This window comes from Desmodus rotundus, chromosome 11 (assembly GCF_022682495.2).
Source record: "Desmodus rotundus isolate HL8 chromosome 11, HLdesRot8A.1, whole genome shotgun sequence".
In the NCBI taxonomy this organism is placed as follows: domain Eukaryota; kingdom Metazoa; phylum Chordata; class Mammalia; order Chiroptera; family Phyllostomidae; genus Desmodus; species Desmodus rotundus.
In genome coordinates this window covers 38,897,594-38,969,682 of record NC_071397.1, presented here as the reverse complement: position 1 = coordinate 38,969,682, position 72,089 = coordinate 38,897,594, and positions in this window count along the sequence as shown.

The window sequence follows — 72,089 nt, the reverse complement described above, 5'->3', positions numbered from 1 at the left end:
TTCTCTTCAATGTCCACATTTGAAGTGGAGAGGGAAAGGAATAAATATTTATCTTTATTTTGATTAATTAAGCAATTGATCAGTTATAAGAGATAGTGTTATTTCAAGTTAACTATCAGGACAGTAATAAAGAAGCTTCAGAATGTATCTTAAACCTTAGCCTCAGACTTGTTATTCCTTAATCAAATATTGTGTTATTGTCTTAATAATAAGCCCCTAAGGCCATGGGCCATGATTTTAGTCTTATAGATATTTAAGAAACATTATTTTGATAAACTTGACCCATAGAACTAGCAAGTTTTCCCTCCCTCTCTTCCTTCCTTCCCATTCCCTCCTCTTTCCTTTTCTCTTCTTAGATATTTGAGTCATGAAAGACAAAAACATAGTCTCTCATTAACTTTTCAAAACAATTTCGTGTTACCATATATATTCCTTTGGAAGTTTTTAGATGAATGTTTCAAGTTCTACAATAGTTGTTTTGGAATCTAGAGTGTAAAAGAAATAAGTATTTATCTGAATTATGAGTACTGTGACTTTTTATTATAAATTGTATCATGAAATAATTAAAGGATAAATTATAAATTAAAACAATAAAACATATATTGGGCTTTGTGTGGTGTGTTTTACTATCCTGCTATATATATATATATATATATATATATATATATATATATATATATATTTATATATATTTATATATTTATATCCTACTTATTACAAGTATGTTTTCCTTTCCAAGATGTATGAGGTTTTTTTATTCCTCTTGCCTTTTTGTAGTGGACTTCTTCATTTCTGTTGAAAAATTGGCCAATAATCATATTGCTGTTTCTTCAGTGTAATGTGTTATTTTTTTCCCTTGTGGCTCTCAAGATGTTTTCTTTTTCTTTGGCTTTCAGCAGTTTGGCTATTACATGCCAAAGTAGGTTTTTACTCCATTCAGAGTTTGTTGAGCTCTCTGGATCTATAAATTAAGTTTTTCACAAAAATTGGAATGATTTATCATAGTTATCTTCACCATTCTCTCTTTTCTTTCTGGAAGTCTAATTACATGCATATTTCATATTTGACCTTCCCCTAAGTCTCTGAAGCTTTGTTCATTTTTATTCAATTTGGTTCTTTAGAGTTTCCATTTCTCTGTTGAGATTCCCTATCTGTTCTCTAATTAATACTACATTTTCCTGTAACTCTTTGAATATATTTATAATAGCTTCTTTGAAGTCCTTGTTTGCTGAATTCAACATCTGGGCCCAGCTGCTATAGACTATTTCCTCTGCCCACCCCCCAAAAGGACCATACTTTTCATTTCTTTGCATACCCTGTAATTTTTGTTTGAAAAGTGGAAGATATAGAGTATATGTCACAGTAAAATTTGTTATATTTTTGAGAATTTTTGGATTCTTGCTGTAGTAGGTGGTTAACTTGCCTGGACTCAAACTATAAGTGCTGTCCCCGGTGAGGTATGCAACAGGTGCTGTCTTTGCTCAGTTTTTCTTTAACTTGCTATGGCTGCTATTTTAGGTGGGTCTCTGTGGATGTCTCTTGTTCATCTGTGAAGTTTAGCCACCAAGAATAGATTTGTGCAGATGTTATATTCAGGTTTTAGATCTCAGCCTTAGTGCAGTTCTCATGCTTTACAATTTTACTCCTTAAATGTATAGCTTCTGTGCTGCTCTTAATTCTGTTATCTGCCACCTCTATCCAAGGTGTAGTTTTCTGGGTTGGGAAGGGGTCACTGGGGAGCATCCTCTTGCTAAGAATGTCACAAATTCAGTTGTGACCCAATTCAGTAACACCCTTCAAAAGTAAAGTCTTTTCAAGCTTTTGCCTGCCTTTGGTTATTTCCAATACCTTGACATAGCTGTTTTTAATAACTTCACAGATTAGATAATTGTCTTTAGGAGGAATTGCTCAAATTCTTTATGCCTCCATTACCCAAAATCTAGCTTTTAATGGCCAGTTCCTTCACTTTTAAAATGGGCATAATATAATGTCTACTTTATGGGGTTCTTATAAGAATTAAATGATATAATGCATGGACGGAGCTTCGCATAGTATCTGTTATATAATGTTTGATACCTGTTGTATTTAATATTCTTCTCGTCTATTTCATTTATGCAAAGTCATACACAACTGACTCTTGGACCTGGGTCTTTCTGTTTCAGGTCCAAGGCGCTCTATATCAAAGAGTTACTTGTGAAAGTAACAGAGTTTCAGTGCTTTAGTCACCTGAGTGACACTGATTACAATATAAATTGACACGACTTTGACAGCAACCCTGAGTTATTATTTCTCTTATTCCTTAAAAAGAATTTACTCAATGGAAATATGTAGCACTGATTATCATCTCACCTTGGATGACATCCTCCACTAATTTTTATCTCTTTAAGAGATGTTTACTGAGTACCCACTAACTAGAAGGCAGTGTAGTAAGTGTGGGGCTTCTGGTGGCTTACATGCACTTAATACCTCATATAACAGAAAGCCCTGAGTATGTTAGACACCAAATTTTGCTGAGTGGCTCAACGGTTTCATCACCACTCAGGTTGTATTTATATATCTGCTCTCCCATGCCTGGTGAAGGCCTCTTCCTTGGGCTTCTAGGGAGTCTTATTTGGAAAGGCCATACATATATTTGATTAAAATAAAAATTGAATTAACATATATATTTTTCCTCAATAACTTTGAATAGTAATTCATATACCTTCTAATGCATTTCATCTTCACTTTCATGTATCTTTTTATTTGTTTGCTTTTATCTTTTTTTTTTTTTGAAATAGAAGTCTTAAAAACACATATCTATACCTATATCTGCTTCTGGGTGGGAGATAGTAGGCTGTGGCTCACTATAGTGGATATAGTATTAGTGAAACTAATAAAAATAGAACAAGTTGCAAAAATAATACTTTAAAGTCGGCAAAAGGCTATGAAAATAATGACTAGATAAATAAAACTCCAGGGGGGCAAAAAGCTCTCCTGAAATGAACTGATGTCTGCTAACAGTTTTGTTCCTAAGAGCACCAACACTTTGCAGTGTGCACTGAGGATCAAGTTTTCCTTAAGCAGAGGAACTTCACTAGAGAAAACAGAAGTTGGCATGGGACCGCTGTAACAAACAGAAAAGGGGGGTAGTCCAGGACAAAAGCTTAGTTTTCCCATAGACTGTTTACTGCATTCTGGTGGTAGTACAGGAGTCTGAGGTGTCGGCCATAGAGGCAGAATGAAGTCTTTCATTTTCTGAGGGTAGTGAGGATGCAAAGTCCTGCTAAAGGGAAATAGTCTGCAACACAAATATAAAAGTTCTCTTCCTTAAGACATTTGCCAAATCACGAAGCTGTGTGGGATGGGAGGCCATTGAGCTAAACTGAAACTTTCAATGGGAAGTCTGGAAGGGCAATGCCTGAGGAATAGGGACAAACCAGAGCTGAATTGAGTCGTACTAAAACTTAACCTACCTTCAAGCTGGCTCACTCTCTGATGGAATTGAAGTTATTAGTCTCTTACTGTATTAACTATGTTTTTTATTTTCTGTATTCTGATGCTTGGACATCTTGGGGCCTTTCTGAACCTGGAGAGACTGCCCCTTCCAGAGTTAGCCAGAACCCACCCGTGAGCACTCCTTTTAAGTGCAAACCAACCAACCCAGAGTCTACTCCCACAGCCATCTTCTTTAAAAGACTCATACTCTGGGCCACAGTTGCTTGCCCTAATCACCCCAGTGACAAGTACCAGACTACTATGGACAAATCCTATACTCCAGGGCCTGAGGAAATTACTCAACCTAGCCAATCCTAAACCATTTACCCTGCAATGACAGTCCCTGCTCACAGAAGCCACAGTAAAGGTTCTTGCCCACAGTTTCCTCCTCCACCAGCCTCTTGTCCTGCCTGGAGCTTCCTCATGTGTCTATCCTCTCCCAGTCCTCAATCCATGGGGTGGCATGCTCCCTTCTCTTGGATCTGTGAGTATAGAAAGCTATCTTTTCAATGTTAGTCATGTTTTGATCTATTTTGCTTGTCATACCTAAAGAATAATAAAATCTATACTGTAAAATACCCTGTCTGTCTAATAGAGCAAAGATTAAATCTTCCCTGGCGGAAATAACATCACCTGTTGCCTCTATAGTTCTCCTATATACAATGTATCACATACCAAAAAAAAGAGGCAGGAAAATATGACTTATATAGTATTTATATAAAAGTTACTGTATTTTGTCATGTTTAGTGCTCACCCATGTTTTCGGCCCAAACTTTCAGGGAAAAATATCTTTTGTTTTAATTTTTTAATGCAAGTATATATGAAACAAAACCAATTTTCATATTCCAAGATATTATTTTACATATGATATTATTATTGCTTTCTAGAGTTATACTTTTAACACACAAGCATAAATAAAAAAACTAAACACATTTATATATATATATATATGAAATTAGAACCACCCATGTATATTGTGCATCCTTATTCTTCCCTCAAAAATTTGGGCAAAAAATGCTCATTATACATGGAAAAATATGATAATAACTCATTGAATGGGATTAACAGCAGACTGGGAACAGAAAAAGAAAGAATGCATGAAGCTAAAGATAAATCCATAGAAAATATCCTGCTGAAGAATAGACCAATGTACTTGAACAACAATAAATAAATAAAAGATAAAAAAAAGAATAGGGAGTAAAAATAATGGAATGCATAGGTAACAATGTAAGAGACATGTGAGACCGAATAAAAAATTAATAAGCATGTAATTGGAATCCTAGAACAGGGAATAGAGTTCAAAAATAGGCAAGATTAATCTAAGATGATAGAAGTCAGATAATGGTTAACTCTATGGTAGTATTGACTAAAAAGGAATACAAAATATCTTTTTGGGATATTGGCAATATTCCATATCTTGATCTGGATTGTGGTAACATGTGTGTATGTACATATTTGTGTGTGTGTCTGTCTTTATACATGCACATACACATATCATATTTATTGATATGTATGCTTAAGATTAGTGTGCTTCATAAATTTTGTACTTCAATAAAAACAAAACAATGAAAAATGAAAACATATTGTCTATTGACAATGTGTTGATCTAGAATTATGGTGGAAAAACTGCTGAGAATAATGCATATTGAGAAATTATATATTCCTTTTGAAAGACATAGTAAATTGAATAAATGTGATGCTTCAAGTAAAAGGAAGATATTGGGCATAGACTCATTTCAAAATGACTTCTGGAGATGAATTAAACATTGTTTTGTGGGCCAAAGACTTTCATTTTAAAGCTGGACAAATGAATTACGAATAATTTTGGCAATATCTAACTTAATCTGTTGTTTCATAGATAAGCAATAATGTAAACCATTATACAACTAGAGAGTAAACAAAAACTCATCTATAATTTTATACATTGCTGCTTAAGATTCTAATTAGAAAGTAAGTTGAGTTAGGATGCTGAGAATAAAACATTGTATGTTCTGGCAACAGGAATGCCAAATGATGTTACCTGTGCTGTTTAAAGGGTTTGATTTTATAAAAGTTGTCCTGGAGACTAGAACTTCATACAGTAATGAACTGGAGGTGAGTTTAAAATCTGTGTTTGAACAAGAATCAGAAAAAAAAAAGGGCCAAGAATCACAGTCTTTTAACTGGTTTCTTCAATTAGTAGATTTGTTCAGGAGTGGCCTTACAAAAATTTCCTTCTTTGGGCATTGTTGGCATTATATGTATATTAATTAACACTTGTTAAATTCAGATGACCACAAATAATCTAAGGATCATTTGGTCTACCTCTATTTTTTTTTTTTTTACAAATAGTTATTGTTAAAACTGCTTAACATAAATAGGGCCATAGTTTGTGGAGCCCAGTACAAAAGGAAAATTCAGGGCTCCTTGTTCAAAAATTAAAAATTTCAAGATGGTGACAGCAGAGCATTAAGCCAGGCATGGAGGCCCTCTAAGTGTGGGGCACTGTGTAGCTGCAGAGGTCACATGTGCATGGAGCTGGCCCTGCTTCTTAACATCACACCCAAACCTATGACTACAGCCCTGGCAAACTCTGCAGGCTCATCATCAACCTTCTTTCCACATGTGTTAGACAAAACACTCGGCTTGCAGTTCTTAAGGCATTTCATGTTGGTTCGTGTGCTTACTTCTTTATGCATATTACTCATTTTCTTTTTAGAATGCTTCTCACTGATATAGTCTATTCATTTTTATCTACTAATTGTCCTGTAAGAATTACATGCTCCTTCCTTGAGCCATCTCTGACCTTGTGACAGCTCCATTATTATACAGTAAGTCCTTACTTAATGTCCTCAATAGGTTCTTGAAAAGGTGGAGAAACGACATAATGAAACCAATTTTACCAGAGACTAATTGATATAAACAAAAGCTAAGTTTGTATGGCATCTCATAAATTTTAAAATGAAACAATTTTGAACAAAATGATGTTATTTGAGAACCTACTGTACTTCATATATTTTATCACCATTTTTGCTCGCTTGTTTGCCTTTTAAAATGCACTTGTAATCACAAATTGTGTTTTATTTATATTATTGCATTGTGCAAAGTAGACATTTAAAAATCATTTTTAAATGGACAAAAAAGTGGAATTCTAAAAATACAAAGTAGAGAAAATTCAGCTACATTAAAATTAATATATACAACTACTTTTTCCTATTGAAATAATGTATGACTTTTTAAAATAAATGCAAAAAACATAAGAATAATGACTCGATCTTCTCTGTTCCTCTTGTTCCCTGTTTAATTAATCTTTGAGAATTTTGATATTCAAACTGGTAAAATTATTTGACCTCATTCCTACATGCAGATTAAATTTAATATATTTTACACTCACATTTTGTGTCTCGATGGTAGAATTAGTGAGTCTACTTCACATAAGTAAGATGAAAAATGAGTTATTAGGAGTAATGTTTCAGAATAAACTTTTCCCAAAGAGATTGTAGTATCCTGATTGAGTGAGTAAATGAACCAATGACTGAACCCTGGTGGATAAGTGGTGGATAGTAGGTGGATAAGTAATAATTGCTTTCCTTAATTTTTTATATACAGAATAGTTTTTATTGCTATTTCCATACCGCATGGCCAAATTCTTTTTTGTTTCTTCACAATAATTTCCACCAACTGTTGGAAAGTTAGCAGGTATGAACTGAAATATAAACTGCAGTTTTTCTAAAGTTTTATGTTACCTTTTGACTCAATGAGACATTACTTTCCAGCCCCAAGGGTCAAGATCATGAATCATTTTATTTTATTTTATTTTCAGAAAAAGTAATTCATCTGAGAGGGCTGACAGTCTGAGTACTATATAAAGGTCTATTTAATAGCAGGCAAGATGAAGAAAGGAGGGAACACCCTTAGCTGAGTAAAGGGTAGACTTTCTGGCCTTGACTGTAGTCTGGAAGAAAGCAGAGAGACAGAGTAAGTGGAAATATAATGAGGAATAAGCATCATTCAGGCTTCGGTAACCTGGAATAAGAATACTCACATAGAAAGCCTCAGTCCTTCCAGCAAGACTGTTTCAAATCATATTTATTGGGCATTCACGATTTTCAGAAGACATGGTCTCAGACCTGTTGGAGCCTAAATTCTAAGAAAACAAATGGATAGAGTGACTATTACATGATGTCTTTTCACATTTATTTCATCCACTGTTCCAGGGTGGGGAAGGTATACTGACTGATTTTGGTTATGGTAGGTAGGAAAATACTTTGCTTTCAACTTATTCAAGGTAAACTCCATTTTTGGAGAAAAAGAGGGATGGGAGAAAATTACGACAAGCATAGTATATGGCATGTGAATATGTGTGTGTTTATTTTTATTTTTTAAAATCAATTTTTATTTTTCAATTACAGATGATATATACTATTATGTTAGTTTCAGGTATACAGTCCAATGATTAGACATTTATATTACTTACTAAGTGAGCATCCCAATAAATTTCATACCCATCTGACACGATACATAGTTATTAGAATATTATTGAGTATATTCCCTATGCTGTACTTTATATCCCCATGATTATTCATTTTTTATTTAAGATTTTTTATTTATAGATTTGAGAGAGAGAGAAATATTGATTTGTTTTCTCTCTCTGTTTATGCATTCATTGATTGACTCTTGCATATCCCCTAACAGGGGATTGAACCTGCAACCTTGAATCACTGGGATGACACTCTTAATTAAGTTAGCTACCCTGCCAGGCCCCCATGTCTATTATGTTACTACAAATTTGTACTTAATCTTTTCACCTTTATTACCCAAACCTCCTCCCACCTGACAACTATCAAAATGTTCTCTGTATCTATGAGTCTGTTTCTGTTCAGTAAGTTCATTTTTGTTCTTTTGATTCAATTGTTGGTAGATATATATTTATGCCATTTTATTGCTCATATTTTTATCTTTTTTTCTTAATAAAAATCCTTTATCATTTCATATAATACTGATTTGGTGGTGATGAACTCCTTTAGCTTTTGCTTGTCTGGGAAATTCTTTATCTGTCCTTTGATTCTAAATGATAGCTTTGCTGGGTTGTAGGTCCTTGCTTTACATGACTTTGAATATTTCTTGCCAATCCTTCTGCCCTGCAAAGTTTCTGTTGAGAAATCAGCCGACAGTCTTATTGGAGCTCACTTGTAGGTAAATAACTGCCTTCCTCTTGCTGCTTTTAAGATTCTTTCTTTGTTTTAACCTTTTGCACATTAATTATGATGTGTATTGCTGTGGGCCTCTTTGGGATCATCTTATTTGGGACTCTGCACTTTCTGGGACTTGTATATCTATTTCCTTCACTATATTAGGGAAGTTTTCCATCATTATTTTTTAAAATAGATTTTCAATTTCTTGCTCTCTCTCTTCTCCTTCCAACATCCCCGTGATGTGAATGTTGGTGTGCTTGAATTTTTCTCAGAGCCTCCTTATACTACCCTAATTTTGGGGGATTTTTTTCTTGCTATTCTTATTGGGTGTTTTTTGCTCCCTTACATTCCAAATTGCTGTTTTAATTATTGGCTTCATCTACTCTAATGCTAATTCTCTGTAAATTATTCATTTCAGTTGGTGAACCCTTCACTTCTGACTGGTTCTTTTTTATGGTTTCCATGTCATTTTTTAATGCTGTTAAAGTTCTAAGTTCATTTACTCTTCCCCTATGTTCATTGAGCATCTTTGTAAACCAGTGTTTTGAACTCTGCACCTAGTAGGCTGCACACTGTCTCCATTTCTTCTTTAGTTCTTTTTCTGGAGTTTTGTTCTGTTCTTTTATTTAGGACATGTTTCTTTGTCTCATCATTTTGGCAGCCTCCCTGTGTTTGTTTTTGTGTATTAGGTATTGCTGCTCCATCATCTGGGCTTGGTAGACTTATCTTTTATGTAGTAGGTGTCCTGTAGGGTCCAGTGGCACAGCATCCCCATTCACCTGAGCTGGACACTCCAGGTGTGGCCTCTGTGTGGTCTGTGCACAGCTTCATGTTGTAGCTGAGCCTTGATTGCTGTAACACCTCAGTGGGAACTATTTACCCTGACTAATCAGCTATAAGGATTCAGCTGCAACCACCAACCACCGACCACTGTGGAGGATCAGTTGTATAGGGGCTAATTCCACAGAGCAGAATTTACTTCAGCAGGGTTCTGGTGCCCATTGGGTCTGCCCTCTGAGTTTGTTGCTTATGGAGTTGGTTGGGTGATGCTTAGACGTGGTCGGAAGCTGTCCATTGGATGTACTATCTCTGGGGCCTCCCAGGAAGTGTAGGCAAAGGTCAGCCACCACCTGTGTTCTGCCTAGGGCTACCCAGCATGAGCTACAAAATGATAGGCAAATGGTTGCTACTTATGCTAGAGGTATCCAAGAGAGGCCAAGTTGTGAATGAAAGTCAGCTCCTTCTAGTGCTGGGCCTGGGGCCACTTAGTGAGAGCTATGGGGCATGCTGAGGCCACATGCAGCTTGTTTGAGAAATTTTAGGAAAGTCTGAAGCATGAGCCAAGACAGACCATTCATATGGAAATGCTGCTGGAAACACCTGGGTGGGCCTGCAAGTTGGTGGGGTGGGGTCTCAGGGAATCACCAGGGTGTGGCAAACAGTGTGAACCAGGTTGATGGACTCTCAGATATGGCACCCACCTGGCAGCTCTATGGAGGAAGGACTCAGAAAAGGAAAAATGCCCACACTGCCCACACTTCTGTCTAGGAGAAAGCTGCCCCTCCTCCTCTCATCTTGATGCCTTTCAAGCTATTGACCCAGTGCTGGAACTCAGAGGGAGTGAGTCCAGGTAAGTCTGTGTGTGGGCCCTTTTAAAAGAACACCTGGGACTCCAGAAGAACTCCATCTCACTCAGCCACCATCCATGATGGTTTTTACAGCCAAGTTTTGGGGAATTTTCTTCCTGGCACTGTGTCCCTGGGCTGGGGATCCTGGTGTGAGGTTGAAACCTCTCGCTCCTCAGGTAGGACTTCTGCAGGTGATCTATTCCTCACGATTTTTATCCACCACATGTGGGTGTGGGACGAGCCCTTCTGTGCCTCTTCCCTTCCTACTAGTCTCAATGTGGCTTATTCTTTGTTTCCTTGGTTGCAAGACTTCTGTTCAGTTAGATTTTAGGTAGTTCTGAATGGTGGTTGTTCTGTAGTTTAGTTGAAATTTTGATGTGGTTGTGGGAGGATGCAAGTACCATATTTACCTATGCCGCCATCTTGACCTGAGGCATCTGTGTTTTTTGAAGTGTAACATTTGTTTTATGATCAAATCAAAGGCTTTTCACATGTGAGCCAATATTTGAGAAGGAAATTGAAAAAATACAATGGAAGGAAATATTAATAGAAGGGTAGCCTAAAATCAGACTGGAACAACTAATATTCATTCACTCACCCATGAGATTGCCTAACGTTTGCCAAGCAAAGCAATTCCACTGAAGCGTCAAGAAACTAGAGATATATTCAACCTCAGCTCTATAACAATTAGTTTATTGCTAATTTTTTAAAGAGATTTTATTTAGTTTTAGAGAAGGTAAGGGACAGAGAAAGAGAGGGAGAGAAACATCAATGTGTGGTTGCCTCTCGAGCACCAACTACTGGGGACCTGGCCCACAACCCAGGCATGTGCCCTGACTGGGAATCTAACCCGCAACCTTTGGTTCCCAGGCTGGGGCTCAATTCACTGAACCATATCAGCCAGGGCAGTTTATTGCTAATTTTCAACCAAGTCACACCTGTTTCTTTAAGTCAACTCCACTAGGATCTACAGGCTGGCAATATCAAATTATGATTATAAGAATAATTAAATATATAAAAGTACACTGCATATTTCATATATTTATAACACATTTTACATAATTAACCAATATGTAATTAAATTTATATGTGTGTATTGAGAAATAAAAAGAAAAATAAAATATCTAATTAGTATTTTCATAAATTTTTTTTATTTCACAAGTTTCTGGATGATTAATTTCCCCCAATCTTAAGAAAATTGATTTGAAAATAGAAAAAATTCCTATTGTATCTGGAAGTAACATAACTATTACTGATGTAATAATGATAGTAATAATAGTAGGCAACATGTATTGTGTACTTACTATGTGTCAGGTACTTTTCAGTTAACTTAATCCATAAAGCTTTATGGGAGAAGTGCTGTTATTGTTCCTGTTTTCTAGATGAGGAAACGAAGGCTCAGGGTGTTTGAATCACTGCCAGGGTCACAGAGATAGAGAAGAGCTTGGATTTAAATGTAGTCTGGCAGATTGGAGAGCCCAAACCCCTAACTCCCACACATTACTGAATACACATTGTTAGTGATTTAGCAAAAACTTAATAGATATGTAATTTCACCAGAGGGTGACGCTACTTCATATCAATTCATCACTAGGACTTCACAGCAGATAGATGTATCCTGTGTCCTACCACACAGAAAAGGGAAAACACAAAATTTTACATTTTTGATCTTTCAACTCTATTCATTGAGGAAATTTAGCATTTCCTTTCCTCGCCTGTGGACCATTGTTATTTTTCATACTTACAATCCAAATTCCCCCAGGAACAGTATTAGGAGATTTTTCTTTTCCCTGGTAGATAGCCAGACAGCTGACAGGAAATTCTAGAAGAAAACCTAAGAATTTGAAGAAATAATTTCCAAAGTTACCTAGCATTCCTTTCATTTAATTCACTTTTTTCCCCAACCATTATTTTTTCTCTCTCTTTCTCCATGCTCCCCCTTCCCCTCAATTTAAGACATGCAAGGGGGAACTCTCCCTCTTTCTACTTCCTTGATCTCCCTGACACACATCCCCTTTAGTCTATTCTGAAATATCTTATTTATTTGTATACTATTTGAAGGAAACACAATTTGTGCTCTGTGTGGTGTAACTATCTGGCACTATTTCTCCTCTTTCAAACTTGGGATGACTTTGGGAATGGGTGAATGATTCACATGCTTGTGTAGCTTCAGCTGTGCTGAGGGAAGTGGAATGCAGGCTGGTCATTACCAAGGAGCCCAGAGACCCAAGTTTTGCTAACAGACACCAATGACCATGATGCAGACAGGGCCAGTGTGTGCCAGCCAGGAGCTGGCTGCCTCTACAGCATGCACACACTGACATCCTGCAGGGCCCAGTCGTCAACTCAAGCCACACTCCTTACTCACTGCACTGAAATAGTTCTACTTTATTTCTCCTTTTAGTTGAGAGTTCCCTTTGATTCTTTCATTTGCACAGCAGTGCCATCCACCTCTGTACCTCGACCTGCGTTGCCATCTGCTAATTCCTCTGCAAGTTGGTAGTCTGCCTGGAAGGGAAGAAAGTGCGCATTTGATCTAGTATGTTGATAACACTAGCTCTTGTAAGTGAAAAGTCAGTGAAGAAAGTTGGTGACTGTCTCAGACAAAGCTGTACAAATGTGAGCCCCATGCAGAAGCCACAGGGGCAGCTTGAGTGGATTTCTAACTTCAGATTTAAAGACAGGATTTAGATGATAATCCTTTTGGGGATATGGGACCATGTGCCAGAGAATTTCTAAATGCTTAGATATTATTCTTGATGTTGTCAAAGCATCATATGTTGTTACATATGTTGATGCATTCTCTCTGGGAATGGAGTTATTTCCAAAGCGGTATAAAAGGAGCAGTGTTTCTTTTTGCCACTTCTGCAGGAAGCTACTTTAGTAGTTTATTCATAAATTTTATAGGCTTAGCAATAGGTTTGTGACTTCTGGTGGAGCTGTAAATCCACTGCGTGTGTGTGTGATGCATCCTTCAGAAGCCAGTGCAGGATAGGTTTGCAGGGCCTTGGGCCCTGGCCACAGATGCTGTCGGAGCGCACTCATTTTACAGTGGTGTGCAGAGTCTCTCCTGTGGAATGATCTCATTTATGATGTGGATGGAAAATGAAAATTCCAGTTCTGTTTTTACTTCAGAATATGTCTGCTTTTTTGGTTTCCATTTAAATGCAAAACACAAGTAGATTTTCCCCCAATATACTTTATTTCATATTTACCATTAAATTACCTTTACTTGGTAATAACATATTACTGGATGAAAGTACTGCTTAATAAACTTGGAACAGATTTTATTGTCTGATAATCTTTTCACCCTGGTCAGGTCAGTAGTTTAAAATTTCACAGGTAGGATGAAATTTTGCTTATTTAACTTATTTCTATTTTTGTGACTTTTAAGTGGTGAATATTGATTCTTGTCAATAAAATTGTATACTAATGTTATTTATTTAGTTTTTCCTGGAGGATTCTGAATGTGCCTAAAGAGGTATATCAAGGAAGGGCTTCATACAACAGCTGGACAGTTGTGTAGCAGCTGGGTAACAGTACATAAGGAACTTGACTCAAAGCTCAGAATGCTAATTGAGAAAGAGCCTGGTGTTTAGCTCCAAAACCAAAAGGAAGGCAATGTGGGAGGTGTTATCCCATTTGGGATATTGCCTGGGTAAAAGAGTTACTTTGTTAATAAAAATATAATGAGGCCTAGTTGCCTGGGGTTGCTGTTTATTTTTGCATATCTCCCCCAGGAGCTATCTCCAGGTGCAGGATGGCTGAGAGAGTCCATGGTTTACTTTTGGAACTGACTCAATTCGAAGGTGGGTGTGTACTTCCTGAAAAACACTGAACCCAATACTGACAGGACTGTGGGTAATTAAACGATAGACAAGGATCTCAAGATAGTCCTCCCACTACTTTTGGCAGCAGTGAGGGTTATGTGTTATATTCAGGTTTAGGCATTATATTTTAATTTTAAGAGAGATGAGTGATATGGAAGATTAAAGAATGAAAATAACTAAAGATTATAAACTGGGAGAGGAAGGAATGTTAGAGAACACAGCCGCTAGTGCAGAAGGAGGCGTCTGCGCTCACAACAGTTAACTTGAAGTGAAAGTGTGTTCTGAGCGAGATGAGAATCACCTGTGAAGACGGGACAGTTGCAAATGAGCTTGGGAAAAAATCTGGCTTCCTGTTTTTCAGTAAACTTGAAGAACTAAATAGTTTTCAAAGTTAAAGCCATTTTTAGTACAGGAAATAATGAATCAGGAAGCTGTTTATGGTCCATCTCAAAGGTTCTCTTCTTTCCTAGCATGATTCGAAGACTAATGGGAGGGCTTCTGCCCCATGGTCTGTTCTGGTTTTCAGTGTTTACCATATTAAGATTCTTTCTTTGGGGTTTCTTTTCATTTTCAGCTTATTTCCTCTTGTACTTCCATAGTCCTTCAATTCCCACCCAGCTGCCGCCCTTCTACCCATTGATTGGTCCCACCATCCTTCACCATCCTTCATCCCCTCAGGGGCTCTACCCCTTCCTTACCAGCCTGAATTCCAGGACCGATCATCATGTCACTCCCTTGCGCACGCCCTGGGATACCCTTTGCCTCTCCTGTTTTGTAGAACTCGTACCAAACATGGAACCCTGGTTAAATCCAAGAGTTGGCCTGCTCTGTGCCTGCTTCTGTGTAGCTGAACTTGGCTGGTAAAACTACTCCAGGGTGCTGGCTGGTTTCCTCTTAAATTTATCACCACAAACATCAAATGTGCCTTCGTTGTTGCTGGACAATCATTCTGTACTTTCCTACCTATTGTCCAATTTCCTGGACATTTATTTCACATCATCTCCTCTGCTCCAATCTCCAACACCTTTTGTCCCATTTTATCTTGGCCAGTGACATGATTTCCGGCTTCATAGAGGACATTGAGGCTGACTGAGAGAACTTCCCAGATTACTGTCGCCCTGCTTATCTGCTCACCAGCATCCTCATCCTCTGCCGTCTAGTCTGTGCCTAGTCTGTGCCTGAGGAGAACCCTCTGTGCCAGTCCCTTCACTCTTCCACTGGATGCCATCTCATTGGACATTGTTTCAGCAATTCTCCCTTCTTCTACGTTGTCATTTATTTTTTTGCTTCTCCAATGGCTACTATCAGCATAACTACATGCTGCTTTTTCTTTCAATTTTAAAAACCATTTCTTTCAGCCTCACCTTTCATTCTCTTTTTAATCCCGGTACTATGTTACTGGGGGGTGTATATATACACACACAATCAATATTTTAAGATTTAAAAATTTAATACAGTTATTCCATTTTAATATAGTTAATATATTTAATATATTATTTAATATATTTAATATATTAAATTGGAAATTTAATATAGTTAAATCCATTCACTAGCAATCCTCAATGGTTTTTGCATTTAAGCTTTGAAAATTGTTCCATGTGTAGTATAGGAAGGGAAATCCATGGTTAAGCCTTAATAATTGGTTGAAGTTCTATATAATTTGCCTAAGTTTCATATTAAAAAATTGCTCTTTAAAATTATTACTGTTTATAGAGCTATGATCTCCTTTACAATCACATAGAAGAGTCAATAATTACTATATATAATATTTTGAAGGTCTTAAACCATTCCAATTATAGTTAGATTTAAGAAACTCCCAATATATTTGGGTACTATTTTCTGGTCTTAACTGATAAAATCAGTGATTAAATAAAACCATATCTAGTGGAATCTAAGTTTATTGCTTTTTGAAGAGGTTATGCCACCTCTACTATAAAACTACATTTCCTTAGATTGAAAATAGGAGAATGAATCTCTTTTCCTGTATCTACTTCTTACTATTTTAGTCAGCTTAAGCTGTCATAAAAAATACCATAGACTAGGTAGATTAAACAACAGCAAGTTCTTACAGTTCTGGAGTCTGGAAGTCCAAGGTCAGGGTGATGGCATGGCCAGGTACTGATGAAGGCTTTTCCTGCCTTGCAGACACCTTCTCACTGTGTTCTCACATGCCAGGGAAAGGAGAGGGCAAGTCTCTTATAAGGGCAGTAATCCTGTCCTAAGCCTACATGACCATCTAAATCTGATCACCTCCCAAAGGCTTCCTCTCCAAATACTGTCACTTTTCAGGGTTAGGGCTTCAACATATGAATGTAAGGGGTCGGGAGCAATTAGTCCACAGCACTGACTTATAGCTTTTATCACTCCATGTGGAAGCAGATGAGAGCAGAACACATGAATGAATCAAATAACACTTTCCAATTCGAGTTCTGTAAAATTAATTGTGTACTAGCAAATTTTATTTATTTGAAATCTTTTTGTAAGTTTGTTCTCTTAATCAGCTAGGGATCTATAAGACTGACATAGTAAGCATAATAATGGCCCCCTCAAAGATGCCCACGTCCTAGTCTCTGGAACTTATGGACATGCGTTCTGACATGGCACAGGACACTTTGTGGATATGATGAAGGGTACAGACTCTGAGATGGGGAAAATTATCCTGGAATAGCCAGGCGGGTGCAATCTAATTACATGAGTCCTTAAAAGTGAAAGAGGATAGAAGAGTAGGTCGGAGAGATGCAACATTAGAGAGATTCAATCCGTCATTGCTGCCTTGAAGATGCAGGAAGGGGGCTTCTGGAAGCTATGAACGACCCTCAGCTGACAGCCAGCAAAGAAACAAGGACCTCAGCCTATAGCTGGTAATTGCAAGGAACTAAATTCTGCCAACAACTCAAATAAGCAGGAAACTGATTCTTCTTTAGAGACTCCAGAAAGACACACAACTTGCCAACGCATTGATTTTAGTCCAGTGAGACCTGTTTTGGATGTCCAATCTACAGAACTTTAGAGTTTGTGTTGTTTTAAGTCCCTATGTTTGTGGAATTTGTTACATTGTAATTTGTTATTGGCAGCAATAGGAAACTCATACATTTGGTTATGAATAAAAATCCTCAGGCTTCAAATTCTAAATGTTAACCAAACATGAAAAATTCTTCCCTTCTAATCCGAGGGAATAGGCGACCTTTGTTTTAGCAACTATTGTAGAAGCATCAGAGACATTTTAAGAAGCACTATAGCAGTCTGTTCTTTGAAAGCAATTATACCATTCTGGTGAACTATGTGTGGCATTTGTCGTGTTTGCAGGTGAGTCAGGAAAGATGTTGACAGCTAAATTGATTGGACTGGGAGAATAGGTAGCTCACGTTCAGCAGCAGGGTATAGGAATTGGGGAAGACATCTGGGAAATTCAGAACTTGTGCACAGACTCAGTCCCACAGTTCTCCTATGATATTCTTACAAAGAAAGCAGTGCCCTGGTTTTAGAACCATAAGAGGCTCACGACCACGTGTTTTTTCAGTCTCCATCACGCCACATGCTTGTCTGCAGGGATGAGAGACATCTGAGAGGCTGGGCTTTTTGTTTTGGTCAGTGTATAAAAGACCCTGGAGTCGCAGAGTCCGAAGGAATTCGATCGCTGTGAGAGAATGGTATAGAGACAACACTGTTGAGGTGTCCTGCCTGTCTGTTTAGTGGTCAGCCTTGGCAATGGCTAAATTAGTAGCTTTAGTGGTGATTAGATAAATATAATAAAACTTTTTTCCTTATTTAAAGTTAAAGCCCTTTTCATTTATGATTATTATTATTCAATAGACTAAAGAATGGATACATGAAGAAAAAAGCTTATGGAAATTTCAAGTAAAGTACCAAAGGAAGCATTTATTTATCCTATCAGACACTTATGTATGAAGCATACCTCTCTCAGGACAGATTGATTAGTTTGTTAATGTTTTTCAATTGATAAAATGGAACTGTATCTATCACTAAAAGGTCAAATAAAATATGGTTATTAAAATACATTAAAGAGATACTTCAAAAATAATCTCTCTAATAATAATAATAAATCACTTTGCTTCTTCTGAAGCTATGTTCAGAAAGGGTAGGATTCCTACTGTGCAGAAACCCCAATGACTGCTGAGTCTGGAGCTCCAGGGTGAGGACCAACATGTTAACTTAGAAACTCTCCTTAGGAAGAGCTGCCCTCAGCGTCTCGTACGTCAGTCTAGGGCCACAAGTAGCACATACTACCTGACACACGTGTGCTCACCTCTCCTCCCTTTCATATCTTCTTTCCTCTGACTAGGAAGATGTATATTCTTGGAAAACTCACCATGTTGTCACTTGGGTTTCTTTGCTTTATGTCACAAAGAACTTATTTAGTATTGTCTCATGTATTCTGCTTTCCATCCATGAGTCCATCTCTTCCATTATCTAGAAGGGGGTATGTTTTTGAATTTTTATTTTTCTCGTTCTATCTGCATCCAAAATATTTAGTTGTGAAGTGAATATTCAGGATATATGCTAAAAAGACTTAACAGTCTGAGGTCTTGAATTTTCCACTTTTGTACAACATAGAAAATTCATAGAGTATTGTTCATTGAGGATTCACCTCTCTCACATGGTCCTTTCTTACCTCTCTGACTTTCGAGACCAAGGAACTGAGCACCAAATCAAAGTGATCCAGGTATTGTCATGTTGTTTTAATTACCTGAGAGCAAAATAAACAATCAAAAGTGGACTCATTTAAAACACACTCAGGAGTTTCAGAGATTAAAAAGAAACAAAAAAAATTGACAGCAATCATAAAAACATTTTAAAAAGAAAACGTTTTCCAGTTAATCTTTTGTGCTATGACGCTCTGAGAAGCACTTCAGGTTTTGGTAAGTGCAGGAGGAATGAAACCAGAATCATGATGGGTGGTTTCATGTCAGGAAGATTATTAGGAGTCCAGGAAAAGTTAAAATAAGAGTATTTGCTGAGCAGTATTATAGTACATTAGTCCTTCAGCAAGATTCAGTTCAGGCCCTGTGACCACCTTTTTGTGATTATGGACACGTAGAGTCTCTCTGAGCTTCACTGTCCCCATCCTCGAAGTGGGAATAATAACAAATATGTGCTCTGTGTAACATGGTTTAGGGGAGAAAGACTGTGTATGAAAGTAGAAAGTACTTTACTAAATTCAAAGCATCAAGTATACCAAAACATAAATATCAGTACAAGAAAACTTTTTAGTTTATAATATTTGTTCAGTGTAGTGACATGAATTATTCACTATTCAGAAAAATATGTAGTTTGTAATTTTTAAAATTTTATTTAATTTTATTTTTTAAGTATTTTATTGATTATACTATTATAGTTGCCCCATTTTTTTCTCCCCTTTATTCCCCTCTGCCCTGTACCCCCCTCCCACCAGCATCCCCCATTCTTAGTTCATGCCCAGGAGTCATATATGTAAGTTGTTGACTTCTCCATTTCCCACACTATTCTTAACCTCTCCCTGTCTATTTAGTACCATAATTATGCTTCTTATTCCCTGTACCTTTACCTCCCCATTCTCCCCCACCTTGCCGCTAATAGCCCTCTACGTGATCTCCATTTCTGTGATTTTGTTCCTGTTCTAATTGTTTGCTTACTTTGTTGAGTTTTTTTTTTAGGTTCAGTTGTTGATAGTTGTGAGTTTGTTGTCATTTCACTGTTCATATTTTTGATCATCTTCTTTTTCTTAGATAAGTCCCTTTAACATTTCATATAATAAGGGCTTGGCGATGATGAACTCCTTTAACTTGGCCTTATCTGAGAAGCACATTATCTGCCCTTCCATTCTAAATGATAGGTTTGCTGGACAGAGTAATCTTGGATGTAGGTCCTTGCCTTTCATGACTTGGAATACTTCTTTCCAGCCCCTTCTTGCCTGTAAGGTTTTTTTTTGAGAAATCAGCTGACAGTCTTATGGGAAGTCCTTTGTAGGTAACTGTCTCCTTTTTTCTTGATGCTTTGAAGATTCTCTCCTTATCTTTAATTTTGGCTAATGTAATTATGATGTGGCTTAGTGTGTGCTTCCTTGGGTCCAGCTTCTTTGGGACTCTCTGAGCTTCCTGGACTTCCTGTAAATCTATTTCCTTTGCCAGATTGGGGAAGTTCTCCTTCATTATGTTTTCAAATAGGTTTTCAATTTCTTGCTCTTCTTCTTCTCCTTCTGGCACCCCTATGATTCAGATGTTGGAACATTTAAAGCTGTCCCACAGGTTCCTAATCCTCACCTTATCTTTTTGAATTCTTGTTTCTTCATTCTGTTCTGGTTGAATGTTTATTTCTTCCTTCTGCTCCAAACCATTGATGTGAGTCCCAGTTTCCTTCCCTTCACTGTTGGTTCCCTGTACATTTTCCTTTATTTCACTTTTCATAGCCTTCACTTCTATTTTGCAACCATACTCAACCAATTCTGTGAACATCCTGATTACCAGTGTTTTGAAATGTGCATCTGATAGGTTGGCTATCTCTTTATTGCTAAGTTGTATTTTTTCTGGACCTTTGATCTGTCCTTGCATTTGAGCCATATTTCTTTGTCTCAACACACCTGTTATGTTGTAAGGGGTGGAGCCTTAGGTATTTGCTAGGGTGGGGCAACCCATTTTGCTGTGTCGTGGGACTGTATGTGGAGGAGGGGTCAGAGAGGGAACAATGCTGCTTGCTTGGCTGTCAGTCATCTTTCAGTCACTTCCCCACCCCCAGGCCCCACTACCTACAAGCAAATTGGGCCCTTCTGGTGCTGATTCCTGGGTGGATGGGTTTGTGTACATTTTAAGACCCTGTGGGTCTTTCCAACAAACTCTCCTGTGAGTCTGGGAGTTTCTCTCAATGCCACAATCCCCATAGGTTTTTACAGCCAGAGTTTCAAGGCTTTCTTTTCCTGTACTGGAAGCCCAGGTTATGTGGTCTGTCTTGCTCCCCAGTTGTTCCTCCTGGTTTATCTTCATGCAAATTTGGGAACGCCAGCCACCACCTTGCCTACCCAGTTGTCCTGCCACCACCACCACCTTGCCAGCGTGTCCTCTCTACCCCATCTGCCCATCTCTGCCCCTTCTATCAATCTGGATGGATGTTTCTTCTTTAACTCCTTGGTTGTTGGACTTCCAAACAGTTGGATTTTCTGGTAGTTCTGGTTGTTTTTGTTTTTAAATTTGTTGTTCTTCTTTGGGTTGTGTGAGGAGGGAAATTGTGTCTACCTATGCCTTTATCTTGGCTAGAAATCTGTTTGTAAATTTTTGATACGCAGTCATAGAGTGATTATTGTCATGCTGTGTAGTGCCTACTGTGAATATACCACAGTTTGTTTATTCAATCTATTGTTGATGGGCATTTGGGTAGTTTCTAATTTTGGGCTATAATCAATAGGACTCCTAGGGACGTTATGGTGAACATATGCAAACATTTAATAGATACTGCCAGTTTTCCAACCAATTAACATTCCCTCTCATTGTATATGTGAGTTCTTATGACTCTACCTTTCATTAACACTTGCTATCCCTTTTAGGTTATTTTAGTCATTCTTGTTTATGTCTAGTTTTATTTTGGTTTTCCCTGATAATTAATGAGATTGAGTTTTATTTTGGTTTTCCCTAATTAATGAGATTGAGCACCTTTTATAAATAATTGACCATTTGGATATTCTGTTTTTGTAATATCTGTTCAAATTTGTACCCATTTTTTGCCCTAACTGGTGTGGTTCAGTGGGTCAGGCATTATCCTGCAAAGTGAAAGGTTGAAGTTTCAATTCCTGATCAGGAAACATGCCTTGGTTGTGGGCCAGTTCCCCGGTTGGGGGCATGTGAGAGGCAACAGATCAATGTTTGTCTCGCACATCTGTGTTTCTCTTCCATTCTTTCTCCCTCCCTTCCTCTCTCTCTAAAAATAAATACAATCTTTGAAAAAAGGTTGTACCCATTTTTTTCATTCGATTGTCTTTTAGGTAATAATTTGTAGAAATTCTTCATGAATTGTTGTCTTCTTTTACTTGCAGTTTTCCCCTTCACTTCCCTATTGTGTCTTTTGATGAACATTTTTTTATATATATTGTGAGAGGACTCCTCCCTTTGAGTTAATTAACACATAAATCACCTCACATATAAGCTCATACATATAAGAACATTTAAGTTATGCTCTTATAGCAAATTTCAATCATACAATACAGTGTTATCAACTACAGTCACCTTGTTATGCATTAGATATTCAGAACTTATTCATTTTATACCAAAAGTTTGTGCCCTTTTATCATCTCTCTTATTTTAATATATTCCAGTTTATTGTTTTTTTCTTTTATAGTTAACGTTTATCTTTTAAGTAGTGCTTTGCCTTGTTTGTAGTTATAATGATATTCTCCTACCCACGGGGTTAATAATTAGATGCAAGTACCAACAATAAAGCTATACAAAGGAAAAGAAACAGATTCAGCTTGGTTAATCAAGTGCAATTAAGCAAATGACTGACCAGGCAATGAAAATGAAGAGGTGAATCTTTTAGCTTCATAAACAGTCATTTTAAATTATGTCAATTTTTTAGGATGAAATAACAGGTTGTTTTCTTCCTTATATATTCAGCTTCAGACATATCAGGAGATTACTCGTGATGACAGCATTCATACTTTCTTACATGCCACACACACACACACACAAAATGCAGCCCTTTACAAGACTGTAGCAGCCACAACTTGTAAATGGGATAGTGTATGGGATTTCAAGGTAGTAATTAAGAGACAAAGGAAATGTAGACTGGTTTGTGACCTAATTTTCTTTGCAGGTATACCTATATATTGGTAAAAGTTAATATAACTTATTTCTCCATTTTGATAAGTTGATGTTTTTTTTTGTAAATGTTGAGGTTAGGACAATTGGCTTTTGGTGTATAGGGGTTCTTTGAATGTCAACTATTCTTGAATACCAGACTGAAACAACTCTACCCATCAGTCTCCCCTGGTCCAATGAAGCTAGAGTTTTGCCATGGGAAAAGACTTAATCCAATTTCATCAATTCTAATTTTTGTTCCTGATATGAGGCAATCCAAGCAATCATGAATTGCAGCACCTAATGTCAACTCAGAATTTTTGCCACAAATCAAAAAAAAATACTTGGGAGGGGTAATGTAAGCTTTTTGGATAAGGATTTGGGTTTTGACAGGAGAAAAAAAATTATTTGTAATTTATGTGAGAACCCTCAGAAGCTGAGATATGCTTTTGGAGTTTAGGGATTTTTTTTTGAGCATAAGAATTGGGCATAAAATGTTTGAAGGTTCTATATCAAAAGAACAGAGAAAGACCTTATTAAGATTTTTTAAATGAAATAGGTGAACTACCCTGGTTGAAATGGACAGAAATCCTCACCTACTTAGTAGGCCTCTCTGATTGCCTTGAGTTTAGACCAGGGGTACCCAAATGTCTTCAGGGATAAATGCAGGCTCTCCAGGACTTGGTACCTGCCTTCTGGAACAAACAGTTCCTCTTCCTCTGGATCATTGAGGTTGGGTTATCCCATATACTGCCTGATATTTATCTATAATTAATGCCCAAAGATTTGGGAGCTGCCAGTTTATATTTGCTTTGAAGGGTAAGTCTGAATTTGTTTTTATAAAAGAGGCTTTTTTTTTTTTCTGTGTCTTCAGGTTAAGAAGGCAAAAGTTAAAACAATACAGTTTAAGGAAGAAACTAGGAAGAAAACAGCATTCTCAAAGTGGATGCTGAGGGCTCTAAGTTTTCTTTACCTACTTTCTTTACCTATTTTTGGAAGAATAAGAATAGAAGCTGAACAAGAATTGATGCTGGGGTTTCTCCACAGTGCCTTTTAGAGAAGCAAACCTGAGTTGTACGACTGATGTTATAACCACCTTTCTAACTACTCCCCAACATGGTATGCCCTCAAAAGTCTACAAAATTTTAGCAGATCATTGACTTTTTAATTCCTTATTGTGATATGTACAAAATGATAAATAAAAATTAGGGTTTGCATTTAAAAAAATTTGGATTGTGGAAGGAGTTAAGTAGCCAATTACTGAAGGGACCAACCAAAATAGAACTCTTTGGGGGCATTGAGAAATAAAATGGAACAAAGAAATGAAGTGTGTTGCTGCTTTAATAAATTTTAAAAATGAGTTCTTGATTATTTTATGGGGGATAAATTTTATGCATCCTTGAAAGTCTGCAGTCAGTACTTGCTTCCACCTCATGAAGAACAACAGCAAAGGCCTCAAGACATCTTGGAGCAGATTGGGAAGTGATGGGAAGGCACTGTTGAGTTATGATGTAAACTCAAATTTGTGAAGATATTCCAATACCTTCCCCTCAGCCCTCTTTACAGGAAACAATCTCTCTTGAGTATGTTTTATTCCTTGATGTCACTTGAGAGGTTGTGACATCGATCTAATTTTAAACTGTGACATTGAGAAAAGAGATTGTCTACCTCTACCTTCAATTCAAAGAATTTCCCTAGAGTACCTGTTGGTGGTAGAGGATTAAATCCTAGCTATCTAGCATCCACTGCATCCTCTCTGTTCCTGAGGACCCCTAGACCACTGACCTTGGTTCTCTCTCATGCATGGGTAGATCTCTTCCTCTGATCTAAGAACTCTCATTTGTGTTTTACTGACAGTAAGGAGTTTTATTCAAAACATAACACAGGGATGATGTGGGATATTGGTGGGAGTGATTTTAAGGGCTTCACTACAAATTAAATAGTTTTAGTTCTCCTACTAATTCATTAGCTTCCTGAAGGCAGGAAGTTTTCTTTTAATCTCTATATTCCTCATACTAATTAGCATGGTGCTTTGCATATTGTACATGATGAATAGTATGGAATGGATTGTGCTTCTGTAAGTTGTGTAGCAGTATTTACAAGTAAGGTTAAACATTTTGTTTCTGGAGTCAGGTAGCTTGGGTGGATTCCTGGCTGTGCCACTTGATAGCCTGTGACCTTAGGCAAGTCACCAACCTCCCTGTGTCTGGGTTTCCTCCTCTGGAAAATGAGAATAATAATACCACCTACCTCATATACTGTTGTGGGCATTAACTGAATTGATACACATGAAGTTGAACCATGATTGACATGTGGTAAGAACTTGATACATGTAAACTGTTTTATTATTATTATTAGCACTTAATGGTTTATAGAGGAGTCTTTCACACAGCAACTCATTTAATTTTTACAAGAATCCTGTAAAATGTAAACATAATATCTTTACTTCATTCTTGCCGATGGAAAAACTAGATCTTACAACTGATCAGAGGCCACATTAGGGGGCCTCCAAATCCAGAGGTCTTGTTCCTGCCTTGTCTCATCCATCATGTACTTTGTATAATCCTACAGCATTTAAAAAACATGGATATTCAACTATATTGTTATAGGGGAGAATCCCAGAGAGGTTGGAACATTGGCTCCTGACATCACACCAGGAGCCCACACTGATTTACCTTTTACCATGGCCTTATGTCTGACTAGGGAAAGATGGATAGTGCGAATCACACAGGAGGTAGCCCATGCCCCTGCAGGTGGATAGGTAGGATGACAGTTCCCACAGAGATGGAACTATTCTCAGAAATGATGGAAACCAAGCTGCTTCTTAAAGGAATCTCATTCCTGGAGCACTGGGGAGAGAAATGTCCAGTCACTACACAGAAGTTTTGTCCCTGATGCCATGTTACCAGTGCCTTCTCGTACCGCCTCTGTCATGTCCTCCTTTCTGTGCTCAATGGCTGATTTGGGGCTTTGCATATAATAGGTGTTCATTCAATAAAAAGCTGAACAAATAAACAAATGACTGGTACGTATATGAGTACCAAAATAATACAAAAAGTGCGAATTTAGAAGTACATTTGCATTTTACATAATCCTTGCAAAAGATTTGTTTGGAGGAAGAATTAGGCATTATTACTAAAACAAGCCTCTGGAATTGACAATGGATTTAATGGATGCTTCCCATCTTGCTCCAGCGTTAGATTAATAACAAATGACTGGCTTTTTAAAATAAAAATATTTACCCAATTTAATTTTGCAAGCTGCACCACTCCCTGTAATCCCAGGCCCCTTTACCCTACCTTAATTTTATTTTTGTAGAACTCCCTACCTCCTACCACAAAATACAATGTACTTATTTTTTATGTTCAATATTGATTATTTAACTGCCGCCACAAGAACTCTACCTTTTTGAGGGCTGGAATCTTTGCCTGCTTTGCTCACTGATTTACCTCAGGGTCCTAGGAGAATTCCTGGCATGTATTAGTGCTCAATAAGTGTATTTAGAAGAAACTTTTAATGACTCTTTTCTATGTGGAGAACAATATGAGTGCTATTGTATGTAGCAATAATCAATGAAAAACTATTTCAATGAATGTGCATACATGTGTATATTAATTGACTTGAAGCACTTATATTTTATACATGTAAATGTATATTAAAATTTAAAATATCATTTAAACATATTTTAATATATGTTAAAATAGCAAATATATATTTTTACTTTTAAAAAATATTTTATTTATTTTTAGAGAGAGAGGAAAGGAGGGAAAAAGAGAGGGAGAGAAACATCAATGTGTGGTTGCCTCTCGTGCGCCCCCTACTGGGAACCTGGCCCGCAAACCAGGCATGTGCCTTGACTGGGAATCAAACTGGCGACACTTTGGGTTTGCAGACCGGAACTAAGTCCACTGAGCCACACCAGCCAGGGCTAAAATACCAAGGTATAAATATAAATATATATATATATATATATATATATATATATATATATATATATTATAAAGGGCTGTGCTTATTTTGACCAGTTTTGACCTCCAATTGTGTCTTTACTCCCCTGGGTTCCCCTACCTCGTGAGTGACACTCCACCGGGCCCCACCCAGCCTGCCCCATGCCCCTCCCTTGTCTTGCCTTCCCCTGGTCTGGACGGCAGCTCACAAACTACAAGTCTGAAGGCAGCATCTGGCCTGCACATGTTTATCATTGGGTTTGCTGGGAGTTTGAAAATTCTTTAAGTCAATTGCCAACATTTAAAAATCTGGAGAATTCTCATAAATATCCAGATTTCCTCCTTCTTTTGCAAAGCCTAAGGGTGTCTGTTGATACTGGACTGGCATTCCCACATGGTCTGGGTGGGCTGGGCTAAACAGCAGCTGGCAGTCGGATGAGGCTGTGCCTTCTGGTTAGCAGCATCCCAGGTGGGCGCATCTCACCTCTCACCTCCCTGCTGGGCCCTGGAGGTGCTGGTTTGCAGCCTCTGCTTCAAATTTGCCCTCCACCCCATTTCCTATGATAGGAATGTGATTCTGTCACCAGCTGCTGGAAAGATGAAAATATATAATTGTGCTCAATGTACACTGATTATTAGCTACACACTCTTTACACCTAGGGTCTAGCCTGTGTATAAATAAAAATGTGATAATTCAGAAAATGGGCATATACTCTTTTAACAAGTACTTAGCTTTAACTGACCAGTGACTAAAATTTATTTCTCACTTCACCATATGTCTTCTGAATTATCCTCTTGTACTAACAATTATTATGTATAGCAGCAAAAACTGAAGATAATTAAGGCTCAGTTTCTTCTCCCACTTCGGACCCAAGCCTCCATCTCCGCCTATGAGAGGTGTTTTGTCTTTAGCTTGTTAGATGGCTGACATCTGGCATTGAGACAAAGTTAGTAATTCTTTCACTGCCAGGCCATACAAGGTGCTCCTTAGCTAAATCTCAAAAATGTCTTTGAGGAAAAGCATGACATTAAGGAATAATGGCTCAGCATGCCACAAAGCATCATCTTCCTGATGATTTTCTGTTTTTTGAAAGATAAGCCTGCCACGAGCTTGTCCGAGTTTGTTGATTAGGCGAGTGTGCCTTTTTGCTTTCAAAATAATCCCCCATATATGTCACTTTGGACAAAATAGCACCACAGGCTCCCCAACTCTGTTACCACAGGGGGGCTGTTGTCTGATGTATGGAGGAGGCACAATGGAGCCCAGCACACTTGTTTAGATCCAAATGAAAAGTCATCAAAAGAAAGCAGGCATCTTAATGTTAACGGATGAAAGGATATCACTCATCTGGCCTCTCCACCTGGGAAGGAGAAAACATGATGTGAATAAATCTTCTTTGGTTATTTCCCCATTCTCTGCTTTTTTATTCCTGCTGTTTCTGCTGACAGGGATGAAAAGCTACAATGTGAGAGGTGATTCGTGTCAGGTGCTACTGAGCTGTACATAGGAAAGCATGGGTGTAACTGTGAATATCCATTACTTTGAAACAATGTTGCCAAGCAATTCATTAAAATGTTGTTACTGCTACCCTGACTGCACTTTAAATAACCCAGTGCTCTGGAAAAGGTAGTGAGTTTTAAGTAAAAGAGGAAAACAAAGGGCTCAAATCATTTGACAGAAAATAAAGAACCTGCCAATATGCAGTGAGCCAGATGCAGGGGTGTCTGAAGTGGGCTGGAGGGGAAGGAGGAGCCGCTAGGACCAGGGTGCACCAGAATTAAAGGGAATTGTCCTAGCATTGCGTCCTGATGAGAGTAGCCCAAATCCAGTGAAAAAGAGGCCCAGGAATTTCAGTTCCCAAGGGGAATCTGTCTGGCAAGTGGGTTGCTGCAGCTGAAATCTCCAAAGTGTTCATGAGCAGACAGGAACAGTAGGCAAGGGGCAGGACACACAGCCAGAGGCCCAGGAAGAAAGGGACCCTTGGCAAGAGCTAGCTATTAGGCCCTGGGCAATAGTTGTGGTGAAACAGGGTTCCAGGTCTTGGATGCAAAGCAAAAGTACAAATCAGGAGCCTGAGGCAACCCAGCTTCCCAGTCATGTGGGTTATAAAAACTTAGGTGGGCTGGGAAGGCTGTAGCTCTGGATACTCACGAGAGTCCAGGGCTCATCTTGGCTACCACAGAACCATAACAGTAAGATGAGGGCCAGGCCCCACCAGCTGGTGGGAGCTGTGTCTGCTGTCATGTTGGCCCCAGAGGGGTCAGGAAGAGGCTGGGGCAGGACTGGAAAGCCAAGAGCTTGCAAGTACCAACACTGTCAAGAACATCTGAAAATACACACACACTCATACCCCTGCTAGAAGGATATACTCCAAAATGCTAGGAATGATTATCATTAGGTGGTAGAATTATGAATGGGTTCTTTGTTGTGTCTGTAAAGCTTATGTTTATGTTCCCTCAATTTTTTTTGCCATGAAAATAAAATTATAAAACTTTTATAATTAAGGAAAAAAATTTCTTAAGTTATGCTTCACCTTTATGGAATTTATACTTGAAGCCGGTCTAAAGGTGGGCCAGTTGAAAACAAAAACAAAAAAATGGAATAGGGAAAGTTTTTAAATTTTTTTTTCACAAAATTCCCTGATAATCTAATTTTAATCACACACTACCCTCAAACCATCTCTTTCCGGCCTTATAAAGTGGAGTGGGGACAAGAAGCGTAAAGAAGAGAGGCAGAGGGTAAAAAATCATTTTAAAAATGGCTTTGAAATGTTAAATTGGATAATAAAATTAAAGCTGTCAAAATAAGAATTGGAGGGCCAGTACTGGAAATAAGAGCACAATCTTATCAGTTAATATTTCAGTCTCTACTTCCAAGAATATATATAATATTATTCCCTTTATTCATGTATTTGTTCTTAGCTATTTAATATGGTAATGAATATTTTCTTAATATCTTAGCAATATACTATCTAGCTTTCAGGAAATACCAGGCTTTGCTTATTCAATGATTTGTAATCTGAAGGAGGCAGAGAGATGCAAAAGCTATTCCCTGGGGTATCCAGCCCATTTCCTTCTTTTCCTATTCTCTGCTAGAATTGCAGTGTTCAATTATAGAAATGGCAACAATTACTCATAATTGAGCTTCTCATATGCAATGAATGATTTCAGATGTTGTTGGCACAGCTTAGTATCTTAGTATCAGCTTATTGTCAAGGTTGCCTACTGCAATTTATTTGTCATTTAGTTTATGTGAAGAGACTAGAGCTGGCCAATGGAAGGGTTCTATGGTTAGTTTTTTTCAAAGAGAGGAAATCTGTCTTGTACTTTTGAGAGGTAAAACTCTCAATAAATTGTCCAATCTCTTGGCATCATTGTTCTATTGTGTAATATGAGTTGCATTTAGTGATCTCTATAAAATGCTCTCTATCTTAAAATATATATTGACTTTAACTTGCCAGCTCTGAAATTATCTGGGGGGTGGAAATGAGGTGCCTTTTCAGAAGTAGGTCGTTCAACTTGTACATGGTGTTGGAAGGAAATATCAGAACCAAGAAAAGATTTGATTGGTAGAGAGACATTAGATCTCAGTTGAAGATTCTTGTCTAACTACTATCTGTTGCTACAGTCACATTCCTCTCTTTGCTTTTTCCAGTAAGGGAAGACTGAGGGGGAAGAGCAGAAGCAGGGAGTGAAGGATACAGAGCAGCAATACCATTCAAAAACATGTACATCCCTTTCTAACTCCAGCCTTGCTGTTGATTAGTTCCTAGTGTTTTCTTCTCTCTTCTAGACCTTGGCGATTGACTTTCCTCTTTATAGGTTTGACAAAAGTAAAAACTATCTCAGACACCTACCAGAAAGAAAAGAGATAAAACTTACTTTTAAGTGAAAGGACGCTTGTTAGAACTCATATTACACCTACTGAGTGAAGCTCAAGTCTTCCCAACACCACCTGTTCTGTCACCATGGTGCAGGCGTTGTCATCCTGGAAGCTGACTGTCAGAGGGCCACCAAGAGAGACAAATTAGATGCTGATGCTTGGGGTAGTGCTGGCATCCACAACATAGTCTCTGACCCAGGGAACTTTGCTCAGTTTCTCTTTGGACCAGTTGCATTACTGTGAAATGAAAGAGCTGCCCTCAAAGAAGGCTTATAATCAACTAGTTTATAGGCCATCCCTAGCACATGATATAATTGCTCCACCAATCACAGATGAGGAAGAAGGAAGTAGAGAAATCAGTAACTGGCCAGACTTCAGAGGTCAGGAGAAGTCTGGGACTGGCTTCTGCCACTGAAATTCTGATAATACATATTCAATAAATCTTGGGTTGAACTTGGTCATTTGTCTTATTGAAAAGTTAGAGAATGTCAGAAAATGGGTAAAGAAGAAGGAAAACAAGAAGTGGGAGGTAACATCACACAGAATTTGACATGACCCTATGAACTATTCTGGGCTCCAGTTTTATCTGCTGATACACTTTGTTCAGTTGTTACTCCTTGGGGAGAATCAAATCTTTGTCTAAGGGCCAGTGGCTTTCTAATCTTCTTTAAGATTCTACTTTTGAGGGGTTTTGTTTGTTTGTTTAAAAATTTTTGAGAATTACAGTGCTTTATAAAGAGTTTTTTGATTCTATGTCAATGATCTTTATGGAAAGAGGCTGCTGGGTGACTACAACAGCAAAGAGTAACAGATGCAAATTCGAATTTTCTAGATGATGCTGTCTAGATCAGATCTGTCCCTTTCTGAATGGGGTCAGGGGATGCCAAAAATATTATTGAAAATATTTACAATCAGTCATTTTTAAGTAATGTTGTGGGGGAGGTGGGGCATAGGAGTTTTTTCTTCTTCTCCCTCTTTCTAAGGCTCACATAACTCGTGCCCACACTTCATCTATGCCAGAGGTTTTTCCTGGATCCTTTCCTAACACACAACCCCCACAGTTGATACAGATCTTCCCATCTTACAATGTCATGCTCTCTCATACCTTTACACTTTTGCCTATGTTATGCCCTCTGTCTAGATGTTCTCTCATCCTTACTTTGTCTTCCCAGCAAACTCTTATTTACTCTTCAAGGTTCAGCTCCAAATATTATTTATCTGCTCACTCCTTCCTGACCTTTATTACTGTGGTAAAAAAATACATAAATTAAGTTTACTATCTTAACTATTTCTATTATACAGTTCAGCAGTGTTAACTATATTCACATTGTTGTCAACAGATATCCAGAATTTTTCATCTTGCAAAACTGAAACTCTATACCACTAAATATTAATTCTCCCCTCCTCCTATCCCCAGCCCTTGGTAACCACATTTCCACTTTCTGTTTCTATGATTTTGATTACTATAGGTACTTCATTTGAGTGAAATCATGCAGTATTTGTCCTTTTGTGACTGGCTTATTTCACTCAGCAAAATGTCCTTGAGGTTCATCCATTTGTAGCATGTGACAAGATCTCCTTCTTTCTAAAGGCTGCATAGTATTCCATGTAATGTATTCACCACATTTTCTTTATCCATTCATCTTTTCTAACCTTCTTTTAACATTTTCTCTGTTCCACTTTGCTAGGTTAAAGGTTCTAAAGTGTTGATGATGCTTTGTCACTTCCTAGGTTAACACAGTTGCCTTTTTCCTTAGTCTTAAGCAGAGTGTGGCTTGAAGGCAGATTCAGAAATAGTCTCTTTTCTTAGGAAGTCTGCAATCTAATTGTGGAAATGAAAACTGACACACATAAAACTACTGCACTGTGCAGTAGACACAGTCTGATGTGTCAGTCTTATAAGAGCTGTAAAGATTATTGAGAGGACTATTACAATGTGAGAAACAGTATTATAGACAACTTTTGACAATAAAATTTGACAACTTAGATGAAATGAAAACATTTCTTGAAAATGCAATTTACTAAACTTACATGAGAAGAAATAAAAAATTGAATAGTTCCATAATTGTTAACATGATTTGAACTTATTATTAAAAACCTTGTCATAAAGAAAATTTCCAGATAGTTTCACTGATCAGGTCTACTAATAATTTAAGAAGTAAATATTATCAACTTTATACAAAATCTTTCAGAAAATAGAGACGAAGGGAATACTTTCTATATCATTCTATGAGGTCAACATTTTCCTGATACCAAAATCAGACAAAAATATTGCAAGTAAATGAAATTATTATCTGATATATCACATGAAAAAGACTCAGAAATCCTTAACAAAATAGCAAATAGAATTCAGCAACATAATGATATATGCTAATATATCTGATCACCTGTGTTTTCCAAGGATTGCAAGGGTTCATTTAAAATTCTAAAATCCATCAATACAGTTTATCATATTAAGAAAATATACAGGAAATCATTTTAATAAATAAAGAATAAACATTTGATGATGTTCAATATCCATTTATGATTTAAAACTCTAAGAATCATGAATCACCAATTTAAAAGAACCTATGCACCCCAATGTTCATAGCAGTATTATTTACAATAGCCAAGTGCTGGAAACAGCCTAAGTGCCCATCAGTAAATGAGCAGATAAAAAAACTATGGTACACTTACACAATGGAATACTGTGCAGCAGAAAGAAAGAAGGAGCTCCTTCGCGACAGCATGGATGGAAATGGAGAGCATTATGCTAAGTGAAATAAGCCAGGCAGTGACAGAAAAATTCCATGTGATCTCACCTGTAAGTGGAACCTAATAACAAAACAAAGAAATGAGCAAAATAGAACCAGAGACTTGGAAATAAAGAACAAACTGACAGTGACCAGAGGGGCAAGGGGAGGAGGGTGATGGGGAAATGAAGGGGAAGGGGCAAGGCAAGGAACACAAATAGAGGACTCATGGGTACGGACAGTGGGGGGAGGTTGACTGTGGGAGTTAGAGGGATGGGGCAGGGAAGAACAGTGGGGAAAAAGTGGGACAGCTGTAACTGAACAACAATAAATAAAAAAAAGAAATAACAGTATAAAAAACTCTCAGAGACTTAATACTGGAAAGGAATTTCCTCAACTGATATAGAATGTCTTTTAAAATTGACAGCTGACATCATATATATTGGTGAAACTGAGTGCTTTCCCCCTAAGATTGGGAACATAGAGAAAATATTTACACTTACCATTTCTTTTGTATTTGAAGAACTACCTAGTACAAAACAAGAAAAAAGAAACAAAAGTCGCAAAGAGCAGATAAAAAGAAGTAAAATTGTCTTCTTCACAGGAGAAATCATGTTTACATATGAAATCCCAAAGAGGCTACAAAACAACTACTAGAACTAAGTGAATTTAGGAAGGATTAGTATATATGATCAATATAAAAATGTTATTTCTACAATTTTAGTAGTAAACAATTAAAAACAAAATAAGAAACAATCCATTGATAAAGCATTAAAAACAAACTACTCAGGAATAAACTTAACAAAATATGTGCAAGACTTCAATGCTGAAAACTACAACAATACACTGTTGAAAAAAAAACTAAGAAAACCTAAATAAATGAAGAGATATACCATATTAATAGATTGAACATTCAATATTATTAAGATATGAATTTTCTCCCAATTTAAGTATAAATTGAACATAATATTGACCAAAATACCAGTAGGGTTTTTAAAACATAGAAATTGAGAAACTGGTTCTAAACTTATATGGGAAATCAAAGGATCTAGAATAGACAAAACCTTGTAAAATAAGAGAAAAGTTAGAGGCTTTACTTGACATGATTTCAAGATATTATTAGGCTGTGGTGCTCAAGGCAACTTGGTATTGGTATAAAGATAGGCAAAGAGATCAATAGAACAGAATAAAGCAGAAATAGTTCTGTTCTAACAGAAATCAACTGAATATTTATATACCCGAAAGGCATCAAGGCTATTTAAAGAGAAAAGGAAAGTCTTTTCAAAAGAAAAAATGTATAATTTTATGAAAAAGAAAAGGTGTATTAACACTACCTCATACTATACTCAAAAATAAATTTGAGGTAGATTATAGGTTTAGACAAAAAAAGTTAAAATCTTCTAAAAAACATAGGAGAATATCTTCACAAAATTAAGGTAGGTAAAGATTTCTTAAATAGTACAGAAAAAGTACTAATCATAAAGAAAAATTAAAATTTTAACTTTATCAAAATTGAAAACTTCTGATTATCAGAAGATGCCAGCAATAAAATAAAAAGGCAATCCAGAAACTTGGAAAACATATTTGCATATGCATATTTGAAAAATATTTAAATACAAAGAACTACTATAAACAAAAGCAAAAAGTTAACCCATTAAAAATGGACAAATTTGAACTCATGCTTCACAAAAGAAGATATCAGATGAACAACAGGCAGAAGAACAGGCACTCAACATTGCTTGTCTCTGGGGAAATGTATTTAAAGTCACAATGTGATACCCTAGATAATGTATCACACTAACTAGAATGGCTAAAATTGAAAAGACTGACAACACTAAATGCTGGCTAAAGTATGGGTATGGAAAATCAAGAACTATCATACATTCCTGATAGGACTGTAAAAAGGTTCAACTACTTCAGAACACTGCTTCTTACCCTATCTTAGCAATTCCAATCTTAGCTATTTATGAAAGCGAAATGAAAACATGCCATCAAAAAGACTCTAGAGTATATTCAGAGTACCTTTATTCATAATAGCCAAATATTTCAAATACCTATTAACAAGAAAACCAATAAACAGATTGTGATACACTTGTACAATGGAATACTAACAGCAGTAAGAATGAGGACTGTTGGCAAGGATTTGGAGAAAGTAGAACCCTTGCACTTTGCTGGTGTGATGGAAAATGGTGCAGTCTCTGTGGGAAGCAGTTTGGTGAGTCTTCAAAAAGTTAAACATAGAATTACCATTGCCAGTCTAGTCCTAGGTATATACATAACAAAATTTAAAACAGGTACAAATACTTGTACACAAACGCTCATAGCAGCACTATTCACAACAGCCAAAAGGCAGAAACAAATACCCATCAGCCAATGAACAGATAAACAAAATGTTGTATGGACATACGATGGAATATTAGTCAACCCTAAAGGAATGAAGTACTGATACATGCCGCAATGCAGATGAATCTGGAAAGCATTATGCTAAGGGAAATAAGGCAGACACAAAAGGTCACATATGGTATGATTCCATTTATATGAAATGTCAGAATAAGTAAATGTAGATCGATGGTTGCCAGGGGCTGGAAGAAGGGGAAAATGGGGAGTGACTGTTTAATAGATAACAGTTTTCTTTTTGGAGAATGAAATTTCTTTTGGAATTACATAGAGGTGGTGGTTGCTCAATAAGGTGAATTCAATAAATGACACTGAATTATACATTACAAATAAAAGGAATGAATGACTCCTATCTGTACCAATGTTGATGGACCTCAAAAATGTTATTTTGAACAAAAGCTATCAGATACAAAGTACACACCATATGATTTGTGTCAGTTCTGTAGTTGCTTATTTGGGGATTGACTGGAAGGGAGCAGGAGAAAAATTTCTGAGGTTAAAGAAATGTTCTGTACCTTGACCGGAGTTGTGAAAATACAGATATATGTATACATCTGTGAAAACTCATTGACATATGCACTCAAGTCCTGTGCATAACTGAATGTAAATTTTATCTCAATTAAACAAAATTAGAGCAAAAATGAGGAAAATAAAGGCCAAAATCCTGTAAAAATGTAGGCAAAAACATGACAGACAATTCATAAAAAGATGTTTAAACATTTATAATGAAATGTGCAAATTAAAACTGAGCTGTTTCTTATCAGATCAGCAAACATGTAAAAGCTTGACCTACTCTGACATAAATGTGTGGGAAAACAGTCTTATATGTTGCTATGGTGAGAAATTTGGCAATATCTAACAAAATTACAGATGCATTTACCCTTTAATCTAGCACTCTCACTTCTAGGAATGTATCAGTCTTAGCCAGGGTGGCTTATAAACAATAGACATTTATTTCTCACAGTTCTGGAGAATGGAATTCCAAGATCAGGGTGCAGCTTGGTCTAGTGAGGGCAGACTTCCTATATCCTCACATAGAAGAGACTAGAGGGAGCTGTGGTGTCTCATATATAAGAGCACTAATCCCATTCATTAAGATTCCATCCTCATGACCTAATCATCACTCAAAGGCCCCACCTCCTAACACCATCACATTGGGTGTGAACTTTGGGGGAAGATAAACATTGAGACCATAGTGGTCCCCGTGAGACACATGTCCAATAATACAAAAATACGTACATGATAGGTTACTCATTGCAGTAATACTTAGAGTTGCAAAATATTGGAAATTCCCTAAATGCCCAAACATAGGGAATTGGCTAAATGAACTATGGTACATATACATAATTGAATACTATGAAGATTTAAAAAAGAATGACAAAGATCTCTGTGATATAGAGTGATTTCCAAGACACATCACATTGTTGCACAAAAGTACAAAATAGACTTCTGGTTTCAGGTTCTGCATGTAAGGAGTTAAGACTCTATCCTAACAACAAGTAAAAAGCTGAACAGACTAAAAAAATAAAGAACTCTCTTTGGATCCATAGAGAGGTGAGGGCACAGGCCCAACTGCTGCCCACAAGGTTGGAGAGACAGGTGATTACAGTCCATGACAGCTTTCCTCGAGCAGACTCATAAGTAAAAATCATTGAGGAAACCAGCACTGGGGTAGGAAAACCTGAATTATAATTGACATATTGCTGGAGGCTCAGTGTAGCCAACTCTGAGAGTTAAAACTCAGGAGCACTCAGTCATGGGGGCTCCCACAATATTGTGACATTTACCTCCAGGTTCTCACAGTAAATATTGGAAAGAATCCCCTTCTAGCAGGGACAAAGGTGCCATTTTGAAAAATGCACTATACATGTATATATATATATATTATATGTATGAGGTCTGTCCTGAAAAAGTTTATTCATTGTTAAGGAAACAAGAACAGTTTGAGCCACATTGATGTAACTTGGCAGCCAAGGAGAGCAGACTAGAATGTGTATGTGTGAACAGTGACAACTTCATTGCACTAGTCACTGGGGTGGTAGATGCCCTTGAATGAGCATATGTACTGTGTGGTCATCACATTCAAAATGACTGAGCAAGTAGAGCAAAAAATCTGCATCAAATTTTGTGTTAAGCTTGAACTTTCCTCCACAGAAACTATTCGGATGATTCAGAAGGCCATGACTATGGATCTCTGGTGATTGGCAGCTTCATCATGACAATGTGAGCACTCATGCATCACGTCTCATGCAGAGTTTTTTGGTGAAACATCAAATCACCCAGGTAACTCAGTACCCCTGCAGTCCAGATCTGGTGCCCTGTGACTTCTGGCTTTTCCCCAAACTAAAATCACCTTTGAAATGGAAGAGACTTCAGACCACCGATGAGATTCAGGAAAATACAACAGGGCAGCTGATGGTGATTGGGAGAACTGTGTAAGGTTCCAACATGCCTACTTTGAAGGGGACTGAGACGTCATTGTCCTATGTACAATGTTTCTTGTATCTCCTTCAATAAATGTCTCTAGTTTTCATATTACATGGTTGGGTACCTCCTGGACAGAACTCATATGTGTGTATATATACCCACTATACACATACACACACCAAGGGTCAGAAACAATGACACCACAGTTGCGATGACCAAAACTGGATTATAGGTACTGGTTCTAAATATGATTCTCTACTAAATAGGACCTTGGCCTTTTGAGGTAATGACTGACTCCAGGGCTTGGGCCGGGAAGGTTCAAGGTGAATATGCAATATCTTGTGGTAACTGAAAGTCAGAATAAAATGATGTGATCATGTCACAAAAGACACAGAAGCTGGCATGAGCCAAGTCTGGGACAATGTGAGCATCAGTGTACAATAACTCACTGAATAAATTAAGAATCCATGAGTCTCTACTGATAGCAAATATCTAATTAAGTAACTATGGAAGATGCAACAGCTCTGTGAAAATGGAATGCTGACTATTGAATATTAAAAGAATGGTAATACATTCAGACTCAAACTTCATGGGTGTCTAAAGATTATAATTGAACTGAGTTTCCATGTGTCTCCTGGGAGCAATCACAACTTTAGGTGTCATTCTACCAACACTCCAGCATGCTTTCTGCTCCAACTGCAACACCAAGACACTTTCATTTTCACCCTCTAACCCTGCCCAAGTGATTTGCATCTAAACCAAGTGAGTGCCTGTGACTACACTGGTACTGAGCACTGATGACACCTTGGAGTCACCTCCAGAGCTGGCACACTGAGCAGTGCCTGGGCTCCGCCCTCAGAGATCCTGATTTAATTGGCTTGGGGTGGGGTACAGGGGCCAGCATTTTAAAAAAGCTTTCCAGATAATTCTTTTTTGCAGCCAGGTTGAGAAGTATGGAAAACAGAAATAGCACATATTTCAGGATAGAAAAAAAGAAAGCACAAGAATTCATCAGTATTCAAGATCTCACCTTGCTATATAAAACATTAAATTCTCTATCCCTTTTGGGTGCTTACTTCCAACCAGTGTTCTATGTGGCTACATCTGCTATGGAAAGGAAGATGGAGGTTTGATCTTCACCCTGGTGAGTCACATAACCCTTTTATTGGGGGAGGACTAAATGCCTTTACGATTAGGTGCTCCTTAAAGCATTTTGTGGTGTTTCCACCTACTCCCTTTCAGTGAGGTCAGTGATTGGGAATACCACAGAGAGACTTCTGGGTCATCCTTGCCTTTACTGGCAATGGCACAGCTGTTTTAAAAAAATTGTGTGAGTGAGGCAAGAAAAGGGAAAGGAAAGGTGGTAACTAGATATATTGTCATATATCTAGTGCTTGTAGGCATATTGGTTTGGCTTGTTTATTGTTGATTTCCAGATCAAAATGTTCTCGTTACTTTTTTACCCAGAGCACTGAAGGAAGGGAAGCATCAGATGGTGGTGTGTTTTTTTTTTATTAATTTTTATTGTTATTCAATTACAGTTGTATGCCTTTTCTCCCCTTCCCTCCACCCCACCCCAGCTGAACCCACCTCCCTGCCCCACCTTCACCATCCCCCCCGATTTTGTCCATGTGTCCTTTATAATAGTTCCTGCAATCCCCTCTTCCCACTGTCCCCACCTGCCTCCCCCCTGGCCACTGCTAGACTGTTCCCAACCTCAATGTCTCTGGTTGTATTTTGTTTGCTTTTTTCTTCTATTGATTATGTTCCAGTTAAGGGGATGGTGTTTTTAATGGGACAAATTTGATGATGTGATTTTAAAAAATTACTTGGTCAATAAGGACTCACGAGCGTGTAGAGAACGGTATTTGATTGGGAAACATAAACAAGTGTAGAATTGATGTCATAGGATGGTAATGGAAAAACAATTTTATGAACTTTCAGACCCAGTGTCTCTTCAACCCCCACACAATTAAATTAAAAATGTTTAAAGTTTGTCTTTGTTAACTGTCACCAGGAAACTTGCTGTAAATGCCCATCAGGGTTGATTTCATTGCTAGAGGAAAAAAGGAAGACAATAATGTAAATGGTGAAAAGTGATGCTGCTTTTTGCATCTGTCTAGTCAGTTGTTGGAGTTCCATTCACTACCAGTAGCTATCAGTTAACTTCTTTCTAAATGTCTACCTTCATCGGTTTGTCTTCAGAAGTTTTTTTTAAACTACATTTTTAAAAAGATTTTATTTGTTTTTAGAGAAAGGGGAAGGGAGGGAGAAACATCAATGTGTGGTTGCCTCTCATGCACCCCCTACTGGGGACCTGGCTGGCAACCCAGGCATGAGCCCTGACTGGGAATCGAACCAGCGACCCTTTGATTTGGTTCACTGGCCAGCACTCAATCCACTGAATCACACCACCCAGGGCTGTCTTTAGAACTTTTGAAGGGAGATCTATGTGAGTGAGCAGAAGTGGAAGGGACTGTTATCTCAAATTGCATGGATCTATTTAGATCTAAAATATGGCTCATAATTTAAAAAAGAGGCACTAGGTTTGAGGATCGGCCTTGTATTCTGGAAGTTACTTTTTCAGTTTGCAGATTCTCTTGTGAGCTTCTATACATTTTCCCAGTTTGTATACTTTCCATTTCTTCTCTCCATCTGGAGTAATTGTCTAGTCCTGCTTTTATACTTCCTTTTTTATTGTAAAATCTCCTTAGACCATTTTAGCTGTAACTGATCCTGCATTTTCCTAACACTTTTACAGAATGCACCCCCATATCTAGAACACATTTTGGTTTTAGTGCTTGTTGCTACCTCATATGCATGTATCTTGTCTTTCTAACAAAACTTTAAGCTTTGTTAAACTTTAAGCTGCTTAAAGAAAGGAATATCTTAAAACTTCTGATCTCCCCCAGCTTCTAGCATCACATTGCACATATTCTGGGTAAGACTTTAGCTAACAATGAACTAACCTTGAGCTACAGAGATTTTGCATAATAAATCATTCTGGTTTGAATATGGTGTTTCCTGTTGGGACTGTGACTAATAGCAAATGATATCATATTTTAGGTGTAAAAAGGGACGCAGGCATTTTTAAAATACTATGATTTCTTCTTTTGTGGAGCCAAGAATCTTTCTGTAAAGTGGAGAGTCATCTTCTAATTTATCATTTATGTAACATCTATAATTTTTGAGTTTTTATACCGTGATATTTCTACGTAGAGCTAACAGAAAATGAAAAACAGGAAAACCATGGAAAAGGATTATGTTTTACAAACAGCATTTTATTTGGTGCCATCTGAACAAAGGTCTGGGTTTGGTGGTACAGTTTATGGGTTGTTCAAAACTCAGTTTCCCTCCCTCACTTCAATCTTAGCCCAGAGCCTGTCTCTCTTCCTCCCTTGGCTCCCTCTCCTCCTCCGCAAGGACAGAGTTACAACTTGAGCTCTGAAAGGATATTGTGGATATTAGACATGGGAGCCCCTTTTGGTCTGAATGAGTCATTACAGTTTCCACCCTCGGAGAATTAAAGTCAGTGGTGGTCTAGTTGCTCTCTGTTCTATTACCTTATTTGGCAGTGCTCTGCATGGTTCTTTAAATGACGCAAGGCCTCTGAAATTTCTTTCCTGAGCCTTTCCAGTTTATTCAAAACCTCAGAAGAGATCTTGGTCTGTAATGCTGAGTTAACATGTCTGCTTAACTAAGTACAATGCCTGAAATAATAGAAAGATAGGTACTGTATATGATTCAGCAACTTATTAAAATAAAAGATTACAAATTGTTCCAATGGCTGTATCAGACAATTACCATGCCATGCTTGCAAAACAGCTGGAATTAGTACGAGGTTTCTGATCTACAGCTTACGCTGACATTAAGATGAGCTCATGGAGAACCATGTGCTAATTTTAAAATTGTAATACCTTCTTTGTAGCTTCCCAAGCTTCCTTTACATATAGGTCTGCTCATTTAGCACCCATTGTCCTTTGCAGACATCTTATTACTAAGATGATTACTTATTTTCATCTACTACCATACATGTAATGCATGATGGCCCCCCCCCAAAAAAAAACCTGTCACAGCCCTGGCCAGGTGGCTCAGTTGGTTGGAGCATTGTCCTGTACACCAAAAAGTTGTGGGTTTGATCCCCATTCAGGACACATGCCTAAGTTGTGGGTTCGATCCCTGGTCAGGGCGTGTAAGGGAAAAAACTGATCAATGTCTCTCTCTCTCTCTCTTCCTCTTTCATTAAAATCAATAAACATATCCTTGGGTGAGGATTAAAATAGATAAACAAACAAACAAACAAACAAACTGCCAGCAAAAAGGCAAAGCCTACATGTGCATCAGGCAGTCTTCACGGTGCCTGAGACTGACAGAACCAACAGCCAGTGAAACTAATGCTTATCTTCATTTTAGGGCTAGGGAAGGAGCCAGGGAGAGATTTAGGCATCAAGTCTCCCATCCTGAGCATTTACAATATAATCCAGTGACATTTTCTCACACTGAGGCTGTCAGAGGCAAGGATACTGGTCAGTGTTGCTAGGTGGGAGGTATCTAGACTTGTGTCTGTCTGCCTTACCTCCATCAGAAAGTGGTTTAGAGTCCCATGAGAAGATAAATTCCTAGGGGTAAGGCAGCCCATTTCCTTCTTTGGACTGCTCAAACTATTGGCATACGATTCTGTTTGGTTTTTATATTTATTGTGTTTAAGCTTCTTTTTTGTAGATGTACTTGAAACTTTAGCCTCGTTTAAGAAACTTTGAGGACATTTGGGTCTGTATTTTGCATAAGTTCATCTAAATGTATTCAAAAGCACCCCTAAGGTGATGGGAAAAGATCTTGAGCCTGGCCAGTGAGGTTCAGTTGTTTGGAGCATTGTCCTGTAAATTGAAATGTTGTGGGTTTGATTCCCTGTCAGGGCACATACCCAGGTTGCAGGTTCAATCCCCAGTGCATACAAGAAGGCAACCAATCAATGTTTCTCTCTCACATTGATGTTTTCTCTCTTTCTCTCTCCCTATCTCCCTTCCTCTCTTTCTAAGAGCAATGAAAAAATGTTGTTGGGTGAGAGTTAAAAAAGAAGAAGATTCTGAGTAAGATTTGACAACTTTGAACTGTGGAAGGATTATGTATTTTATTGATGTTCATAAATAGTATATTTTACTATGTAACAAACTTTATTTACTTCTTCATGTCCCACCTCAATTTACAAGTGATTTTACATTACGCAGTTTATATCCCAAATAGGTAAAAATTTCATGAAAAATATAAACAGAAAACCAGGTCCAAGGGACAGAGAATACAATATGCCACCCATACAGGGCAATACTGCTGTTTGGATGGGGCCTCGAGTCTGACTCTTGGTCAAAAAAGTGAACACAACCAATGAAGCGCTCGTAATTAGAGAGGAGAAAGTAAGAGCATCTTCAGTAGAAGCAAAGATTTATGTTAGCATTGAGATGAAAAGAGATTCACTTGAGGACTCTACATTGTGAACTCTGAGCCATGTGATAAACAATGTCCTCAACAACAATTTTATAGTAAATGAGGAAATATATATTTTCTATGGTTGTTTCTCAAAGCACACTTGATGAAAGCTAGCACCTTGATGTTAGCACTCGGTTAAGTCGATTCTCAAAGGAGGTAGACTTTACCAAGTGCTTAATTATATAATCTTTTGGAGGTCCTACTTGATTCAAAAATAGTATTTATGGCTTCTTAAATTAGTTTTCCTTACTTTTTCTAACAGTCCTTTGTGGTCCACTCATGTGGCATAAGTGGCTGGTGGGCATTTCCTCTGAAACCCAGTTGACCAGGGCTTTAATGACATAATAGTTATTGATTTTATCCGGTTATAAATGAATACACACCCACTGTATAAAAGTGTATAAAACACAGAAAAATAAAAGAAGAAAAATCACGCCTAAGCTCATTACCTAGAAATTTCCACCATTAACATTTTTGTGTATTTTTTCCTCACATTTTCTAATGTATGCATACACAGAGACACACACACACACATAAGCAGTGTCTATGTCTTGCTATTTAAGACTCATTAGTACACTTTAAGAAACACAAGGTCTTTGCTATCATGAAAATTATGGTCTAATAGCAGGAAAAAGTAGAATTAAAATAATCATGTAGACTAGGGCATTATTACAAATTGCTTTAAGTGCCACAAACAGAAAGACATATTTCTATGCTTTCATGTACAAAGTAACAAAAGAAAACTGAGTTGAACTGGTGTGACAGGAAAGTCTTGCTTAGGGATTTAAAACTGAAGATGTAACATAGGCAATCGCTTAAAGGTAGGGTGTCATTTAAAAAAGATGACATTGCCCTGGCCAGTGTGGCTCAGTTGGTTGGGCATCATTCTGCAAACAGAAAGGATATGGGTTCAATTCCCAGTCAGGGCACATGTCTGGATTGTGGGTTTGGTCCTCAGTTAGAGTGCCTGCAAGAGGCAACTGGTCGATGATGTTTCTCTCTCACATTGCTGTTTCTCTCCCTCTCTTCCTCCCTCCCTTCCCCTCTCTCTAATATCAATAAAAAAAATTCAAACATGGTGTCAGTTTATCATATCAATAGCTTAAGGAAGGATGCCTCTTTTTCCACACTTTTGATGAATACTTTGCATTATTAAATTGTTTGAACTTTTCCAAATTAAAAAGTAAAAAAAATATATTCCTCTTATGTTGCCCTGAAATTTTTAGTGAGATTGAGCATATGTTTCAATATTTATTGGCCATTAAATATTTTTTTTCTGTGACAATCCATGAAGTACAAAAGCATTTTTTCTGGAGAGAAAGTCTGTTCTCAACATGCATATCTGTTCTCAAACTGACCCTCAAACAGTTCAGCATCACTAATTTGGACTTGTTCTGAACAGGAAGTTTAATTTTCCACATGGCAGCCTTACAAATATTTAATCACTGCTATCATTGTCCTGTTAAGCCATCTTTCCACAGATTCTATATCCTCAGTGCACTAAACCTTATGATATCTTTCTTTGCAAGGGTGGTAGGGATCACACTGCTTCAGCTTGGGATCAGCAGCATAAACTGGGACAGGTCTAACACATTCTATGTTCCTCTCTTCTCCTTTTTTATACATCCAGAGTCTTCCTGCTTCTAACACTTGCCTCCTCCCAAAACAAGGAAGATCTGGCGCTGTTACATTGTAACTAAAATTCATTCCCTCCGATCTGTTAATGTCTACGTATTAAGCTTGTCCAATACTTCTTTCTATTCACAGAAAACAAAGTCAGTGTATGTGTCAGCTGGGGTGTGGGGGAAATAAAGGTGCACTTTCCTGTAACAATCAACATTTCAGGCTGGATTTTTCTCTTTGCTTTCAGGGAGGTAGAGTTTAAGATGTTATTGAAAGCCATTCCTAGAGCTGTCACTAGGGGGAGTGTGAGTCAAATTTTTCTTGAAAAATTCCAGAAAGGGGATTGGAATGCTGGGGCACAGAAAACACTAAAAATTTAGAAAGGAATTTGTGGGGTGTGTCCTGCCTCTTACACTGAGCCTGGGCCTGGATCTGCTGGAAGCATAGAACTTGGTGAGGGACTCGCCTGCAGGTGCAGGATTCCCCTGCTGCAGGGCTGACAGTGGAGGCCAGGAGGTGGGGGGAAGAGCAGCATTCCCTACCCTTCCTGGAACAAAAGACACGTAAGATCTGATCGGTGGGCTTTCTGAACACGCTTTCTGAAGTAGGTGCATGCCTCTGTGATCTTGCTTTGATATGTGCATACATTATCTGCTTTTGCATGTCGTTTTGTCTGTGTCATGTGGCAACTAATGTTTAATGAAGGGAAACACTCCAAAACATGAGTCCAGGCACTATGACATTAGATGATAAAAAATGTTTGTGAGTCCAGCTTGGTACAAACCAATATTTTAAGGACAATAAAGGGTAGTTAAAAAAGAAAAGAAAGATAATTCCTGGACTTGCAGTTTTACATGTTGTTTGGCAATTTGCAATATTTTCATTTCCATCCTTGCCTTACTTCATCAATATCTCATTAATCCTATTATTTTCATCTGTCTTTAAGACCGTAAGTCTGGCCCCTGGTCCAAAAGAAACTTTTCTTGATCTGACATTGCTCCCCAACCCCACCCCAAACCATGACCCATCACTCAACCAGATTTCTTGAGAGTGGTCACGTCCAGCACTTCCTAATCAACCCAGTCCTCAGCTGTGCTTTGGGTTCTGCCCACATCACTCCATGACACTCTTTGGGCAAAGGTCACAAAAGATGGCATCCACTGGAAGGGATCCCTCCTGCCCCACTTCCCAACCACCTGCTCCCTTCCATAGAGACAGTTACATGAGAAATCTTTACTCCAGAGATATTTATACACACTACACAGTAAAATATATTCATTTGTCTTTCTCTTTTACATCAAGATACCATGCATGACATATGCACTATTTTGTACTTACTTTTAAAATATATATAATGTATTTTGATAACCTTTCCATATAAAGAAGTTACTTTTTCCCTTAAAGTGCAAGATGTTCCATCATACTGATGTAATAAAATGTATTTAGCTAGACTGCTTTTAATGAACATTTAATAGTTTTTGATATTTTGCTATTACAAATAATGCTGCAGTGACTAAAGTTGTACATACGTTACTTCATACTAGTGTGAGAGTAATTGCAGGAGAATTGGAATTGCTGGGTCAAAGATGTGTGTGTTTATAAAATGTGGAAAATGCCTGTTTCTCCACCCTACTCAAACTTTTTGTTTTTTTCTAACCAGATAGGTGAAAAGCAGTGCCTTTGAATCATCTTTTCTTATGTTTAAGACCATTTGGGATTATTTTTAAAATATGACTCAGACCATGTAACATTACCATTTCTTGGCATTTGTGAATTTCTGAGATCACCCCATCACCTTTTTTTAAAGGATTTTATTTATTTATTTTTAGAGAGAGGGGAAGAGAAGGAGAAAGAGAGGGAGAGAAACATCAATGTGTAGTTGCCTCTCTCATGCCCCCTACTGGGGACCTGGCCCATGAGCCAGGCATGTGCCCTGACTGGTAATGGAACTGGTGACCCTTTGCTTCACAGTCCAGTGCTCAATCCACTGAGCCACACCAGCCAGGGCTCCCCATCACCTTTTGCATACCTCTCAAACTCCTGGGATAGCCTTTTCTCTTCCTCTAGCCTCCTTTGTTGCTGTACCCCTTTCCTACACTCAGCACTCCAGGCTCACTGAGCTTCTTTCTGTCTGGAACACTAGGCTTTCTGGTGCTTTTTATCTGCAGTGTTCTTCACCCCAGGCCTCATGTATTTAACAACTATTATCCCTTAGGACTCAGCTCCTCAGGGAAGTCCTCCACACCATCCACTTCCACATGGCCTAGCAACATGGCTTAGCGCTGTTAGGTCCTTGTGATTTTTCTCTCTCTAGCATAATTCTTGACAGGATGTTGGCCCTTAGTAAATATGTGTTGAATGGCTGAAGGGCTCAATATCATTGCAACTAAATAGCCTTTGTAATTTATACACACACACACACACACACACATTTTTTTTCCTGACTTCTAAGCAGGATTTCAGCTGCCAAATGAAAATTTCCAGATACACTTATCCTTATTCTATTGTTACCCGTGAATTTTCTGTCTTTTTTCCTTTTTTCCCTCTGAATTAAAAACAGCCAGAGAAATAAATGCCTCTCAGAGTCCATAAGATTGAAAGTTATTTTACTTAGAGATGTGATGGTTCAAGAGAAGTATGCTATTTGTGGTGGCTTTCATTAAAGAAAAAAAATCAAAATTTTGAGACACTACATACTTCTAACTTTCTTTTAGTGGGAATGGAAAATAGTTGGCATTTTCATTTAGGAGTCGTTAATATTGATTGGCTTGACCTGCACATCAGGGCTCAGTGCCCAATTCTCCAGTATAGTAGACTTCTTTTCTTGTTCCAGTTTGGCTCCAAGGAAAACTGACTTCCACATCATGCTTTAGGGAGTGTCTGTTCTGGCACAGAGAAGGCTACGGTCCTAGGCCTCAGCGAGCCTGGTTACTGGTCCTGGCTCAGCCAAGAATTAGCCATAGGACTGGAAAGTTCTCTCATCAGCAAAGCACAGGGTTCAGATTAACTAGTTGCTAAGCTCTCCATTAGTACTGACATTCTTTAATTTTAAATATTTTTCTATTAGGATTTAATAAAATATTTAACATCTTATAGGGGAAAGTAATTTTCTAGGAATTCAGTTTTTCATTCATTCATTTCCCAAATGATTCCACACATATTCTTGGGCAAAACAATGTCACATTAAATAGTAAAGCCAAATTTTACCAGCTAATGACGGTCATCTTTTTATGCAGTTACACCACTGCCTTGCAAATCCCATGTATATGTTTCTCCAGCACACTGAGAGGTGTCTTCCTTGAGTCCATGACTGTGTGAAACATTCCAGGCCCCCATCGCTTTTCCAGGCAGAATGTGGGCCTGAGATTCTTCAGCATTGCTGCCCCATCTCTAAACACCTGGGAATGCTTTTCTACAAGTGTCTTTATCTCCCCTGAACTTAAACCTGAGAAGGCAAGAGGCAGTGGCTGCCTCTTGGAGCCGAGGAGGCGCAGTGGCCATCATGTCTCCTGGGCCTCCATAGTTCAGCTTCTCCATACTCTTTGCAATTGCCAATATCCTTATTCCTCCTGAGGCTGAAGACTAAAGGCCTAAGATGAGGTGATTAAAACGAGCTAAGAAAAGTTTGAATTGGGCCTACATATGTTATAGAATTTGGGTTTTTTTTTTTTTTTTGAATACTTGCCTTGAGTCAGGTTCTACCTCATGCACTAGAAGGCACGGATTCCAATTGTGGACACGGTTCGAGCGTGCTTTTCAGAGGGACTCTCAGAGCCTGTGCAGATCAATGGCTGTGGTATAGACCAAGGAGTTTTAAGTGGGGCAAGTTTTACTTACAATCACTTGCCAGTTGTATTGAACTTCAGTTTTGGCTAGCCAGGACACTTACTGCAAATTCATTCAATAAATGTCTTTAAAATGTTTTTATAAAAAATCTATTCATTTCAGGCAATGTGTTAAAACACAACAGGGTAAACTAAGGTCTATGAAATGTGGCTGTTGCTCTCAACAACTTATATTCACATATGTAAGTATTCAAATAATCATAATGAGAAACAGAGTGACAAATGTCAAAACAAAAATTAAAAAAATTAGCATTCAGTTAGGGAAATACTACTTTCAGTAGCAGAGTGAAAAGTGAGGCAGAGGGGGACGCCTAGTGCAGCGGGGATGGGAAAGATGGGGAGAACTCAGGTCATGGAAATGGAGACCAGAGTTATCCAGTCAAAGAACATGCTCCAGTAAAGACTGCCAGTGACAAAATCAAGAATGGGAAGAGATTTTGGCTAAAGCTGAGGGCACACAAAGATAGGGGTAAGAGATCTAAAGGGAATACAATGGTGCCAGGTCAGGGATGTTCTTAATCAACAGCAGAATGCCAATTTATTAACAAGGGTAAAGTTCTGCTCAGAAATTTAGAAAGCACAGAAGAGTATAATAGTACTTTAGATTTTATTTTATCAAATTAATCAAATCAAAGTATTTGATACTTGAAAAAATTGCCTTGTTTTTCTAGAACTTTGACATATATAGAACCACTGAAAAATACTGACTATACATTGGGTTTTACTGTTGTACTATTTCTGAATCATGCTGGCTTATTTTCCTAGCGCCTTTTCCCAAAATTCACATATGTGGTATTGACCATCCCCTTGGGACTCTAAACAAGAGAGTGCTCTAAGTGGGTAGTGGCATCTTGACCCACGCTGCGGGCAGAGGCCAGGAGAGGCGAGGCATAATTGCGGTGGTCTGGGAGACACAGGCTGTCTCTTGTGGAAGGGCCATGGCTATCACTTAGAAATGGCATCTATCCAGAGGCACGAGAATGTCATAGCTCAAAGTTGTATATTGGTCCAAAGCCATTTGGGAGTATGAAGGGTTACTCTAATCTATGCCATGCGTGCTCTGTTTCAAATGGAGATTTTGTTCCTTTTGGCTTCCTGGGGTTGGTAGTGTTTGCTGCATCCCTCTGTGATTTGCTTCTCCACAGATTTAGCCCCAATAGAATGCTATCGTTAAAGGCCTTTCCTGTGGACTTGCCATTCCATTTTAACAGAGTTACACTGAGAGAGTCTTCTGGTTTCAAATTTATGTTCATCAAATATTTTTTATTAGTTGCCATTGAGGAGTTAAGAGTTAAAATCTAATAAAAGGTAGTATAAAAGCAAATATCTATATACATACACACATACATATATAGTGTACATGTATACATACGTATGTACATTTATATGCATGTATGTATATATGTGTATGAAATTTTCATATGTATGAGTAAAATCAAACTCAAGGGGACAGAACCTTTTATTCTGTAATTGGAATCTTGGCCTCCAATAAGAAACTGTATCTTCCTATGACTTACAAATATAAAATCAGAATCTTTATGTTTTAGTAGGAAGTAGACCAGAATTCCAAGAAAATTTTCCTGGAGCCTGTGGCTTGCTCATAGGCAATAGGTCAGAAGAAGCCTATTAGACCCCACAGAAGAATGGGCGCCTCTCCCAACCCCTTCAGAGCTGACCCAGCTGTAAAGAGTAACTCTAAGCCTGTGTAGATGGAAGCAGTCAACATCAGTCCAGGGAAACTTGTAGATGCTTTTTCAGGGTGTCTCATTCCAAGAATGTGTTTTCTTTCTGTATGTGGTTTCTTTTAAATGTGCAATACTTTACTGCTTAGGTTTGTGAGGAAAAAAATAAATAAAGAGGGATACATGTAATTAAAATAAAACCAAGCCCATAGAAGGCTGTTTATAGAACAGTGAAATGTTTTCACACACAAAAAATCAGCAAGTCTCATTGCCCCCAAAGGAGAAGCCATTTATTTTTCTTCTACACAATTTGTGCAGTGCCGAAGCTGCGCGCAGCCTGGCTGGCAATGGGGCCTCCAGAGGCCAGCTGCACTGTCAGCGCTCAGACGCAGGGGAGTGTTCTGCCAGGCTCACCTCTTAGGCGTCGCTTTAATTCTCTCCTTGCACTTTGTTGAAGGAAATTGTTTTCAGCTAAGCTTGCTGACAGACTGAACTGAGATCCCGAGAAGTTACTTCTCAGTAGTATGAAGCAGAGTCCATTGGTTAGAAGTGTGGATCATCCTTAACAAGCCAGACAAAAACTAGCCGCCACTGTCTGCACCCCCATCCCACCCACTAACACTTGGATCAATTTAATCCTGAGGTGCTGATAAGGAACGAGAAAGAATTGGAAAGGTTAAAATAACCAATTGCAACAGGAAGTCAAAGATAGCACAATTTACAACTGCAGCACCAGAGGGTCGTTTACCCTAAGTGCTTTCAAAATTCAAAGTCCAAGTCAGTTGAGATCTGTTCTGGACGATATTTGTTTCAGTCATTAGCCAATTTTAGTGGAGATTATTTTTGCAGGGACCTAGGAAGGCCACCCAGGCTTGTTTGGTATTTTCTAGTCATTTCTGAGGTGTCCGAATAATCCTTTCCTCCTCTTGGATAATCCCGGAGAATTCTCTTCCTCCTCTCACTCCTGACTCTGCAGCCCACATTGTGCATAACTTCACTCCTACTTCTTCTCTCAAGAGTAAATCATTGCTTTCTCTCAAGAATGACAGGGTTGCCAGACCTCAGGGACCACTGTTGGGTCATGTGGGGTCCTTTCTCTGCACGTGAGCTGCCCCTCACATGCAGAGAAAGGGGCCCACATGACCCAGCAGGGCTCAACTGTTCTCTTCATCTCCAGTATGCAGCCCGGAGCTGGGCTCATCACATTGGAGCAAACTTCTGTGAAGCTCTGATCAGAGGGGACATTTGGAAACACTCAAAACAGTCCATGTTAACCCCCACATGTTCCCGCCATAAGAATGTTTTCCCTTAAACTTTGAGAGATGAGTCAGAGATAGCAAAAGTAAGAGCTGGAAAAAGTGATTCTCCCAGGAGACCTGGCAGTGAAAGTCTGCCTTCAAAGCAAGTTCTTCATGGAAAATGTCTTTTCTCAAGAGTACCAAATCTACTAATTATGCAAGCAAACTTTGCATTGGCCATTGCTACCCAAATGTGTTAGTGTCTGTCAGCCTGCCAATGTGTGACTTTTGGAAATACCATTTGCTCAGTCTGTTTTTCTCATAGGGCTTATTGACACACACGCTGCAGCAACTCCATGGCATTCCCAGCTACAGCATGTTAAATATCAGTTAACCTTAGCGTTCTGTCTGGACCACATTCCTATGAGTCTGGCTCTACATTGCTGAAGGGGAATGCAAACTTGGCCCGCTGTCCCCTGCCTCTGTTACAGATGCTGTCACCCTCTCAGATCCTTCCACCCAAAGTTCAGACCTTTACACAGAGCAGGGTAGTTGACCGGGCATCCAGCAAAGACAAGTACATTTCCACACATGTGCACAGTTTTGAGTGAGGCTCATAACAGCGCATCAGAAGTACCTCAGCTGTCTCTGAACTGTGGAAGATGAAGTTGTGTTCAGGTTTTCTACTTAGCACATCTTTGACCTTCCTATTCCTTAAACTTTGATGACTCAGGTGACAAATACAGTTATTTTCTACTCAAAAGCAGTTGAATGGGTGGTAACTTTTATAGCATTAGGGCAGGTATTGTTTTAGGAAGTGTAACTTCTTAGAGCATTGTGTGGTGCTTGATTTTACTCTGGGGGGACACGTAGGTTCCTTTCATTTTCTTAAGCAGATGATTAATTAATAAAAGAACCCAGGTATTTAGTCTTTTATTCTCTAAATATAGGCTTTCAAATATGTGGTACTTAGAAAGGAAAAGGATGGTATTGAGGTAGGTTTCCTTGTCTTCTAGGCATAAAAATTGTAATTTCCCAAATGTTTCATTTTGTTTCTTACTTCCATACCTTTGAATATTTGGAGTGAAAGATTTCTACATTTCTGTGTTGAGTAAACTCCTACTTATCCTTCAAAATGCTGCTCAGGCACCATTGCCTCTTTAAACCATTTTTTAAAATCTTTTTATATTATTATATGTATTATTCTATATTATAAATAAATGTTGGCTCATTTATGCATGACTTTCTTTAAATTTGAAAATTGTCTGGCAAGATTTATTAGTTATTAACATGTTGAATTGAATATAGTGAAGAATTTGATATTGCAGAAAAAGTAGTTGAGAATTTAACCTTAAATCATTTTTCCTAGGTGGTATTATTAGACTTGGAATCCAAACCTGTAGTCTCAAGTTTAGAAATATATTACATCTTAGTCATACCAAGTGGTGTACTGTGTATATATAAGTGAGTTTACAGGAATATTTGTAAACAGCGGCTTACAAAATACCCATAATTTCATTGGTAATACAAAGCTAATGCTTTATATGTAATAATACGCCCACTTCTTAATGACTGCTTTTATTTTTCATAGACTTCAAACAATCTTTATAGACATTTGGTTTATTAACCTATCTACACTTACAACACCTATTATTATTGTTTCATTATTTATTTTTAAATATGTAATTGTTACTATGTTTTTTCATTGCCATTTAGTTAGTCCCTATACCCCCTCCCCCCACCAATCACCACACTGTTGTCTACGTCTATGAGTCCTATTGTTTTAGTTCATTGCTTATAGTTCCAGTCTTTTAATCAGTTACCCTGGCTTTTCTTACTTTTCGTCTTTTAAAGTTGAATGTTTCTATGCCTGTATTTTGTTAAAATATTTCCTCACTTTCAACCTGTGGCTATACTTCAGAGTCTCAATTTTACACCTGGATGGGATTGTTAAAATATCATCTAATTTTTTGTTTGTTTCTTAATAACAGAGCAAACTGAGAGGCAAAAATGGTCCATCTTCACTGATCTCTTCCTACCTCCAAACTTTTTTCAGATAAATCAGGTAGGTAGATAGTATAACTTCACTAGATAGTATGACTAGTCTGCCTGTTTGCTCTATGCTCCTGGGTATAATGGGGAAAAAGTTGGTCCTTATTGACTTCTTATTCTAGATTTCATTTTTCACATTTCTTCTATAAGAGTTGAAATACTGCTTCTATTTTAAAATTCCTTTGACTTAGATAAGGTTTTTGCTTTCCCTTGTTTGATTGTGTGGTTTTTCTATATTCTTAGTGGTTACATTTTATGTTTATTTAAACCATCTATTTTTTATTTGTGTGGTTAACATATGTGATGCCTCTCATTTTTCTTCCCTCCACATTTTCTTTAATAGAAAACAATCCTAAATTTTGGTTAGCACATTCCACGTCTTTATAAGGTATTGTGAGTTCCTTTGTCTGGCTATTAATATTCTTTACTTAAAAGAATTTCTTCCATAGAATTCTTAAATATCCAAGCTAATTTCCAATGCTTCCAACCCTTTCAAACACCCTCCCTCTGTGTTAAGCCTGTGCGTGAAGACATCCAAGGATAGGAAATTCAGTATTTCCATGAAATTACAACTGCCTCTGGGCTTGGTACCTTTCAGAATCTTCTTTTCATTCCCTGGAATCAGTTTCTCTCAGTAATATAATTCTGACTTCAGAGCCATAAAAAACAACTCTAGCTCTACTTCCAGCTAGCTGATCACGTATTTGAAAGGAGCTTTCATTTCCCCCTGTGCCTGTTGTTCCTCATGCTAAACATTCCCATTTCCTCTAAACCACAGTCCAATAATTTGGTTTTGCATTCTCTTATCATCCTGATTGTCTATTAGAGGCCCAGAACCCATTACAACTCGCCAGGTATCCTCTGACGGGAGGGGCAGAGCTCCCTGCTTTGCTCCTGATCTGCACAGCCATGCTTTTCATTTCAGGCACATTGCCATCAATTCACACTGAGTTGTTTTTTTATGGGTTGACTTGTGTCCTCCCCAAAAGATATGTTGAAGTCCCCCAGTACCTCAGAATGTGACCTAGTTTGGGAGCAGGGTTTTTATAGAGGTAAATAGGTAAAATGAGGTCATCAGGGAGGGCCCTTATCCATTAGTCTGGTGTCCTTATGAAAAGAGGAAATTAGGACACGGAGACAGACACGCACAGAGGGAAGATGATATGAAGACACAGGGAGAAGATGGCCATGTGACTGAAGTGATGCATCTACAAGCCAAGGAACACCAAAGATTTTTGACAAACACCAGAAGACAGAAAAGGTGAGGAAGGACTCTCCCTTAGAGCCATCAGAGAGATCACAGCCCTGCTGACACCTTGGCTTCCAGAACTGTGAGGCAACAAATTTCTGTTGTCTTAAGTCACCCAGTTTTTGATACTTTGTTATGTTATCCAGTTCTTGGTACTTTGTTATAGTCTTAGGAAGTTAATACACTGTCCTTTCACCGAAATGTCCTGCTTTTTATTCCCCCTTCTGTAATCTTTCTTTCCCTTCTATTGTAATAATATTCTGGTCCTTCCAATCCATGTGAAAAGCTCCTTATTTCTTTTAAGTTTCATTTTTGTTTGATATGGCTCATTATTTAAGCCAATTGAGATCTTCTATATCCTGTTTCCTTCATGTGGGGATTTGCTATCTGTCCCTGCTTAGGCGTTCTCAGAGTTGCTTTTATTCAAACCACTGGTGAAAGCATTGAATGGGATTTGATAGATGCTCCTGGAATTCCCTTTAGGTCTACACTACCTTTTTTTTTAAACCTCTGTTGTTCAACTCATTTTAAAACCAGCTAACTTCCTTGACCCAAATTATAGTTCTCTGTTTTGAATGCAAGACAAAATATTATAAGGGAATTGTCTAACATCTTGCTGCAATCATGATATGCCAAGCTCATATCATTCTTTCTTGCAAATTTCGTAACTCTACCAACAATTAGTTTGATCAGGGATAATCTTATTCCTTATCATCTATACTTTTTTTTCATGTATAACAAACCAAGGTTTTAGTAATTCAGTGAAGGATCTTGCCCAAAACACATATTGAGTCTTTTGGTTTATGCTTTGTGGAATCTCTTTCTCTCTCTCTCTTTTTTTGAAATGTGAGCCACACTGGTATTTCTTCTGTTTTACCTGGCTCCTCAAAGATTCAATTCAGAGAACTCATTTTCATTCCCCATCTACCTCCCCTCCAAATATTCATATGTATTTTGTCTAGACCATGAGACTTAAGTTCTCTCATGATTACAGTTATAATTTCTAAACTTATCTTGGTCTTGGCTCCTTCTTATCTGACCTTTTCAGATTGAAGAGTGTTCTTGACAGAGAAGGTGAAAGCCTAGTTTAAACTAATGACCGATGAATATATAAACATCTGACACTAATTACATCTTAAAGTTTTTCCTTTGTGAAATAATAAAAGTATTTAAATTCACATTTTGTTTTGTAGATGGGTAGCTACCATTATCACATATATTTTCTTGCTTAAATTTTTACTTGACACAGGATCAGTCACTGAATGTTTTCTTTAAGCATCCTTTTTTTAAGGTTGATTACGATTTATCTTGCTAAGTAATAAATATTTGTGTCTACTTGATAAAATTTCAGAATGTTCTGGAATGGTCTACTACATTTTGACTAGATAATTTTAGAAGTACACAGAAAGTAGGCCAATACCAAGTTCTAAGTTATGTGCATTGTTATGTGCATTGTTTATAAGACTGTGTACCTCTAGAGAAAATAAGTTCCATATATAATTGGCAACATACCCAGAGCTTAGCTGTTTAAGGAGTATCACATAAAATTTGAGTCAACTTAGGAAATCAAGTTTAAAATAGGTGCTTTGTCAATGGTAAGGCACCTGTAAGAGGTACTGGTCCAGGAGTACAGATTGTCCTTGTCATATTTTAGATATTGTTGAACAGGCCTGCCTGTTTCCTAAAGTAGGACATGGCAGCCAGAGATAAAAACCTGACACCAGGCCCTCTACCTGGCATGACAACCTGAGTGGCAGCAAAATGGCAGCCTGCCAAGCAAGGAATAGCACAGAAGATGGGTGGGAAGTGGCGGTCCTCAGACACTCTTCAGGCAAATGGTTGGTGTTGGTGCCAGGGAACCTAGAGCAGGTCACGCTTCAGTTCAATTCAACTGTAATACTCATTAGGTAGCTGCTATGTGTCAGCCATTGTGCTAAGTGTTGGCAATCCAGGTGGGGCATACACAACACAGACACTTGGCTGGTGTTTAAGGTCAGATCTTTACTTCCTAAGAAGCAACCTTGAAAAGATAAAGGCAGGACCACAGATGTTCAGGGGAGCTATAGGATCCCAAGAAGGTATCACAATAAATATTGAAGTGGTCATGTGGAGAGACCTCAGGATGGGGACCTTAGAGGCAGAATAATGTTATCAGAATGAGGTCTCTTTTAGGTGTGTAGAGATGTGACTTAAGCAGCATGGTAGGCATTTAGGAGTCAGCCTTTTGTTAGTGTAACCCAAGTTCAACTGCAATTAGAGTGCTGGGAAGAGCAATCACATTTAAAGATATATGCACCTCTATGATCATTGCAGCATTATTCATGGTGGGTGACTAGGACACAGAGACAACCAAAGTGCCCTTCAACAGAGGATTGGAGAAAGAAGATGTGGTACATATATACTATGGAATACTACACAGCCATAAAAAATGAAATAGTGCCATTTGTGACCACATGGATGGACCTTGAGAATATTGCACCAAGTGAAGTAAGTCAGAAAAAGCTAAGAACCATATGATTTCACTCATATATGGGGTACAAAACTGAAACTCATAGACACAGACAATAGTATGGTGGTTACCAGAGGGAAAGGGGTAGGGGAGTAATAGTGGGGAAAGGGGACCAAATATATGGTGACAGAAAATGATTTGACTTGGGTGGTGGGCACACAATTCAATATATTCTATGTCATATTACATTCTATATCATAGAAACATATACTTGAAATATATATAATCTTATTAACCAATATCACCCCAATAAATTTAATAAAAAATTAAAGCTTAGAAAGATTAAATATAGTAAATTTGTCCATGTCAAATAAATAAACAAATAAGTCTTGCCAGATTACAATATGGTTTGGTGTGGTGGGAGGGACGGAATAATGAGGAAGACCAGAGTTGTTTCTGTAGTCATTACTCTGGAAACTGGGGTATGATTGAGCCTTTTGGTGTTCCTCAGTCACCATTGATCATTTGGAACATGTTCTTTGCACCTATTGGCATAAAACTGAACACTACGTGACTTAGAGCTACCCATTAGAATTGTATATTCTATATATCCTGCCAGAGAGATTCTAGGTCTAGAGAATGAATCAAAAGAAATAAGATTTGATCCTCATGATGTTGGGAAATATGTCAACCTCGGGATATGCATGCCTCCAGTGAAACCCTGAAGTCCTCTGTTGATGTGGTTGGTTATTCCTATTACTCAGGATCCCTTTTGGCCTGTAAAAGGCTTTGAGTATCAATATAACTTCCAATTATTTTTCTTTTTTATTGTTACAAACTCGGCTAAAAGTTATTTTAAAAAATCACTCACTGAACTGTCCATTTACGCAGATGGTCTACCATTTGAATAACTAACACAATTTTCCTCTGAAGAATTATCTAAGAACATATTTGATAGGCAGAAATACATTTTACCCAGTATTTGACATTGGTCTAGTAACTATGAGACATTTCTCAAAGATATGATGAGATAGATTTATTTTTGAACAAATGGTTGGTATTGATAATAAATTGTGTCATTTTTTATCATTTTTCACTAACAGACTTCTTGATTAATCTGATGTTGCTCTCAGAAACAGACTTCATATTCTCTAAAGAATGAAAACTTTATGGACACTTTGTATGATTTTTCTGCACTTAATATACAATCAACATGCTTTTAACATCTTCACTGAAAGAAAATGAGAGACTGAAAAACAGTCCACAGCACATTATTTTGTTTCTAAATGTGTAGTGAGTGTTTATACTTTGATAAAAGGGAACTCTTTCAAATAACATTAGTGACAACAAAAAGCTCTAAAAGTCCTACTATCCTTCCTTATTTTCTCTTTAACTTCTCCTCTCCCTCCTTTCTTTTCTTTGTTCTATGCTTCAGCAACTATCAATTAAGGGCCAACTCTGACTAGGCTGATCAGTGTACTTTGTCCTCAGGGGGCATAAAAGTAAGTTGGGGAGACAGTTGCTAAACTACTAATTATGAAAATTAATTCATGAGAAATTCTGGCTCTTGCTTATTGGCAACTAGGTTTTTCTCACTAGAATCCGAGTACTTGATACCTCATTTGGTGACCTTTGCTTGTGCCTGCCTAACAAATGCTCGAGCTGTTGGAGGAAGTCAGAAACCACATTGATTAAACCTCTTACAATTCACAAAGCCCTCTGCAATCACCTGGGCCCCTCAGGGTTAATAACTTTGTGTTATGTCTCTTAAATGTGTTTCCAAGGCAGCTCTTTCTAACCTTTCCCACTCTTCTTAATTGTTACACCTCAACTCTGTGCAATCTCCCACTTTCTTCTTTCGTGAGAGGTCGAGGCCAACATAAATCTTTCACGTTAAATTTCTCTGTATCCAGCCAAGATTTATGTTCCAAATATCTTATCTATTGGTTCTTATATAACAGAATGTGTTCTCTCTTTCCTTAGAATAAGTATAACTTATTCCCTTTCTGAGGACTTGCTCTCTGTATTCCAGGTCCTCTGATCTTTGGACATTTGTTCCATAAATCATGTTCTCTCTCTCCTCAACCCCACTCTGACTTTTACCATTTCTAATAGTCCTTTATCCACAACCTAATAGGGGTTAAAATTTCTTTCACACAAAAACAAGCGGCAAAAACAAACAACAACATCCAAATTTTGCAGAAACTATGCTTTGAACTTATATTAAGCATATGCTCCAGTGAATGAAAACCTGCTCTGGGAAACATTGAACTGAGAATGCTATGTTCCATCTTTTCAATCAAATATTAATTTCCTAGTAAAAAGCAACAAATGTACTTTTAGAAGGTTGAATAATAGGAAAGCACTTTTGAAAAACCTTTCTGATTGTGTAAATTGAGATCAATTTAAGGATATTCTCTGACTCAGCCCATGTCTTTCTCATTTAGTGTCAATGCAGTGTTTTTATTCACGTAAAGCTTTTTTTTTCTCTAGTCTGTGACCTCTAAAAACTAACTTCTAAGGTCAGGGTCCATCCAGATCAAGGCTGTTGAGATGGACAGTGGAGCAGAGGGCATTGAGTGCAGGAGGTGGTATATCCATAATCTCAGAGGAGTGGTAACTCAGTCACTGGGACGTGGGTGAGTATCAGATGTGGCTGATGAGGGAAGAGAAGCAGATATTCAGAAACTAGAAAAGAAAAGAAACTAGATCTATTGATTCAGGAATGTCCAGCTGACCACCAAGACTGAGTTATCATTATTGGACTGTCCAAACACAAGAGTTGGAGATGCCGTGCAAAGCCAAGGTAAATAGTTCTTGGCTAATCATTCACTGAAAATGAATGTTTATCATGCTCCCATCTTTAACTGGAATTAAGCAGACATGAAGATCATTTAACTAAAAAGAAGAGAGTTTTGAAGTCGTTGCTAGTTCTTGCATAGTCTCCAGCTTAAAAGTGAAATGTCCTATGCTATCTTGTTCATCTTAGCAGCCTTGGTCTGGCTGAACTATCTCCTCTAAAATTAGTTTTTAGAGAGCATAGGACGCTCAAATGCCATTCCCTTTCCAAAGTTTGGACCCTTACGCTCTCCTTAATGTATACTGTCTTCTCTCTTTAGATAAGATCTGTCAATGTGGTCCTCCCCATAACTTTGGGCTTCCTTCCTCCTTTTTTGGCTATTACATTGGAAACTCAAACCAGAGAAGTTCAACTCGTCTTTGGAAAATTTACAATTTATAATATCAACTGGGTTCTCCTATTACAAACTCACATAATTGTTCTTTCATTTGTTTAAACTCACTGTTTTCCTAATCAAAAATCCAAACCAGATGATTAAAAATTTTAGTTTTATAAACTCACAACCCAGGGAACCTACTGTTTCATAAATAAAAAATATAATTTGCACATTCATTAATGTTATTTTTATTTGGTTATTATTTCTTGACTTGCTGAACTGTGTTTCCTTTTCATTCTAACTAAACCTTTCATTTATAGACATTTAAAGCTATTTCCTAAAAGTTTCAGGAAAGGGAATGTATTTCCTATTCCAGAATATTAATTAATTTTAATTTTCACTCAAGTTCTGTTCTTTTACACACACACGCCCTTCTGACACTTCCAGCCCTATGGAACTTCACTTTATTTCACTTTCTCTATCATTATGACTATAGCTTCTAAGCCAAAAAGCCACACATGTTGACTGACATGATTTGTCATTTCCTTGTAGGAGATATATTTTAGATTGAAACTGGAGGAATTTATAGTTCTTTTTATGTTTGCATTAATATCCAATCAGGATGTCTGAAATTTGGCTATGTCTGGAAAACCCGATATTTGAAATAATCACATTCATAGCTCTGTCTTCTTGCTATAATATATAATTTGGCCTTTGATTATATTCTATTTTATGATCTTTTTTCTAAAAATTTGCTCTTTGGGAGGGTAGGGGTCATACTCTATATTCTTTTGCATTTCTTTTAAATATTTTTCTCAGACAATAAATGCATAATGCAGTCACTGTGTATGTCTGCACTATCAAATAAATAATATTTTATGACTTATGTATTAGATATGATATGAAGTCTTGTTGTTTTCCAGATATTTGTACAAGACTATAAATGACTCTTTTTCTCACACATTACCCTTTTAACTTTAAGCATTTGTATTAGTTTTCTATTGCTTCTGTAACAATTACTACAAACTTAGTGGCATAAAACAACACAAGTTTATTATTTTACAGTTCTGTGGGTCAGAGTTCCCACATGGGTCTCACAGACCTAAAATCAAAATTTTGACAGGGATGCATTCATTTTTGGAGACTCTAGGGGAGAATCTTCTTACTTGCCTTTTCCAGCTTCTGGGGCTCACCCACTTTCCTTGCCTTGTGGCCCACTTTCTCCATTTCAAAGCTAGCATTGTTGCATCTTTTTGACCCTCATTCTTTAGTCACATCTCTTTCTTATTAATTGTAGCTGGGAGTTTCTCCAGTTTTAAGAACTCACATGATTAGACTGGGCTCACTTGGATAGTCCAGGATAAACTTCCTGCAAATTATTTCACAGGCAAATTGTTCATACCTGCAAAGTCCTTTTCACTATATGAAATAACATATTCACAGATTCTGCCATTTTTCTGCCTACCACAGCATCTTTACATTTACCAAACTCTTAGTAATTTCATTAGAATCAATAGTAATCTTAATAACTTGCCTTTTTCATCACTAAATTTGTTAATGGTGTTATCTTCCTCACAAGTCTTTGCACATGTGAACATCAATAATAATCTCTTAAGAAGCATATTATCCATTCAGAGTTCAATCTTTAAGTTGGAAAATATCTTAAAAATTTAAATATGTGGAGTCCAAATTTACAGTACACACACATAAATTAGCTCTCAACTTTCTCCTTCATCATGCTACAAGCATGTATAAATTCAAATACCTTCAGGCAGGCATATGCTCTCCAGTCCCTATGGCAGTCCCCACTATGTCCTACTTTCCATACTCAACCTATTTTACTTCATTTATGCAACTAATTGCTGCCTTGTTCCTAAGACATTAGAGATTGTGACATCTAATTTAGTCAATGTACTGAGAAATGAAATTGTCACTTAAATAATACCTTAAGGTTTGTTGACATACCTCCCAAGTAGTTCTAGTCATAGAGATATTATATTATGAAACAGATTATTCTATTATAAACAACTCTTTGAAGATTATTTTTCTACCTATTCATCCTGACTCTGTCTGTAGCTATACAGATTAGACTAGTTTTTTGTTTTTCGTGGGTGTCTTGAAAAATTACAGGGATCAAACCTCCTAATTCTTGTGTTTTCCATTACAAAGGCAATTCAGTTAACTTGTTTCATTTGATCCAGTTTTAAAACATTTTAAGTCTTTCAATCTCCTTATAATGCGGTGCTGAGAAATAGTTTTAATACTCCAGATGTGGTCTAATCCTTGTGAGGTACCATAGACCTACTTTCTCACTCTCTCTCTCTTTTGCATATGCCATACTTTTACTGATACAGTTAAAATCAGCTCTACTTTATGACAGGTTATAAAACACTTATAGCTCATATTGCACATCTATTCAAGTGAAACTTCAAGGTCTTTTTTTGTTTGAGATCTTTTGTTACATGAGTGTCTGATACTCTAGTTCCCCTCATGTTTTGGTCCAGTCATCAGGCAAATATTTATTGAGCACTGGCTGCATGTATGACAGCATGTGTAGTGCTACTGGGTATAAAGAAGAACATAATACAATGGAGGAACTTGTAGTTTCATGAAGGAGAGAGAGACTGACACATCTTTTTTGGTCCAGAGTGAGAAATGCAGCAGGAGAAGTATCTGTAGGGTAGACTTCTACCCAAGTAAAAAGGAGCAAGTGGTTACCAATGCACTAAGGACTTGAAGTAGAAATGGTCAGTCATTGAATAGATTTGAAGGTGATTAGAAGTTTGGGCACACATTAAAGACTGGGAGTATAGTAGACTTATTATTTTGAATCCATTTATTCATTGTTTCTTTTTTTTGTTGCTCTGGGACGTGAACTTATCCCACTTGGATACAGTCAGGTATGAGTTGCCAATCACCATGTTCTATTCTTGTCTTTCCAACCCATGGGCTTGGCGTGTGTCCCAGCCAGGCCAAGATGATGCTCACTCTCTGGAATTTCAGTCTCGACCAAGTTGCTGAAATAATTGGCAGCCAATTCATGCAAGTGGCTGGGCCCTGATGAGACTGCTCCTCAGTTCTTACAACCATGGTGCTGCAATCCATCTAGATCTGTCTTTTTAAGCCAAATTCTCCAGCTTTCCTTTCAGTTATGTGTATTACTTCGTATTCGTATCACAAATTCCTTTTCATTTCAAGTTGTCAAACCCAGTTTCCATTGCCTACAACCATTTAATCAATTATATCATTTACTATACAGGATTGTATAAACTTAATTTAGTGGTAGATGCTATAAAACTAGATAGGAAAGAAAGTGTAAAGAGCACAAACTCTGGAATCAGTTTCCTGAGGTTAAGTGCTAGCTCTTTCACTAATCACTTTGGTTAACTTAAGCAAAGTACTTTATTTCTTTGAACCTCAGTTTTCATGTGTATACAATGGCATTTCTAATAACCCCACCTACCTAATGTTTGGTTTTGAACATAAAGGGAGAGAACATACATAAAACACTTAGCATAATGTCTGGCACATACAAAATGCTCAATTAACGTAATGTCTGGCACATACAAAATGCTCAGTTAGACTGGGTAGGAATTAAATGTAGCAAGAGCTAGTGAGGATATTAGTATGAAAAGACAAGAGTAGGAGGGAAAATGATAGAAAACAATGAAGTTATGTAGTCAGAGGGGGAGATCATTCCAGTTAGATTAGGGGCAAATGCTGCAAAGAGAACAAATAAGAAAAAAGCTAAAGAAGAAAATTTTTAGCAACAACAACAAAATAAACAACACAATTCAAAAATGGGTAAATAGACATTCCTCCAAAGGAGACATACAGATGGCCAATAAGCACATGAAAGGATGCACTTGTTACAAAGGAAATGCAAATCAAACTCACAATGAGATAACAATTCACACTCGCTAGGATGGCTGCTATTAAAAAAAATAGAAAATAAAAAATGTTGGAAAGGATGTGGAGAAATTGGAACTGATATGCACTGGTTGTCAGAATCAAGTAGTACAGCCACTGTGGAGAACAATTTGACAGTTCCTAAAAAGTTAAACATAGAATTACCTTATGATTCAGCAATTCCACTTATGGGTACATACCCAAAAGAACTGAAAGCAGAACAAATACTTGCATGCCAATGTTCATAGCAGCATTATTCACAATAGCCAAAAGGTGTAAACAACTTAAATGTCCATCAGTTGGTGAATGGGTAAATAAAATGTGGTCTATACATATAATGAGCTACTATCCAGTCTAGAAAAGGCATGACATTTGGACACATGCTACAACATGGATGTACCTTGAAGACATTACACTAAGGGAAATAAGCCAGACACAAAAGGTCAAATATCATATGACCAATATACTGTATTCAGAATAGGTAAATTCATAGAGACAGAAAATAGAATAGCAGTTACCAGGTGCTGAGGGCAGAGGGCAATGGGGACTTATTGTATAATGGATGTAGAGTTTCTGATTGTGATGATGTAGAATTTTTCAAAATGAATAGTGTGATGCTTGCATAACATTGTGAATGTACTTAGTGCCACATAATTGTACACTTGCATATGATTAAATGGTAACTTTTGTGTTACATGTAATTATACAACAAAAAATACACAAAAATGCCATGGTACATTTAGATGTTATGGGTGACATTTTCTAGTCAGTTTAATGATGTAAGAGCAAGAATCAATAGTTTACACTGTGCTACAGGGAAAATGGGAAACATGGAATTACACTCATCAAGAATAGCCTCCTCCAAAGAAGTTTGATTATGAAGAGCAGGGTAGGTAGAGTGATAGCTGCAGGGATAATGCAGTGTCAAGTTAGAGTTTCTTAATGATATATTGAAATATTAGGACATATTTACATGCTGGAGAAGCCAGCAAAAAGGGAGAGGTTGGTTACAGAGCAGAAAGGGAGTTGATAGAGCCAGGACCAGAAGAAGTAAATAGGAAAATGAAGGGATAGAAGTAAAGTTTACTGGAAATAAATGTAGTTTTGTAGATTGGGTGGAAGGTTGAGGAAGTTTACATGAAATGAATTTATTTCTTCTGTGAAATAGCAGGGGAGGCCACTAAGGAGAGTGAGGTATTTGAATTCAGTTGAAGAGGGAGCTGAATGTTTGCAACAGACACTGAGAGGGCTGGAGTGGAAGCTGAAGTAATAAGTAAAAGGAGTGCTATTCATTGTTGAGTGCATGGAAAGGGAGAATCATAAATTTTATGTGATTGTATAATTTTTCTCCATTTGTTGTCAGAAGCCTGGGGAAGACAGAAGAAGGCAAATTATTTTGCTCACTCTGTGCTTAGGGTTTTTAGGGCAAGGGCACTAGGACAGAAGATGAGGAAATTGAAATCCAATTTTAGTAGGTGAACAATTTAAATAATTGAGATCTAGACTGGTTAAAGAAGGATATTAAGTGAGGAAGAAACTAGACTAGTCATCAATAGTTTTCACTGAATAAGCCAGTAGAATTTTTTTACTTGCCATGAAGTGAGGTGGAAAGATCACTGTCCTTAGAAGACAGAAAGCCTGGGTTCTAGATTCTTCTCTGTTACTAAACAGGTATGTTGTGTCAAACAAGTCATTTCATATTATTGGGTTTCAGTTTCCTTAACTGTAAAATGGAACTGGGTTCAGATGCCATCTGAATCTCCTTCCAGTTTTAATATTCTGGTTTATAAGCCAGATGATTTTCCTGATTAGTAATCTTCACAAGCCTCTGGAATGGGAAAGCCTTCTATAGAAACTTTTTCTTAACAACCAGAATAGAGTTTCTTTACCAAAGAATTTGGTCCCTTACATTCTATCAGGAGAAGATGTAATCCATATGTCAGCCAATAATAAGAGAACATCAGAGTTCAAGCGTCCAAGCATTCCTGTTATATTAGTCACTCCGGAAATCTTAGCTGCCTTCACTGAGGCACAGCCCTGTACCCTGCTCTGCTTCTTCCCTTGCTTCTCTGTATCTCACTGTGTGGCAATGGTCTGTTCTCCAGCATGTGATTGAGTAAACCAAGGGCCCCATGAGGTGCCCTGCTCCATGCTTGGACATTGAGAATTCAGAATAGTTATGCCACAGCTGTTTCACCCTGTGAACCTTAATCCTGGTTGGGGAGATAAAACCCAAATACACACAATCTTAACAAATAACATAAAACAATATACTGTATAATTAAGTGCCAACCTATAGATTAAAGACAAATACCCTGGTTTTTCAGCACTAACAGATCATCATAGATTTGTGGGGCAAGTGGGATTTGAACTAGATCTTGAACATTAGATAAAATTTGGGGTGAAGGCTGTCTTAACCATAGACTGGAAGAATCAGACTTGGCAGTGAGAAGGAATTTGCTTTGGTTTCATGTTATTTTCTGCTTCCCTCTTTTTTGTGAACCTTCATTTCCCTTTCTTAGTCCTATGAATACAATTTTTTTCTCATCTGTCCATAGCTCCTCATAATTTATATAGCTATATGGAGAGCTTTTGCTGTTTAAAAATAAACTGAAGCTTCTCTTTAGGTTGGAGGGTGAGGTTACAGAGTCAGCTTCTCGGATTGCCAAATTACCTGCAGTAATGGCTCTGCCAGATACTCTCAGGGATTTACAATGGTATGTAAAAAACAGCTCCTTGCAGTCTCTAGAGAACACCTGTTATGTGTTGACAAGCATGCATTCCAAAATAACATTTTCTTTGCTGTTACTTTTCTCATGAGGTGTATAAAAACACAACGCAACAAGGTGAAATCATGTGACTAGAACAGGGATGGGGATGCTTTCCTGTTGATGGCAATATGAAGCTGGGTTAGAGGTGGGGTCGTACTTCCTTTAAGAGGTAAAACCCTCCCTAGGAAGTGGCTGAAGATGAATCCAAGACTGTGGAGGATGTGAGGCATAGGACTTAGTTTAAGCCCTGAGAATTCTCAGAATAGATTAGTTTAACTCCATATTCTGGTTTTGGGGGCCGAAAGGTTCAGAACCACAGTGAGTTGAGATAATCATCACTGGAATATTTATATCTTCACTGATTTTAATTTCATTAAAATGTAGACTGTTTCAAGTGGAGATGGAATCTGCCTGCACAATAGTGTTTGGGATATTGTGGCAGCATAAAAAAGAATTTGAGACAGTTCCCATTTTTATAAAATTGACAGAGTCTGAAGGTATACACATGTAAAAATGACTTAATAAAGCTTATGAAGAAGTATAAAAACTAGAACAAACTTAATAACAATAATAATAATGAGTATATGTTGAGAACTTTATGCCAGGCACTATTTAAAATTTACAAGAGCTAAGGGGGGTATAGGATTTACAGAGAAAAGTGAATTTGTGTATCTGGACCTTCACAATGCTATATTCTAATATTTTTTCCACCTCATCACCTGCCCTTCAGATCTAAGACTAAATATCAGACTCTCAGAGAAGGCTTTCTTAACAACTAGAATTATAACTATTCAATGTAGATATCAATAGCTGGATATTTAAATTTAAATCAAATAAAATTAAATAAGATGAAAAATTTAACTCCTTAGTTGTATTAGCCATAATTCAAGTACTCAATGACCACACGTAGGTAGTGACTATCATATTGGCCTGCACAGATTGAGAACAATTAACAGATATAGATTGTTCTATTGGACACCATTGGCTAGATTTTAGATCTCCATAACACATAGGTTCTATCATAGTGGTCAGTGTACCTGAGTTACATGTATAACATCTATCTTCCCCACTAAATTATATGTGCCATAGAGATTTTCTATTTCTCTAACCATGGTATACCCATTATTCAGCACAGTGTCTGGTGTCTAATGCATAATAATATTTTCACTATTTACCAATACATAGGAAAAATTAATAAGTGCCTGGATTAATCAGAAAATGTCTCCCAAAAGAGGTAACATTTGGATTGAATTATTATTTATTAAATTTATTGGGATGACATTAGTTAATAAAATCATAGGTTTCAGGTGTAGAATTCTATAGTACATCATCTTTATATAGTTGTATGTTCACTACCCCAAGTCAAGTCTCCCTCTATCACCATTTATTCACTCTATACCCTTTTCTACCACCCTATACTTCCTTTCTCTCTGGTAATCACAATACTGTTGTCTGTGTCTGTGTGTTTTTTGTCTTTTGACTTAACACCTTCACCTTTCTCACCCAGACCCCCAAACCCTCTCCTCTCTGACAGTTGTCAGTCTGTTCTCTGTATCTATGGGTCTGTTTCTATTTTATTTGTTAGTTTATTTTGTTTATTAGATCCCACACATAAGTAAAATCATATGGTACTTGTCTGTTTCTGACTGGCTTATTTCACCTAGCATAATACTCTCCAGATCCATTAAAGCTGTCCCAAAAGGTAACATTTCCTTCTTTCTTATGACCAAGTAGTATTCCACTATGTAGATATACCATAGCTTTTTATTCATGCATCTACTGAGGGGCACTTGGGCTGCTTCCAAATCTTGGCTATTGTAAATAATACTGAAATGAACATATGGGTGCATATATTATTTTGAATTAGTGTTTTGGGATTTTTCATATATATATTATGAGAAGTGGAATCCCTGGGTTATAAGGCAAATACATTTTTAATTTTTTTTGTGGAAACTCTACATACTACTCTTCACAATGGCTGCACCAATGTACATTCCCATCAACAGTGCACAAGGGTACCCTTTTCTCCACATCCTCATCAGCACTTGTTGTTTGTTGGTTTATTGATGATAGTCATTCTGACCACTGGTGTGAGATGATATCTCATTGTGGTTTTAATTTGCATTTCTGTGATGATTAGTGATGTTGATCATATTTTCACATGTCTATTAACCATCTGTATGTCCTCTTTGGAGAAGTGTCTATTCAGATTCCTTGGCCATTTTTTAATTGGATTGTTTGTTTTTTTGGTGTTAAGTTGTATAAGTTCTTTATAAATTTTGGGTATCAACCCCTTATCAGATGTATCATTGGCAAATATGTTCTCCTGTTAAGTGGGTTACCTTTTCATTTTGTTGATGGTTTCCTTTGCTGTAAAAAAACCTTTTTAGTTTGATGTAGCCCAATTCATTTATTTTTTCTTTTGTTTTCCTTGCCAAAGGATAAGTGTCTGAGGTTCTACTACCTATATTTTCTAATAGGATTTTTATGGTTTTAAGACTTATACTTAAGTCTTTAACCCATTTTGAGTTTATCCCTGTGTATGGTGTAAGAAGATAGTTTAATTTCATTTTCTGCAAGTATCTGTCCAATTTTCCCAACATCATTTATTGAATGTACTACCATTGCCTCATTGTAACTTCTAGCCTCCTTTTCAAACATTAATTGGCCATAAAGGTGTGGGTTTATTTCTGGGCTGTCTATTCTGTTCCATTGACCTACGTGTCTGCTTTTTTTTTTTTTTCTTTTTATCCTCATCTGAGGACATTTTTTCTTTGTTGTAAGAGAGAGAGGAAAAGAGTGAGAGAGAGAGAGAGAAACATTGATATGAAAGAGAAACATTGATTGGTTATCTCCCATATATGCCCGGACCAGGGATTGTACTTGCCTGGACAGGGGATTGAAACCACAACCTAGCCATGTGCCCTGACTGGGAATCAAACCCCAAACCTTTCAGATATGCGATAATGCAACAACCAAATGAGCCACACTGGCCAGGGCCATATGTCTGTTTTTATGCCAGTACCATGCTGTTTTGATTTCTGTGGACTTGTAGCATAGTTTGATATCAGGTAGCATGATACCTCCAATTTTAATGTTCTTTCTCAAGATTTCTTTGGCTCCTCTGGGTCTTTTGTGGTTCCATGTAAATGTCTGAGATATTTGTTTTAGTTCTGTGAAATATGCCATTCTTATCTTGACAGGAATTGCGTTGAATCTATGGACTGCTTTGAGTAGTATGGACATTTTTTTTTCTTTTTTTATTGTTATTCAATTACAGTTGTCTGCATTTTCTCTCCACCAATCCACCCGACCACAGCCACACCCACATCCCTCCTCCACCTTCACCCTCCCCCTTGGTTTTGTCCATGTGTCCTTTGTAGTAGTTCCTGTAATCCCCTCTTCCCAGTGTCCCCTCCCCACTCCCCTCTGGCTATTTTTAGATTGTTCTTAACTTCAATGTCTCTGGTTATATTTTGTTTGCTTTTTTCTTTTGTTGATTATGTTCCAGGTAAAGGTGAGATCATATGGTATTTGTCCCTCATGGCCTGGCTTATTTCATTTAGCATAATGCTCTCCAGTTCCAACCATGCCGTTGCAAAGGGTATAAGCTCCTTCTTTCTCTCTGCTGCCTAGAATTCCACTGTGTAAATGTACTGTAGTTTTTTGATCCACTCATTTGCTGATGGGCACTTAGGTTGCTTCCAGTACTTGGATATTGTAAATTGTGCTGCTATGAACATTGGGGTGCATAGGTTCTTTGGGATTGGTGTTTCAGGGTTCTTAGGGTATAATCCCAGCAGCGGAATTGCTGGGTCAAAGGCAGTTCCATTTTCAGTTTTCTGAGGAAATTCCATACTGTTTTCTACAGTGGCCACACCAGTCTGCATTCCCACCAACAGTGTACTAGGGTTCCCTTTTCTCCGCATCCTCTCCAACATTTGTTTGTGGATTTGTTTATGTTGGCCACTCTGACTGGTGTGAGATGGTACCTCATTGTGGTTTTAATTTGCATCTCTCTGATGGCTAGTGATGCTGAGCATCTTTTCATATGTCTGTGGGCCCTCTGTATGTATTCCTTGGAGAAGTGTCTGTTGGAGTCCTTTGCCCATTTTTTAATTGGGTTGTTTGTCTTTCTGGAGTGGAGTCGTTTGAGTTCTTTATATATTCTGAAGATCAGACCCATGTCTGAGGTATCATTGGCAAATATGTTTTCCCATTCTGTTGATTCTCTTTTCATTTTAATGCTGTTTTCTTTAGCCATGCAGAAGCTTTTTATTTTAATTAGGTCCCATTTGTTTATTATTTCCTCTATGGCCCTTGCTTTAGGGGTTGTGTC